Source organism: Lytechinus variegatus, chromosome 11 (genome assembly GCF_018143015.1).
Source record: "Lytechinus variegatus isolate NC3 chromosome 11, Lvar_3.0, whole genome shotgun sequence".
NCBI lineage: Eukaryota > Metazoa > Echinodermata > Echinoidea > Temnopleuroida > Toxopneustidae > Lytechinus > Lytechinus variegatus.
In genome coordinates, this window is record NC_054750.1 from 5644270 (window position 1) to 5713596 (window position 69327).

Here is a 69327-nt window from a genome sequence, read left to right on the forward strand (position 1 = left end):
CAAGCACCGTCTTCAAGATTGCTACGGTATTAATCATCAAGAAGGGGAGTTATGAAGGAAAGTATGAAAGAGAGTTAGTCAGGAGAGGGAAAAAATGGAGTCCCTGATCGGCGATAACATAAAAGTCATCGTTTGCTTGGGGGTGAGAATGTGATAAATGCTTGGATCAGTTAACGGGACGATTAAAAAGTCAGAAGTGGTGCGATTAGGGAGTTTGGATTTGGAGCTGAATCATATAGGTTAGAGGGAGAGTCATAGAGTAAAAGGGGATGTTCCCAGGATTGAGCGGGGGAGGTGTTTCATGAAAAGTTCTGTCGGTGATTTTCACTGACTTATTTGCATTCAGCCAATCAGCTGCAAGGATTTACAAAAGCTTGTAACAATAGTCGGTGAATATCACTGACTTTGTGTTTCATAGAATGCTCCCCGGATGTCTAACATTGTGTGTTAAATGTATACTGTCTTGTTACATAGAAGTTGATAGGGGTGGGTCGTTTCTAGAGTTAACTAGTTTTAAATCAAGTGTACATGTGTATCTGACATACAGTTTCTGATTATTTATAGTTACATTACAATTTTATTGGGTAAAGTGGAAATCTGAGCTAATTTCTAAAGTGGGGTGTACTCAGTTTGAGTGAATGATTACTTTAAGAATAGAGGACCCATGGATGGAACGAGGGGGGGGGGGGTCATTTCTACAAATAACTGGAAAAATAAATTTATCTAACATGCATTTACTGATTATTTGTAGCTGTACTAACATTTTGTGACTGATTAGTTGGCCTTATTTAAATTTTAAGGAAGAATATGAATGCCTGTACATAGGCAACCAGAGGACTTACAGTTTTACATGATTTCTGAAGGACATGGTAGGGATGATTGATGACTAATAACAAAAAAAGACTTTAGCTCATCGATATGATTTTGAACTGAGGTTACTTAATCCTGAGACAACTTTTCTAACCACTAAACCATCAAGCATAATACAGTGATCAATTTAAAAATGATATATATTCTTTGAAATTAAAAATGATAATATTGACTCATTGTAAAGGATAGAGGGAATACTCATGCACCATTAAAGTGACTAAATTTACGAATCGGCCCTCATTCACTATTATCCCTTCATCACGGGAGACTTCACAGGCAGAGGAATAGTTTTTGGAACGCTGCCATCCCAGAATGCGGTCGAGTATTGCGTGAGTAGGCTTGCCCGCCAGGCCAGTTGCCGCAAACTGAGACTTCCTGCGAAGGACCTGACGACTGCCCGGCGCTCGCAAACACTTGTGGCACGCTGACGCATGTCCTTCGACAACTGATGCACTATGAGTCACCATGCGTGGGACTAAGGTACCGTAAACTAAGGAGAAGTAATGACATAACACTTTTTAGAACTATACTTTACCTGAGTAGTACATCAAAGTTTGAAAGTTCATCTTATGGAAGTGGTTTGAGGATTTAAATGTCAGATTTTATTTTATTTGCCATTCTTCGTCGCTTTTCCAATTCTGAAAAAAAAATGAAATCAAGTAGGCCATACACTTAGAAGTCATTTCAGATTTGTTGTTGTTATATTGTGTTCCATGGGCAGGTGAATGAATTGAATATAAAATGAGGAAGCATCTTGGTATAGCGATTCTGACTGTCGCCTTGTTCTCAGAGGGTCATGTGTTTAAATCCCAACGTTGCCGAGCATCCTTTGGCAAGGCATCAATCAACTGTTTGCCCCATCCACGCAGGTGGTAGGCAAAAAGGCAAAAACCTACATCCCTAGCAGTTGAGTCTTGAACTTTTATTGGAATGTTCCCCAGGTGTGCTGGCATGCCTGGATCCCATGTTCGGGGTAAGAAACGCAAAGCATTAAGTCCTCTATAAATGTAACTAATAATAATAATAATTATAATAATTATAATAATAATATTGATAATAATACTAATGCTACTATTAATACTACTACTACTGATAAGGGTAATAATATACAAATATACCAAGCTCGAGTAAGTGTTGTGGGAATTATTTATCTGTGGTTGGACTGGCATTACTATAGTGATTTTGCCAGTACAACCGAGGATGAATAATTCCCTCTATACTTTTTAAATAAAGGCCTGGTATATTTGTTTTATATCCTACTTTAATAAGTTAAAGCAATAGATCTTGATAATCTAGTTCTTGTACTCATATTTCATCCTTTATTTATCTGCACCAAACCTGCTGCACTGACTGACCTACATTTCCTGAAGCGTTTAGCCACGCGCTCAGCGCGCAGAATGCGTATTAGTGCTTGCACCATCATGATCTGTGACGTCCATGGAATAGTCGACTATTCCTTCATTGACATCATGGAATAGCACATTTTCTTCGGTGGGTGTTTCATTTTCAACATCATCGCAAAATAGTGAGAATATGTTTGGTCACATGATGCTATTTAAACCAATCAGCATACATGTTTTAATTTATTTATGAAATAATAACAATTGGCTTTTATATAGCGCGATACCAATCTATGACTGCTCAAAGCGCTTCACAATTATTATTACCCAGTCACTGGATTCATAGCTTTTTTTTTCGCAGCCTGTTAGGCACATGCTTGTTAAGCTAACCACAATGATGGTTGTTTCTTACCGGTACCCTATTAGCACCTGGGTGAGAGTGGAAAAGTGTGGCTTGACGCCTTGCAAAAAGACCCGAGGCTATGCTTCCAGCTATTATTATCATCATTATTATCACTGAATGCAAATTGAAGGGTGATATTACCTCATATGACACAGACAGAAAATGCAATGGTTGTGTCTAACAACAAAGAAAACATGCTTAACCACCTTCAGAGAAACATATACATGACTTATACTGTACAGTATATATCATATAGACTTACCTGGTGGGTGTTTCATAAAGCTGTTCGTAAGTTAAGAGCAACTTTAAGAATGACTGGTGAATCTTTCTTATGGCGAATGGTATATTCATTAGCGATAGTTTTGCGCGTAAGAAAGGATCACCAGTCGTTCTTAAAGTCGCTCTTAACTTACGAACAGCTTTATGAAACGGCCCCCTGGTAAGTGTTTCATAAAGCTGTTTGTAAGTTACAAGCGACTTTACAAAGGACTGGTGATCCTTTCTTTTGGGCCACATCCACATAAAAGAAAATTTTGTGCACATAACTTATCTCAAGAAAGGATCACCAGTCGTTTGTAAAGTCACTGGTAAATTACAAACAGCTTTATGAAACACCCACCAGGTGTGAAACTTACATCTAGAGTAGATATGAACTTTGACCTTTGAACTCTGATCTCCATTTGACCTTCCATTTAAGATGTCTGTCAAGCTTATTAGCATGGAGCACTCATATCAAGATACAATCATTTGAAAAACATGATAGAAACTACCTCTCATGCAATTACTATGTTTTTTTCTATCATGTGCTATATATTCAGCTGGATGTAAATTTGTACGGAGTACCAATTAACGTAGAAATGACAACTCCTATGGCTCCCTTTTGATGGGAGTACTCTGATGACAGCAGTGATGTTAAATTGATTTTATTACAATTTGTAAAGTAAATGAGAACATTTATTCAACTGATGTATAGCAGTAGCCATAAAACCCCCTTCCCAGTATGAAATTAGATTGAAAAACAATTGTATTGTTATATTGGACAGGCTATAAAATGAGATCGATGGGTATGCTAAAAATGCAAAGATACAAGTAAATAGGTTTTTCTTTAGTGATATAACAGAATGATAATACATTCTAGAGCAGATATAATCAATTCAATTGGATTAAGAAAAATGATGGAGAAAGAGAGTAAGAGGAATAAGTTAATCTAGTTCACTAGTTTACGTATATGCCATCTCAACAATAGGATGATATTTTTCAGAAAATATTAACAAATTTATGAATTCATGAGAAAGTGAAAATTGAATAAATGAAACATTCATTGATATTAAGTTGAAAGAATGACTCAAAGTTAGCCTATGCATTACGCCCTGAGGAGGGTGAAACAAGTTTTTTGAAAATTCTCCTTTTGACTTCTAGGAAGCAGTGAGGCAGGTGAGGTGTAGTCTCCTGTGCAAACCCTTCACTCCAGTTAAGGGGTCTGAATACGCAGCCTATAATGACTTATGTACCTGAAAGCCCTCTCGATGAAATTGAAACAGCTAATTGTAATCTTGCTAGTCTTGTGTAAAAAAAACCCCACTTGTTGATCAAAATTTTAATCAGGGTCTGTGTTTGTAGACTAGGTGAGGTGCAGCACCCAAGGCACTTCGAGCTCACACGAGGGCTAGTTAAAATTACAGATGAAAAGATTTTAAATGGAGAAAGATTTCAGAAAGTGAAGTGAAAAGCAAACAAGGACTCATATGGGTGTTTGAGGATAATTTAAGCACCCGCAACCAGCATTTTTATAACTTCTTGATTGATTTACACGCCAGACCGCAACCCTCCTTTCCTTCCTCCGTTACCTTCAAAATTATGCCCAATTATTTCTCTTTTTCATATTCTTTGAACGCTTTCTACCCCTTTTGATTTCTCATGTGATTTCATAAAGTACCCATCCCCTGGGTCTGGTGGTCAGTTCGATTAATCAGCTCCAATTATATTTGATGTCTTCATCCTCATAAGTGTCGACATTTCGTTACCGATATGGTAACGCCACCAACCCCCTCTCACGGCTCGCTTACAGAGGCATCCTCCATATAAGTACTGGCCCATGACCATTGTTTGTGTGATTTTGCCATTCTTTAGAAATAGGGGTTATTTTATGATAAAAAAATCAAAATGATTGACATTTTTCGTTAGGAATAAATACCCCTCAAAGTTTATTTGACAGTGAGGTGGCTCAGACATAATAGAAAATGGCAATCATTTTTTTTTGCAAGTGCAGGTCAGTCAGAAATACATCCTGTGTACATGTATATGTTCTGACCCATCATCATAGTGTGGGTGGTTCTGCGATCTATAAAATATGGTATATTTATGATTAAGAAAAAATCAGTCTAAATCAAAATTTATTTACTTTGATAGTAAGGTGGCTCGTAATAGATGATGGCAATCACTTTCATAATCAGAAGTGATGGTCAGGCAGAAATGAATCTAATTCTGTATAAGGATTGACCCGTGACCATTGTTTGTGTTGGTCTGCCATATGTAAACTGTTGTGTATTTACAATTAAGTATGCAGCACCTCTCACTCAAAATTTATTACAGTAAAAACAAGGTGGATCTGAATAAGTGATAGCAATAACTTTTTCTCTTATGAAAAATGTATCATCTTACTGACCAGAAGTTTAATCAATCATCTTACATCCTCTGTAAGTAGTTATCCAAGGCCATATTTGAGTGGTGTTGATCTTTTGGAAATATGGTATTTTGATGAGCTAGAATGTATTACCTCTCACTAGAAGTTAATTAACTTTCAAATCAAGATTGCTCTTAATAGATCTTAATATTAGCTTGTAAATGGAAGACTGATAACTATGTTATCCCATCATTCAATAAATGCCACATTAAAAAATACCTAGTTACCTAAGATTTTGATAGGTGATATGTTGCATCTTGTTTTAATCCACCAATTGAAATATATTTGTAAAACTCTGTTTAAATACTTACCAATCTCTATAACAACATTAATGAAATGTCTTAATTAAGCCATGTACTGTGGAAACATGATTAAGCACTTTATTCAAGATTGTCTCCTTTTTAGCTTTTGATCAAACAATACAGCCGAGAGTCAGGTAACTTATCCTTCGTCTATTCCTCCAACTCTAAACTTCGGTCACCTGAAAACCACAACCCTTCCTAGTATGACTCACCTGGGGGCGCCCTTTCGTTATGTGGTCCATTGTCTGAAGTATGCATCGTTCGCCTCATGAGGGTGATTAAGACATTACATTGCTTCTGCTTTTTAAACCATATACCTCTGACCTCATTTGTTCCTGAACACGCCTCTCTGGTGTATAGTGGTTAATAACGACCTGTCCAAGTGTATTTGGCCTGATGTCTCAATTCTTAGAGAGGGTGATAGCTTTACTATTTTATGTTTCAGTTGACCGTTGTCGAACTATAAGGTGGTGAGTGTGCGTGCAGGGAAGGGTCAATACACTAGGAGACATTCAATTGATCTCAAGGTCTTAATGGATTAATATAGAAATCACCTACGCCGATCTGGTTAGAATTGAAAACAAAATAAAAGGAATGGCAACTGATATAAATTGAATCCATCTTTGAAGTTATGGGATGATCATAACAGTCATTGATTATTTTGTTGAGAGCCAGAAAGTCTTTGACGATTTATAAAAGAAATTGGTTCTGTTCTAGAAGGGCCTTAAAGCCATCAACTTCATTTATTCCAAAGTGATTATGGTTTTCAATTTTAAAAGTTGACTTTTTAGCTTGAAAAGGTCAGGAAGAAGGTTTTGGTCCTAACTATAGTAGAAAAAAACAATACAATGAAATCTTTTTTTTTCTAAGTTCCTGTAATTTCCATGTAGAATCTAGCTGAATAACAAAATGAATCACTAATTTGTATAATGGCTTTTTCAGTATGATTATTGACTGATCACAAATTAGTGAAATATCTACAAAATAGAGTTTAACAACGGTTGAACAATTGATTCAATAATACCATGTCCTTGTGGTCAATTTGTGGCACCTTTTCCATGGCTGTATTCTTTGAATTTTGGGCAGAATTTGGAGGGAAAAAACCTACAAAATACAACAGGTGTGAGGATGTATCTAATTTTTAGATTAGGGGGTGAAGAAATTGGGTGACAGGTTGGGAGTAAAAGAGAAATGAGGCGATGCTGCACTAGCCCTAGTATGCTCAATCTCAAGATTTTAGCCCAATCAGCCCTCTTCCAGATTCAAGAAACCCCATCTCCGCTCGAGCGAGGCATCAATGCATTTGTGAATATGGTGCGTTGCCGTGAGTAAATAATCCTGAGTCGAATCTTGAGTGCTTCTGCACCTGCAAATTACCGGGATAATTCATAAATAGCGCGCTATTTTGCAAACAATCCTACGTTGACTAGGGATTACATTCTCGAGATTAATCCAGTAAGTACTCTCAAGATAGTTCAGATCGGGATAATTTAGTGGATCAGAAATAGTGCAATTATTTGAAAACTCGGGCTGGTGCAGACGGCCCTACAGAAACAAAGTTAGGAAGGAGGAAGGGACATTACAGGGGAAAGGCTGATAAAACTTTTGTTTGATAATGTGAAATGAAAAGGATGTATGTGAAACAATAAGAAGTGAATAGAAACTGAAAAAGATTTGTTTAAGTGATTGAAAGGTAGACAAGACAAAGGAGGGAGGGAGGGAATAAAGTTATAAAAAAGTGAGATAAAAAGAATGTACATGGAACAGAGTGAGGGAAAAAAGAAAGAAAGTTAGTTGAAGGTAGACAAAAGAAAGAGGGAGAGAGAGAAGGGGGAAGGGGAGTTAGCAAGGTAGCAAGAGGGGCAATTTATTAATCCTTTGAACCCTTAATTTTGGGGGATGGTGGCGACCCTCATCCTAAATTATTTGCAGATATCAAGCTTGTCGGCAAAGTGAAAATATTCATGACATTTGAAATAAATGATCTCCTGTTCTCATGATTCTAGCCCCGCTGATGTAGTGTAGCTTCCTGTACTAACGAAAATCTCAGATGCTAAAAATTTACAAATGAATGCCATTTATCAACGAAACTATAAACTGAAGCTATCGACTGAATATCTCCAAGATTAATGGGTCACCTGACATTCAAAACCCTTGCTTTTCAAGTCATGTGACTTGAAGCTTGGATTCTGGCTTTAAGGGTATATGTGCGTTAATGGCGAAGCTGGTTTTATGGGTTCAAATTGTTAAAGCAGTGATAAGTTTTGAAAACCCAATGACTGACTGGCCATGTATCCCACACCCTTGGTATAAGTCATTAACCTGTATCTCTTGGGTGTGCTTTGAAGTGATTAAAATCACTAACTTAATTGAGCTAAAACAAGTGGTCAATTAACAGTTCAGCATTGACGCCGGCGAGTGGTACAGCTAATGTGGGGGAGGTACCCATATGACCGATTAGGTCAACTATCCCCAAGTGATCTGTTTTCCAAATATATATTTCTTTCTACTTGTTTTATAAGTGAGTAAATTCTAATATCATTTCTATATTTTTTCTTGCATGAAGTTATTCTACAAAGATGTCATCCAAGGTGTGGAAAAGCTTTCAATAAGGCAGTGATGACATTAATTGTCATCAGTGTTCACAGAACAAAGCCTTTGAATTAAGGAATCAGGAGAAACTTGACAGGAGAAATTAGCATTTCAAGGATGCAAATTTGTACGAAATTAAAAAAAAAGGTCTCTTTAGAGAAATTTATGTTTGACACTGCAATCTCCAAAAATGTTATTCCCTCAAAACAACACAATTAAATTGTTAACACAGTTAAAATGGCATTGCATGTCAATAAAAGCTATGATACTATTTTACTGTTTCATTCTTGAGGTTTTGCCTGAATTGGTTTATATCTCTTACCCTCTTTGAAACATATTCAAATAACAACACTTTTTAATATATCTTTCTGTATATCAAGATTCATCTGATACTGAAGGTGTTGAGACATGAGAAAACATGTTTTTTTTCTACAATCACATGAATTTACTCAAAAAGCAGGTAACTTTTTCTAATTGTGAAAGAATGTTCTCTTATGTAATCTTTAAATGATATGCAACTTTTCTATATGTATAGGTCTCAATACATTTTATCAAAGTGCTGCATACTGTACTCTGCTTTATCACGGCAACCCTGATTGGACGCTCAAGCTTTTAAGAAAGAATTTCTTCCTACCGGGTACCCATTTACTCCACCTTGGTGGAGAGTGGCAATGTAGATATACGACTACCAAAAGACCCAAGTGCTGGGGTGGTATTTGAACCCCAGACCTTGTGGTTAAGATTTAAGAGACTTATCCACTGAGCCACAACGTCTCTTCACATGTCTGTGCATTATCAACGAATGAAATCGTTTGGTAGAAACTGTCTGGATTTTCAACATGATGTATGATGCATAACTGAAGTTAATAGCTTAATAAAATTAGTTAATTAGATCAGTGGATTCACAGTGAGGGTAATGACATAGCATTAATAAATTGAATGACCATGAAGTATTTAGTTGTAAAAGGGAGGGTATTCCCTCTTCTTAATTGTGTTGGTGAGTAAAAGTCTGGTCACTATACCTGTCAACTATGGAAGAGTGGGTACACCCTTCCAGTATTAGGATAGGTACCATTTTTTTTCAAATTTTCCACCCCCCAATTTATTTTTCTTTTTCCTTTTTTATTTAGGAATTAGTTTGTGAGATTACAGATATTTGGTAGCTTGCATGGTTCAAATAAACAAATGAAGGAATGAATAAATAAATAAGTAAATAAGTAAATAAATAAATAAATAAAATTTACTGTTCATTGATTTTCACCTCCTGGGACACTTCTTAAAATGGTGATGAAACGTTCATCCCTCCTTACTCTAGAGAGTTGTTACAATTTGGTACAGACAAGCACCCTATTGAATTCAACTGAATATTTCTTAAGAATGAGTTCAGATCTGCTTCTCTAAACTCATAGGTTGATTTGATTTAGGTATGGATATGAAAAGGAAGATTAAAACAATGCAATAACTCATTTTTCAGAATTGTAATACTTTTTAAGAGCATGATCAGTTTTCATTTTGAACTTCAAGATTGATATCTATGGTAGCATTTTTTATTATCTCCTCTGAAATAAATTTGTCAGTGGGAATAAGTTTAGCATCTATATTTAATAAAATCATAATTCAATAAAATAAATGTTTGTACTTGTATTATACTCCAATCACTATCTTCATTAAGATAAATGGAGCAACAAATAAAAAAATATATATCCTTGAATGTGATGAGTTACTTGAAATTCATTAATATGCTAATAGTATTTGTAAAATATGAAATCTTTATTACAAATATAGCAAATAATTCTTGTATTTTAGAAGTAGCAGAATTCGACTTATTATTTTTAATGACTCAAGCAAATTAAAAGATGGATTACTATTATTTCTTAAACTCTATAGCAATGGTTGCAATGCATAATTATCCTGTATTTATAAGCCCATTCTTTAAACCTGAAACCAAAGGAAAAAAAAACACCCTGCTTGCTTCTTAAAGACTTGATCCATTTAAGATATTAATCACCAGATTAGATTATCTTGATTAGTTCAATAATTAACCCACTAAGATTGGGTTTATATGGTATGACAGGCCAGTCATATCTTTAATTGATGACTCTCGCATCCTTTGTGAGAAAGGGGTGTTGCACTGTCAAAAGATAGTGACACAGATATTGTAATTATCTCTTAAGGAAGTGTTCACATCGAGTCAGTCGGCTGTGTCACAGTTGAAGTTATTATTGCTGGGTTATATTCATGTGCAGCGAATCATTACTGTTTTACACTTGAATTTGTGTGAAAAAAGGTGTGTCCAACTGTCAAAAGATGGTGGCAAAGATATTGTAATAGTCTCTAGGAAGTGTTCACATAGTAGGCTGTGTCACAGCTAATATGATTATCACTTGGTTATGTTCATATTCATAGACAGTGAATCATTATATTTATTGCTTGAATTTTAAGAGAGAGGTATTCCACTTTAAAAGATGGTGACACAGATAGTGTAATTATAGATCCCTTAAGGAAGTGTTCACATTGAGTCAATCGGCTGTGTCACAGCTAAAGTGATTGTCAGAGTGTTGTGTTCATATGTGTAGACACTGAATCATTAGAATTTATGACTACATCATTTGTTTATAAGATAAGGTGTGTTCCACTGTCAAAAAGAAGTGACACAGATATTGTAATTATCTCTTAAGGAAGTGTTCACACTGAGTCAGACGGCAATGCCACAGCTAAAGTGATTATCGTTGGGTTATATTTGTGTGCATCGACAGCGAATCATTACTATTTATGACTTGCACTCGTTTGTAAGAGAGTGGATGTCCCACTGCAAGAAAAGAAAAAGTTGTGACACAGATTTTCTAATTATCTCTTAAGGAAGTGTTCACATTGAGCCAGTAGGCTGTGACATGACTAAAGTGATTATCATAGGGTTGTGTTCATATGTGTAGACAGTGAATCATTAGAATTTATGACTATAGCGTTTGTTTATAAGATAAGGTGTGTTCCACTGTCAAAAAGTAGTGACAAAGATATTGTAATTATCTCTTTAGGAAGTGTTCACATTGAGTCAGTATAGGCTGTATCACATCTAAACTAATTATCAGAGGGTTGTGTTCATATGTGTAGACAGCGAATCATAACTATTTATGATTCATCACTATTTATATCAATTGCATTTGTTTACAAAGATAGGTGTGTTCAGCTGTCAAAAGATGATGATAAAGACACTGAAATGAGCACACCTAAAGGGGCTTTCACAATTGCTAGTGCGATCGTTTACGATCATTTCGTCACAATATATGTTCCATACAATCGCAACAGTTGTAAGGAGTTGCACCACCGATTGTAAAAGGGGCTTAATCTAAGGCTGCATCTTACAAAGAGATGCAGTTGATCCAATCTACCTCGGCTGTATGGATATCCATCAATGTCATAATTATTTCTAAAAAAAAATAGCAAAATGTCCTTGGTAAACAAAGGGAAGCACACTGAAATTCAAGAAAAAACAATGAATGCATATCTAGACAAATATTTTGAATGTTGATGTTGATGGCTTTCCATAGTTATGGTTGATTTGATCAATCGCAACTCTTTGTCAGACGGGCCCTGATCTCATTATTAGTCAGTACATAAAGGCCTGGTCACACCGCCCGAGACTTGTTGGAGTGGTCGTGGAGCGGTAGGTAGAGAGGGTCAAATTTCGCTCACAAAATTGGGGAAAAAATAAAAAAACAACAAAACAACAAAACAATCAAAATTGAAAATGGTGAACGGTAGCGAGTTATGATTTTTTCTCTCCGCTCCACGACCGTTCCAACAATGCTCGGGCGGTGTGACCAGGCCTTAACTTGCAAGACCATATATGATTAGGCCTAAACCTATACTTGATTCAATCATTATATACACTATATATATATATATATATATATATATATATATATATATATATATATATATATATATATATATATATTCAAACTTAAAGTATGAATCTGATCTTCTCACAGAGAATTGATAATACATCTAAGTTGAATTATTCTTTAAAGTATATATTTTCACTAAAAGAATAGGACATGTTGCCTACAAGCAACTTTGATATATTTCACTTAGTTCATATTGCCAAGATTACAGATAGGTGTAAAAACATACAGATATTCCTCTTACAATCATTTAATATATCTAAAAGTACTGTGAAATGTATCCTAAAAATAATTAAATAAAATGTGTATTTATTTAGGGATATGATTGAGGTTTTAACAAACAAAAATGACAGAAAATAAATTAATTACCATTAAAAAGAAACAGAAAAGGTAAGTGTACAAATTATTAACAAAGAAAAACACTTTTCCTGAGATATGTAAATCATATTGCAATGCCTGGCAAAGATATTATCTTTCCTTCCCCAAATCTACGTCAAAGATCTGTTTTTTTAATTCCATGGAGAAAAAATAGAGGAAATCCTGTTGATTTTCCATGTAGATGTTTGAAGGATACCATAGTTTAATGACTTTTCAAGATTATAATCAAGTAATAGTTTGTGGAGTTCTGGTGAAGCAACTTGTATAACTTGAAATTATTTTGTTAACAAAATTTCATAGTAAAATACCGTGCATGCAAACATAAACATAATTGACCATTCAACATTATGAGTACTTGTTGTTGTTGTTTTAGCTTATACGGCGCGTGTCATTCAGTAGTGAATATTTGCGCCATTTTCTAGCTAAAAATTATTCTCCTTCAAGACCCAAATGTTGTATTTGCTCAACGCCTTAAAATCAAGGTTTAGATTTTTTGAAACCCATCTTATAACAGTAAAATTAAAGTCATGAATTGGCTCATAAAATAAATTAAGTTTCAACATAAACTTTCCAAATCAGATGCAAGATTGCAGTAAAAAAAATTGTCATCAGAGACTATGGGGAATAGAATATTTCAGAAGTAGAAAGTTTGAATAGCACTTAGTTTGAAGGGGAAAAAATGACTACATATCAACAGTAAAAAGGGATAAAAAATGAAATGCATAAATTGATCAGTATTGGTTTGAGCCAAATTGGAAATACCTTTCATTCTGTATCCCCTCATTTCGTCTGTCTCTGATATGGGATGCAACAGCTGATAGAAATGACCCACAGACAAATTACCTCCTAATTGAAGGGTGGAAACTCTTGGAAATTAATCACATTTCTCTTTAATTTGGCCACTTCTGTTATACCATATTTGAAGCACACGGGGTAATTTTTATTGCCCATTTTTACTTGATTGACACATACAGTTTTATTTCATGAAAAGTTACCTTCATTAATATTCAGTAACCTTTATTGATTTTCAGTGAACTGATGGTATCTAACCCCATATCTATTATAGTCAGGCTTTCGGAATATGCAGAAATCTCAATTTTGAAAATTGGACTGAATAAATAAATTGTTCAAACAGATGCATTAACGGATGTATTATTTAACTAGGGTAGCTACCTCCAAGCTAAATGCTGAGTGCCAAGCTAGAAAGCAGAATAATCTATTTTTAAAAGTCTTTGGGATGATTCAGCTGGGGATAGAACCTGTGACTTTCCAGTTCATGAGGCATGTGCTCTGCCACTGAACCACCAAGCCTGGTACATCATCGCTGAATAGCATCATGCATATTTTTGTACTGTCCTTAGTTGAGTTTGAAACCAATCATAGTTTTTAGAGCTAATTAAGCTTTTGATTTCAAGGCACCCTCCCCCTTCCCTCTGGGTCCGCCCCTTGCAATATCATCCGTGGATGTTGCAACATTCGCTACTGTCTTTTTGTATAAATCAAGCCCTTTGAAAAGTGGTATTTACCCGGAAAGAAAGCTAAGCTTGTACAGTGACCACCAAAACCTTGAGATCACTCTTTAAGAACTTCCCATCCAGTAGTATTGTGTCAATCCAAATTACAGGAAGCATTTCTCTGTAGAAGGTGTAATTTAATGAAATCTTTACACGCAAACGTCAGTCTGACATTCCTGCCAGTGAAATTGATACAAAGTGATTTGTAGAGCGAAAATGTCATCATGGAGAGAGAAAAGGATAAAAGTGAATAAGGTCTAAATGATTTTATATGCATTCAACATTTAGGAAAGTGATTTTGAATTTAGGGTGAACTTTTTAATCTTATTCTATTGTGCTTATGATAAGTTATTTTTGACCAATCAGGTTTCACTTTGCATTTGTGGTGTCCTGATGTGAGAGACATGATACAGAAGACAACTGATAAGTTAATATTTAAGGCAGTGGGGAAGTAGAAACGTGCATAAAAAAGGGGGAAAAAAGGCAAAAACAATCGAAATGATGGGAGATGGAAATATTCCTAAGAGGACCAGGGAAGAAGCATGTTTATTCAATTAATATTGACTATTCGATCAAGTTCTTTGCCGTAAGATGTCACAATCTAATTGGAGATAACACGCAAATGTCGGCATTGGTCGGGGAAAAGGAGTAGGTTTGTAAAATTTCTTTTTGGCAAAGCACTCGGTCTTGGGAACTGTGAACAGCTGGTCTCACTAAGACAGAAGAGATTAAAAGAGGAAGATCTGATTTTCCTCTTCCTTTGTCGCTGCTAAGATTGAATGGAGATAGATGAAATTGGAAGAAGCAGGAGAGAGAGACAATAAAGTAATGGATGGGAGAGAGAAAGAGAGAGAGGGAGATAAGAAAGACAGATAAAAAGAGGGGGAGGCAGATAGAATTATAAAGAGGGAAAAGGAGAGAGAGAGAGAGAATGGTGGGGGTAGCAGGAGGAAAAAAAAAGAGATGATGGTATGTAGACTTGAATGAAAACACAGTAAAAACCCAATATGTTTAATATAAATGAAAGTAGTTTAGAAAGAAGAAAAGGCAGCTATGTGCAACAAAATAAAGATTTGAGTGAAAATTATTGTACTTCTTCAAATAGCTTTTTTCACTTTACCATTTGGAAACTTATTCAAACCATAGACCTTAAAACAGTGATTGAATAACTAGCCCCCCCCCCCCAAAAAAAAATAAAATGAAATAAAAAAAAATAGTTGGAGTAGGCTATATTTTCTAAAGGAGAACCATCATATCTGTGCAACCATCAAATAGGCACCAATTTATCAGGCAATGCACTTGAAGTATTTGACCTTAAATGGTTCTTCTGCTCTTTTTCATACAAATTACTCATTAATTTATTAATTACCTTCATATTTCAGATAATTGTGTATATAGAAAATTTCCTGTATCTGATATGACTAAGACATACCAAAAATTAAGCGGTTGAAAAATCTGACATCATCGTCTGCAAATTTCCAAGGTGAAAGTGAAGAATAATTGATTTTATTACAAAATGTAGAAAAACAAGCAAAATCTGTAAAGTCGGTAAGCAATTTATAGTTTGATTGACAGTGCAATCCTATTGATTCATCCCTGCGAATAGATGATATCCCGCCGACTGATGTTCGTTTTAGTTCGTAAAAGGATGAGGTCTCTCGATAGATCCCGTCGAGCGATTAGCGCCCTGTGGTTTCCATCGTGCCGAACAAGGATACATCTAATTTTGCGAGACTTGCCAAGAATTACTGGCGGCTTGTCAACCTGTTCGAAGCAAGGACAGGAGAATTAATTATTTTATGCTGGTTATTCCTCTTCCTTCCAAACGAGATCCAACTATTTTTTATGGTAGTGGGGTGTAGGGTGAAGGTGGCCACTAAAAAAAATTATTTCTTTATGTGTATGATTTTTTTAGACTATTATTCATAAAAGGTAAATATCACAGCATTTGAATATAAACATCAAATATTAAATAATTAATTCTTTATTTCTAAATAGATATCATACTCATTAAAAAAAATCATGTGTTGATGGTCAAAGGGGGGGCTAAAATAGTATCTTTTCTTATCATTCCTCATGTCATCATTATCTTTGTAGATCCGTGCTACAGGAGGACTTCTTAAATTCCTGGAGAAGAAGAGGATTGGCGTGGAGTTGGAACAATCTGGTGTGAATAGTCCGGTTCTCAACATCAAATCATTCTCCCTGTAAGTTTTAAAAAAGAGATTAATAATGATAACATACTCCCGGGAGGGGGGGTACTCGACCAAAAAAGTGGTAGGGGTGTGCCGCGGGCGAGACAAAAAACGGGGGCCTTGGAGCAGGCTTATTGTAAAAAGGAAGGTCCTAGGAACGGGCTTCGGAACTACAAATATTTATGAAAACGGGGGTCCTTGGAACGGATTGCCAGTGTGTGAGTGCGTATGCATCCCTATGGAACGGACATGCGTGCATGATGCAGCTAGCCCAGGGGCACAGCCGCCGGGTGCACTCTCGCAGAAGCAATGGTCCGACAGCGCTCTGCAGCCGCTTTTCACCAAAATTGCAGCTCATTGTAGCAGATCAATGCGACCGGAACGGCGTAACAAAAAATATGCGAAGCTTTGGAGCGGATTTCTTTCTTCTTTTTTTCTCGATTAGAAGAAACTGTTATGCTTTGGAGCGGCTTTCTTTGTTCTTTTTCTCAATAAGTCAAAAATGCTATGCCTTGGAACGGAAATTTGAGTGTAAAAATGGGGGTCTCCTCCGCGGCACATACCCACTATGCATTATATACTGAGTGCCCCCTCCCCCCCTGGGAACATACTGTGTCGTATTCTGAACTTGGGTTTAATTTTACCTGTGGTCTAAACTTGCGGTTCAACTATGGAAAGCCAGTTATGACACAAATCTTTGAGAGTCCAGGACCTCGTTGCATAAAAGTTGGCATTGTGGTAACGTTATATCCAATGGTAACATGCATGGAATCCTTGATTCTGATTGGCTGTTGATCAGCATTACCATGGTAACCACTAGCTGGCAACATTGCCATAATAGTAACTTTGATGCAATTTTTCAGAACTTTTGACAATCATATCATTCATAACTGTCTGGGAATGGTTATTTTAATAGCTTTCCTCACCATCAAAGCATGAAAAAAGAACAAAATGAGCATAAGAAAACATACAATGCAAACATATTTTCAGCTTTCCATAGTTTCAGCACAGAGTTAGACTATGGCCTAATTTAAATTGGATTGCAGAATACAGGTTCTTGTTACTGGGCTGTAAAAATCTTGTAACTTAAAATGTTAGAAAAAGCTTGATTTAAGAGTTCTGACCTACATGAAGTAGCAACCTTCTCTTCGATGGAAAGAGTTCTTTACAGGAATTTATATGAGACTTCTTTTGATCAGACAATATGAGTTTGCCACCATTGTCATATTTCTGAATCTTTTTAAACCTGCCTTCATTAGAACATGTGAAACAAAAACCCTGTGATAGAATTTATCAAGTGTCTGTGATATTTACTAACAACTGTTATAAGCTACCAAAAAGCCTTTATCTGATTGGCCGAGAGAAATTGTCTGAATATCGCTAACTAAGGTGCTTCATGAAAACCTCTCCGAATCTCAACAAACAGCAGAACAGCTAGTACAGGTACTGTATAATCATGATAATGTGATATGATGTAACATGAGAAAACATGCTTTTTAATTATACCAATCATGAATATTTACCTGCTTTGGATAAACTTTCAGTGATCTATGGAACTTAACACATTAAAAAATATATATAGATAAAAATAATGGAAATAAGCCATGACTAAGAAAGATAGTAAATACAGCTAAGGTGGAATGGGAAACAGGGGAGGGGGGGGGGGGGGGCAGGGATCACATGCACTTTTAAAGTTAAGTTGAAATAGAGTTGAAGAGCAAATATGGGAGTAATGAATTGATGGAGAATTAATTTCACAACCATTGTTTCCTTCTTTTTTAATCCCAATATTTAGGAAATTGAGTCAAAACCAACTTCTGAAATTGATAACTATTCAATGTTTTTATTATTTTGGCAACTTCCAATTTTCAAAAAACCTTGAACTACTCAACCTTACCGTAGTTCTGTGAAATAATTTCACTTTGCAATGCTAATCTATTTTCATACTTTGAGTCACTCGTGTTGCAAACATTTGGAATTTAGATACTAAATATTTAGTATTTTGTACTTGTACTTTTTAATCTTAAGTAAACTTTAATCTTGAAATCATTTTACTCTCAAAATTTGGGACTCAAATAAATGTAAAAATGTAATTATTGCATGCTATTTTAAAGTTTTTCTAATTTTTCAAAGAGTAGTTCTGGTGTTATTTTACGAAGTTCAGCCTCTTTATAAAACTTTACAATCAAATCAGAAATGCACTAAAACCTTGAATAATCAAACAAATGATCTAAATATCTACATCTGGGGGGCGTTTCATGAAAGGACTTGTCGGACATTTTATCTGACAAGTCCCATTTTATCCGACAGTTACCATAGGAACAGTGCCTTACAGCCAATCAAAATCATGGAAAGATGTCAGATCTGATAACTTGTCGGATGAAAATATTGATGAAACGCTCCCCTGATTTTATTATCAGGTTGGAACCATCGGATTGTATTTGAGTTGCGTTTGATCACAAATAATGAAGTGATATATGCATAGAGCTTTGTGAGAGAATTAAACAGGGTGACAGATTGATAAAGAGGAGGTACTGAAAAAGATGCATTGAAGTTAAGAGCTATGAAAATCTTTAAAAAATGAAGAATAAAATGTGGTTATGATCAGATGATTGCATGCTATCTACTTATTCCACCAAGTTCAACTGTTTTTAGAGCAAGGCTTGTTTCTAATTATCTCTACAGCATTGTGACATGCAGTTTATGACAGTTCATCATCCTGTCATCTTTCAAAAGCTGTCTTCTTTTTTTTTATTCCGAAATCCCAGAGTGGAAAGTTATTTCTGACTCGCGGAACTTCCGCATCATTCTTGACCACCAACAAAGTTTCCTTCCAGTGCTATAGGAACTAGTGAGTCAGGAACGTCCATGAAATTTTCATTATCATATGGACATAAATAGATGTGATGGCAACATCAACAACAATAACAAATGAATTTGGTAGAAGTAGTAGATTGTAGTAGAATTAGAAGGAGGAACATGATAATTTAGAAAGAGGGAGAGGAGAAGAACATGAAGGAGGAGGGGGAGGAGAAGAAGAAATAGGAGGAGGAGGGGGAGGAGAAGAAGAAATAGGAGGAGGAGGGTGGGGGCAAGAAGGAGAAGTCTGCATGTCTCTCTTCCTTTCATTATATCTCTCTTTTTCTTATTTTCCACAATATTCCATTTTGTACTCTTTTACACTACTCTTTTCAACCTCTCCTAGATTACCATTTCTATCATCTTCTCTCTTCTTTATTCTTACTCTTCCATATTTTTTTTCACTTCTATTTTCTTCCATTTAGTATCAGTTCTCTCCTCTTCCCATTTGCATGCCCATAAAAGTGGTATTCTTTATTTATTTTTTTGTTATCTTCAGCTGCCATCATGGTCATAAACATTTATTTTATTTCATTGAGGTGAGAAAAATTGTTTTTTTTATCCCAATTACCCATTTAGTTAGTCTGAATTCACACTGATTAGTTCATCATGTTCACGAGTTGGCGCGTCATCCATGCCACCTATCCTGTAGCTGTATACATCTAACCTTTACCTTCCTTCCAGGATGCATAAAACATCTGGGGACATCATTCTTTCTCAAACTTTTGTTTCTTGTTTTAATCCCCATCACTCTAATAGATCTGATTCTTCCATTCAGAGGGAGACATTTGAGATTAAACTATCAATTATACGTCTTGATAACATCGTATTATAGGATACATGCCCGGATACATGTTACCGTAGGTTTCTTTCCACCTGTCAAAGTGACATTAGGGGAGTGTTTCATGAAACGGGTAATCAGTGATTTTCACTGGATATTGTTACAAGCTACTGCAAATCCTTGCGTCTTATTGGCTGAGAGCAAGTTAGTCAGTGAAAATCATTGCCAAAACTTTTCTTGAAATGCTCCCGAACTTGTGGCTCCCGGTCTTCTCTGTGTTTTTTTTGTAGATGGTGAATAATACTTTTATAAAATGAGAGGGGTTTTTTTTTAATGCCTGTTGCCAGTCATTATATTCCATGCTTTAGATTTGTTTAAAAGTTATATCTTATTCACCATGCTTACAGAAACAGTGGAAATTATCCCAAGTAATTTAACAATAAACATTCCGATGCACTGTAAAAAATGAAGTGCTAATTTAGCACTTACAGTGCTTTTATAGTGACTGCACTAAGAGTGCTGATTTTTTAGTTCAAATTTAAACTAGAAAATCAGCACTCGTAGCTAGTGCAGTCACTATACAAGCACTGTAAGTGCTAAATTAGCACTTCATTTTTTACAGTAAGATTGACTTTTTTGAAGAAAAAAAAATTACCATAAAACTCAGTATTCCAGTGAGACAATCACTGCTTTGTCACTGTTTTTGCTTCATTCTAGCTTTTAACACTGCATTGTAGCCTTTTGTAATAGAGTGGAACTATGAACTATATCATTGTAGATGAGCAGTATAGAGCTAGAAAACTGCACTTTTTCAAGTTTGGTTGACTATGTAGGCCTAAATATGATTCCCTAGTTTGCTTAATTTTCATTAGGTGTCAATATCATTTTATTTCAAACATAAACTGGATTATATATTTATTTTGTTTTGTTTAAATCATTTGTAGGTTGGCATGTTCATTTTTGTAAATTTTTACAAAGGTGCTCTGCATTTTAACAATCATTCAATGACAAAAAAGTTAGATAAATTAATGTTATTCATTATTATGAATTTGATGATTCAAAAAAAATTCCTGTGGGTTTGAAGATGGCTAAAATAAACCAATCTTCGCCCAAAAAAGTCGGTTGCATCGTGGGCAAGCAAAAGACGGCAGTGGGGCAGGCACAGCGATGGTGCTTGCTCAGTCTTTTTGACACTGGCGTTTTTGTTCTTGCTTGTCCACACGTCTGGACTCGTAGCCTGACACACCAGCCATAACCTTGGTGCACCAGGCTGAATGGTCCTTGGCTAATTCCTCCCAGGTGTCGGGGTTTATGCCACAGCACTTCAGGGAAACTTTTAGAGAGTCTTAAAAGTGCTTCCTCTGACCCCCATGAGAGCGCTTGCCTTCCATTAGCTCATAGAGAAGTCTCTTTGGCAGATGCTCATCGGGCCATTCTGTGGACATGACCTGCCCATCTGAGCTGGGCAAGGAGGTCCTAATCTTCAAATTCGTCAAAATTGAAATATTGTACAATTCAGACAATAAACAAAAAGAAATAGTGAGTGAGTGACATCATCGACTCTCTCATTTGGATGTTACTGGCTCGTTCATATAGCTATTTTGTTGAAAATAAGCGAAACTTTGAAATGTCATAACTTTCTTATTTTACATCCGATTTTGATGAAATTTTCAGCATTGTGCTTGTCTGATTTTTGTGAATTGATTCAAATCAACATTTTCCTGAGGTGGACTTGACCTTTAAAGATAACATACATACAAAATAAAACATTTTATCGATAATGTAATGTAATATTTTTGAATTTGTTTTAAAGTAAAATTTTAATAATCAAAGACAATAGCAAAATATTGATTAGATTGTATGGGGAAAAGGGACATGAAAAGAGATGGGTGCATAAAAAGTCGGTATACCAGAAATAAGAATAGCCAGAGACAAACAACGAAAAGGATACTATTCAAAATGAGATTTTAATATATGAAATTATCTGAAATGCATAACAAAAAGCGTACCCTAAAGAGTTTATAATCTGAAATTTTAAAGTATATGTATCCAATTAATGCAAGAATTTTTTCTTGTGGATATCAATTGCTTATGAGTTCATCTTACCTTCCAACTCTCAAAGGATTTGTCTAAGTCTAAGGTTATGAACTTTAATGTTCGATAGCGTGACTCAACGAATGACAGTGAAAAGGGGGCAGGGTGGAATAGAGGCTATTTAATTCTGGTTAAGTCGTTGCGAACTCCAAGCCAAGAGGAAAGAACATAGCGTGTGGAGGAGATTAATGTCGGTAATTTCATTCAGAAATTTGTGCTAGTTTTTTCTCCCCTTTTTTCTTCTTATTGGTAGTAAAGGATTGCTTGGTTTCGTGTGAGATGCGTAGGAATCCGTTATAAATCATTTCCGCGTTGTCACTCATCACACGAAGGAGAGGGAAGCCCCGTTGGGATGTTTGGGCAGCTTGGCTAACTCTTCTTTAATAAATCATTTTCCTCCAGTGTGTACTTTCCCCTGTATATCTCTCTTTCTCTCTATCTCATCATGTTCATCTCTTGCTTCTTCTATTTTTTGACCCCCTTCCATGATACGGTATATCTATATCATTCTGTCAATCCAATCATATCCCCCTTTTCTCTCTCTTGCTTTGTTCTATTTCTTTGACCCCTTCCCTGATATACAGTATCGTTTATTTATTTATTTGTTTATTTATTTATTTATTTACTTATTTATTTACTTATTTCCTTATCTATTTATTTGTTTATTTATTTATTTAGTTAGTTAGTTATTTTTTTATTTATTTATTTATTTTCTTGTTTATTTATTCATTCATTTATCTATTTTTATTTATTTATTTATACATTTATTTTCTTATTTCATTCTTTCTTTATTCGTTTATTTATTTATATATTTATTTATTTACTTATTTATTCATTCATTCATTCATTTATTGTAACCTGTTTTTTAGAGTATCCGTTCAGTTTGATACAAACATATGTATTTAATTACACAAATACGAATAAATAAAATTTTCAATGAGAAAAATAAAATCTTTGGTCATATATAAATTTATCTTTCCGTACTGTTTTTTTTTCCACTTTAGTTTTTCTTCATCTCGTCATCTCTTTCTTTGTATTATCACATCTCTATAATGATAATCTCTCTCATTCAAAAAATTATCTTATTATATCCATTATTCTCTGACATTTATTGTAGTCATTAAGCTAAAAAATAAATATAACAATGAGATAGGATTTATGATATCTTGGTGCAGAAGTATTGAATTTTCTTTTGCAAGCATAAGTGAAGATGTCTTTTCTGAAGATAATACAATGGCAAGGACATAATAAAATAATTGCAATGTTCATAACTGGGGATGATCTTGAGTTTGACAATAATAAGCAGGTGCTTAAAGTAGAATTTGTAATAACTTTGAAGAACACGTTGAGACAGTATATATATACATTGCTTGACATTTCTTTCTTTTGTTCGTTCGTTCATTCATTCTTTCTTTCTTTCTTTGTTTCTTTCTTTCATTCATTCTCTCTCTGTTCTTATTTTTTCCCCTCTCCACTCTTTCCCGCTGTCTTTCTTTCTCTTTTCCATCAACCATTGTTCCTTTCTATTCTTCTCTGTTTCTCTCAATTTCTCTTTCTATATCTCTTGTAACATTTCATCTTCCTGTGTTAACATATTCCCCTTCCTCTTAGTCTCCCCCTCTCCTTCCTACACTTTCCCCCACACTCTTTTCTCTTGATCTCTCATCACTTTCATCACCTAAACTCCTCTCCTACCAAAAATCCCTGCTTCTTTCCCCTATCTTTTCCCTACAATCCTTCTGTCCATCTTCTCCCACGACCACCCACCCATCAATTGTCAATGCTACCATAACTTAAACCATGGAAAAGAAAACCCCATCTCTGGAAGGGATGGATGAGGGGTTGACAGGCTGGAGAGAGAGGAGAGAACCCAATGTTATGGGTCATTTCCTAGCTGCCATTCATCATCATCACTAAAATATGAAGGGAAGTCCCCACTGAGATTGAAGAACCCTTCTGCCAAATATACATCCTAAAGTCAATGTCAAAAGGAGTTTACTCTCCATTAAGACCTGACACTTATCCCCTTGTGCATCAGAACAAAAGACATCTCATCACTTTGCGCTGTTTTTTTATGCATCTTTTGTGGACTTTCCTAAATCTATTGTCAACTTGTCAACAGATTGAGATAGTTAATCTGTATTTTATGTCAGAATTCATTTCATCCCCTCTCTCTTGTTATTTCTGTAATCATAATTACACTGCCATCGCTTTGAAAGGGGATGACCCTTGTAATATTCACCCCTCTTGTGATTGGTTCAGAAGAGTAAATGTATGAGGTGTGTGAAGTGGTGAAATGTCAAGATGCTTGCTCTTTCCTTGTAAAATTTTTTCTTGATACTAGTTCTGCAAACTTTTCATTAAACAATGAATCTTTTATTCTCTTTTTTATTTCTATATTCCTATCTATCATACCTCTCTGTTGCAATTTCCACCCCTTTCATTTTGCTCTTACTTCATTTTCCAACTTTCATTTCTTTTATTTTCTTGCTTCTCTTTTCTTTCTGTTTGTTCTCTTTATTCTGATTTTCTCCCCCAACTTCCTTTCACTTTCCTCCTCTCTCTTTCCTGCATCAATTTCCCCTTCTGCCCCCTTTTTTTATTCCCTATTTCTCTGAACATACCCCTGTTGTAATAAAGTATTTTGAATGAAATAAATGAATAAATCTCTGTTTTCTTTTATCTCCATCCATCTCACCCCCCCCCCCTGAATCTTTCTCTCTCTCAGGTCTGATATGGTAAGCATTGATATGAATACCTACAGCAGTCTACAGATCTTCCAGAAAGAGAGTCATCCATCTGTCTATAAGTCAGGTGGTAGTGGTTCCAAAGAGGGACTCAGTCTATTTGGTAGGTTTCACCAGTCTATTTGGTAGGTTTCACCTTATTTCTTATTTAATATCTGTAGTATCTGATTTAGTATCTGATTTGTAGGTTTTTCACTTATTGACCTCATGTATTCATTTCGTATTTCTTCTTTATTTCCACCAACCTTTACTTCAACAATCAATGTACAATCAATCAAGGGCGGGTCCAGGATTTTCCAAAAGAGGGGAGGGCACATTTTCCTGAGGAAAATATGAGCAAACAAAAAAGTTTTTCACCAAAAAATTTAAGGTCATTTTGTCCAGGTAAAATTTTACAAGCAAAAAAAATTAAATGAATAAAAGAGGTTAACACCTAAAATTTCGGGTCATTTCATCCATGTAAAGTTTGACAAGCAAAAAAAAAGTACAGGTCCTCACTTGTGTATAAAGGACATGTTCCCATTAAAAATATATGCCATGACATAAAAAAGGGGGGGTGCACATTTGTGTTAGAACAGCATATTTACATTAAATATTTTGATTATGGTATGAAATAGTTTTAGTCACAGTAGCAGTTTTTGCATGTACACGTTGCATGATTAAAAAATGATTGTTAGCATGAGTCTTACAGAAGCTGCTGGAAAAATGGCTCAGATATCAAATATGTTAAAAAGACAGTAAAAACGAAGATTTTTTTCTAGGATATGTCACTGATTATGTTTTTTAAATATTTGTTATCTTACTGCTCCCCTTCTTTGTGTTTCAGATGGGAAAATTCATAAATTTGTGATGTAAATTGACACAATAATTTGAAGAAGTCCTTACAATTAATCAATTTACTAATTACACCAATGATTTATGTGATGTTTAGGGGTCTTGAACAGAACAAGATCAGTCATTGGGCGTAGGCTGATGAGGTAAAAATGTTTGGTCTTTTTGTTTTTAATTTCAGTTTCACTTTACTTTTTATTATTAATAAGTTTGTAGATATATTTGTTTTGTTATCAATTTGATCTCCTCCCTTTCAAAATATGACACTTTACTTTTTATTATTAATAAGTTTGTAGATATATTTGTTTTGTTATCTATTTGATTTCCTCCCTTTCAAATATGATGAGAAGATAATTACATTCTATTCAAAATTCTTTGAAAATTTCCTTAGTCTATTCACCTTGTTTTTCTTCTCTATTTCATCGTCATGAATAATTGTTAATTTGCTTTATCATTTGCAATTGAAATTCCTTGTTACATCTTTTGTGCTGTTTTCTTGAACAGTTGACTTTAAGGTGTTTATTTAATTTTATAACATGATTTTTATTTTCTTTCTTCACAAAATAAAGTCAAAGGCCTGTATTCTGAACTCAGTTTAAATTCAACCTTGGTTTAAAGTTGTGGTTTAACTATGTATGGATAGCCATTTGTGAGATAACTATAGTACATGTTCAGTTTACTAACTCACATGACACTCAAATCATTCATAACTGCTGGAAATGATAACTGAAGTATTTTTCTTCATTATGAAAGCAAATCGAAACAAAACCCTAATCATATGAAATATACAATGTAAACAGAATTTTTAAGTTTCTGGCTCCCTGTAATTTTAGCACAGAGTTAAACCGTGGTCTAAGTTAAACACTTCAGAATGCGGGCCAAAATCTTTGGCAAAGGATACCAACCATAGATTTGAGCGGAAATTTGAGTATGTAAAGGGGGTTGTATGCAATGACATACCTTTCTCCCCTTGTTACTATACTTTTATTCATATATTTTTAAAATTTGTTTTTATTGTACAAATTTTTCAAACCAGCAATGCATGAGTCAGTTAATTTTGCTTCTATCTCATGTCAGGCTAATTGGTTTAATAAGGATATGGTATTTTCAATTTGTTTATGATGAAAATAAATTTGCTTCTGGTTTTTCACTAAAACATATTGGCAACTTATCTTCATCAAAAACAGTTGCTCAATACCGCTGTCCTAACAGCTTGGCAGATATTCAAATGAGAATACTTTATTAATCTTTTCCCAGTAAATAAGAATTAAAAAGCAAAAGGAAGAGAGAAAAGGTGAAATATTAAAAAAAAAATTGAAAGCAGACCTTCATTGAAAAAATTACTAGTTTTGCCAGAAAACAACTTTTCATGCGAGCATGGCATTAATTTAAGTCGGGTCAGAACATTGATCTGAGGTCAAGACTATTGCCGTGTGCAAAGCAAGAAAAGACCATTCCATACCATGGAATAAAATGAAGATCACAACTATTTGAGAGCAGACTTTCATTAAAAAATAATATTTTAAGGGCAGAGCCACTAGTACATAGAGCACATTCCTATATTATATCACAAGAGAAAAATAAATAAATGGGGGTACCACTAAAACAAGTCTTTAAGGCCAATAATGATAATAGTAGGCATTTATATTACACCATCTGTCTAGAAACAATTTATTCCGAGGCACATTGTTATACCAGCTTTAGCTCAAGCTGCGTTTCAGCACTCATACATTCAAGGAATTAATGCTGGGTACCCATTCACCTCACCTGGGTCGAGCGCAGCGCAATGTGGATAAATTTCTTGCTAATGGAATACATGCCATGGCTAGGATTTGAACCCATGGCGCTCTGTTTGAAAGGCGAGAGTCAGAACCACTCACGACACGCCCACACTATGAGAGAGAGGCCAACTTCAGTAGGTCATCAATGGCCATGACCTTCAATGATTTTGTGTCGTTTAAAGGACATACACACCACCAGTCTTGTATAGCCCCACCTCATGGTCCTCAGCTACTGAAATCTGGCCAGGTGTTTAACCCACATTGCATCATTCTGAGTAGTGTAGTCTTGTGATAAAGACCCACTTGAATAATGATACATTGATTCATTACTCTGGATATTCATATTGCCTAAATTACATTATGTTACCAAATGGCAAAACAAGTACTTTTAGAGATGTTGTGGCTCAATGGATAAGTCTCCGGACTGTGAACCACAAGGACCGGGGTTCAAATCCCACTGCAGCACTAGCGTCCTTTGGCAAGGCGTTTATCTACATTTGCCACTCTCGACCCAGGTGTAGTAAATGGGTACCTGGTAGGAAGAAATTCCTTAGAATGCTCGATGCTCCCGATCAGGAACCCGGTAGCCGTGCTAAAGCCGGGGTAATAGTATGCAGCGCTTAGAAACATTCGTATTAAGCGCTATATAAATGTTGCATATTATTATTACTTTTCCTCTGAAAAACATTTCAGTTTCTCTATTCAAATTAATTAACAGCCAATTTATTCCTAGGGCGAGTCAATAAAATATGTATTCCAACCCCCTATGTGTGGGACCTCCATGAAGTTTTCTGTGTCTGATTTCTTGTTCTTTTGACAGTCTGTAATGTTCTCAAAGGATTGTGACTTGGTCAGTTTATAAAGTGAAGTGAGACTTGAGAAAAATGGGGGTTGGACGTACAAAAAGGTTGATCATTTTATGAAATTGCTCTCTATATTATTGATATATATCTCAAAAATTATATTTTAATACTAGCTAATTACAATAGTCAATGAGAAACCACACAAACTTCTACCCCCTTTTTTTAAGCCCTGTAAAAGAACTCTTTTACACATGGATAGAAATAAGCCATAAAGGAGTCACAAGAAAAGCCAAACTTTTCAAAACAATGTTGCAATCAAGAATTAAATAGCGTTTATGGGTAAAGAAATAAAAATTGATAGTTAATAGTTTAGGAGGCCAAATCAAGTAGCTTGGCTGACTCAAATCACTTGTTTGATTTCTTCCCTGCCATTCTTTGTCACGTACGTCTCGCATCATCTTCACACACTCAGAGTGACTCTTTGATATGAGTCATGCTTCATTCATTAGTGTACTTCCCTCAATTTTAATGAGTGGGACTAAGGGCGAGTGGATATCCCCCCATCATGGCTCATACTGCCAAAAATTACCCTTCCTCCCCCCACCTCGGAGTCTGTAGCCTTCATCTCTAGACCCCAATTGATTAGAAATTGATTTCAGCACATCTTGTTTTGTCTACATTTCTTTTTTTATTTCAAATGATATAGAATGAACAGTCTGATTCAGCCCGTTTACATTTATTCATTTTATTTGTTTGACTTGTATTTGATATTCAATTGTATTGGATGTTCTCTACTTTTGTTAATTGTCAAAAGCTTTTTCATTTTCTTTCTATTTTTTTTTAGCTCGGGCCTCATTCTCTATAAAAATCATGTCCACCCATTGTTATGTTGCAAACAGAAGAAATACCGGTAGATTATCCACACATTATTTGAGATTGTATGAAATAAAGTATTTTCAGTTCTTGGCGTATTTAATGCAATTTGGATATGAATGTATGTCCTTGTGCCTACGATGACTTCTTTGTGAAAATAGTGGAAAATCTGCCATATATGAATGTTGTGTGTTATATATGCTAACAGAGATTAGAAGCGAGAATAAAAGATGTTTTTTATGAAGTATTTAAGACAAAATGCGCTTTGAAGATGATTTTTTGTTTTATTACTAGTGATCTGTACACATTCATTTAAAACAGATTTTAGAAAGATTTCCATGCATTATTTTGGACAATAGATGGGGTAGTTCAAAATAAAGATACGATGGTTATCATTATTTCCATTTTTTTCTAACTGCGCTCCAATAAAGGTTTTATGCATCAGTAAAATTTAAAGAAAAAAATATTCTTTATCACATGACAATTTATTGATCATTCATTAGGTACCATATTTGGTTGCAGAACAATAACATATCATGAAAATACCTGTGATTTTTTTCAATGCTTTTACAAAAATACTACTTCTGAGAATGGTGCTATAGACATTAAAGAGGCTGCATATGGCATTATTCGGTGATTATGTTCATATTAAGATTTTGTATCAACTTTTTAAATGGATATTTATAGCATACATATTTTTATCGAAATTGTGCAGTGAACATTATGTAAAACTTTTTGGCATGATGCTCAATTCAGGACAGTTGTACATGACTGTAATTTTTGGAACAAGAGGTGGCGCTGTTTATTTTTAGAGGATGGTCTGTCTCAATTTATCTTTATCTCCTTCATTTCACTTTACTTATTTTATCAATGTAACAAATGCAATGCCATGCCATTAACAAATACCCCCCCATGCAGAAATGTCTGCCTTGATCAAGGTTGATTTTTAAATTATCTTTATTTTTCATTGTATGTATTTGAGTTTGAATTTGTTAATGATTGGAATTTTGTTGAGTAGATTCATTGAAGATTAAAGTTGTTGAAATTCTAATGTATCAATAAGTTTTTAGACATATTTTGATCTTGTGTCAATGCTATTGAATAAATGATCCACCAAGCTATTTGTTTTTCCTTTTTGATGTTTCTATTTATTTGAGTTTTTATAAAATTTCAATGTTTTAAAACAATTTCTCATATTAATGGATATTATGAATGAATAAAATTAAATCATATAATAAAGTAATGTGGTATGAATGGTTCTCACTTGCAAATGCATGCTGCTCTTATCTACATTATTAACCCATTGCTACTGGAACCTGGGGATCCCTGTAGAAATCCTATGAGAATCAAAGAATTCAGTAGTCAATAAGTTAATTTCATGAACATGATTCATACTTTTTATCAGACTGTGGTTCTTGCGTCCATCTCGTAATCTTGACCTTCTTCTGAAGCGACAGGAAGCAGTTTCTTTCTTCTTGAATCCAAGGAATGCAGAGGTCACTGGATCACTTCAGAATTGCCTCAAGAATATCAAAAATGTTCCGGTAAGTAAAGAAAGTGGTTTACAAGGGAAATCAGGGGAAATTTTTCCCCGAAACACTCTAAAGAGCTCTGGAAAATGCAAAAAGTAGCCCTGGAAAATCCCCATTCATTGCTGTGTTAAAGCTTTGCCAAAATCAAAGAGTTAGGCTGTAGGTTGTAAAAAGTAACCCTAACCCCTCCCCCCTCCCATTATGATCAACTAATTTTTGTTTCCCAGGGATTATACAACCACCAGTGATATATTGAATATATTATTATTTTAATGATCTTTTACCAAGCCCCTTTATTGCCTTATTCTTTTAAGGGGCCCATGCATTAAAAATCTAATCCAATTCAAAAATGTTTTTATGACTCTTATTTTTTTGTAATATATTATTATGTAAATTTATATCATGCACAGATTGCACAATGGTTTTTGTCTCACCTGCATAGCAGAGTGAGACTATAGACGCCGCTTTTCCGACGGCGGCGACGGTGTCAACATCAAATCTTAACCTAAGGTTAAGTTTTTGAAATGACATCATAACTTAGAAAATATATGGACATAGTTCATTAAACTTGGACATAAGGTTAATCAAGTATCACCAAACATCCTGCATGAGTTTCATGTCACATGACCAAGGTCAAAGGTCATTTAGGGTCAATGAACTTTGGCTGATTTGGGGGTATCTGTTGAATTACAATCAAAACTTTAAAAGTTTTTGGATCTGATTCATGAAACTTGGACATAATAGTAATCAAGTATCACTAAACATCCTGTGCAAGTTTCAGGTCACATGATCAAGGTCAAAGGTCATTTAGGGTCAATGAACTTTGGCCGAATTGGGGTATTTGTTGAATTACCATCATAACTTTGAAAGTATGTTGGTCTAGTTCATAAAACTTGGACATAAGAGTAATCAAGTATCACTGAACATTCTGTGCGCATTTTAGGTCACATGACCAAGGTCAAAGGTCAATGAACTTTGGCCATAATGGGGGTATCTGTTGAATTACCATCATAACTTTGCAAGTTTATTGATCTGCTTTTAAAAATTGGACATCACTCAATATCCTGTGCAAGTTTCAGGTCACATGATCAAGGTCAAAGGTCATGTGAGGTCAGTGAATTTTGGCCACATTGGGGGTATTTGTTGAATTACATGTACCATCCTATCTCTGTAAGTTTATTGGTCTAGTTCATAAAACGTGGAAATAAGAGTAACCAAGTATCACTGAACATATTGTGCGAGTTAGAGTAGTTTTCAATGTCAGCACTGCTGCTATATTGAACCGCGTGATGCAGGTGAGACGGCCAGAGGCATTCCACTTGTTTAAGATTTTAGTTTCCTCTAGAGGGGATGAGACCGCCCTCCCTAAAGGCTGTCATATAAAATATGAAATTCAAAGGGGGACACATTCCTCTTTATAATTGCAAAATTGCAAAATGTTCAAATTCAAAGGGGGACACATTCCTCTATCCCCCAGGATCGCTGCTTATGCTATATAGTTTGTATTTGAATTGTTCTTAACCTAGTAGATATTACATTCTTTCAAACTTGATACATATTTGGAAGAGAATGAATAAAAATGAATATTAACTTGAGTTGTGACTTAAATGCCAGCTCAGTAGCAATGTATTTGTTTAGCTGATATTCAGTCATTATCAGGTTTAAGGTAACCCCTACAAAAGTAAATGAATAAAGAAGATTACCAATGCAATGGGGAATGTAGAAAAACCCCAAACAACACTGAATTTATAATTGCAAAATGTTGTTGTTATTGTTGACGATACATCACTTAAAATTTTCTTGATTTTTCTTTTTTTTTCAGAGAATTTTCAAACAGATGCAGCAAGCCCAAGCCTCCATGACAGACTGGCAATCCCTATATAAGGTAAAGATAATCGTATTGTTACCATGGTGATTTATATATTGTATGATAACAAAAGTTTTATAAAGACATGCTTCTGATAATCTTATGTTAAAATGATATTATATATTGTATGATAACAAAAGTTTTATAAAGAAATGCTTCTGATGACCATCCACACTATCAATAATACACAGTGATTGTAATAAGGATGATGCTAATTTCACTAGCAACAATATTAACTTGTTGATAATTGGATTCTATTTTTCCCATTGGTTTTGTACAAGGGTCATCTATTCTAGTAGGCAATGGGTTAACCTTTTAAAGACTGGCGGATAATGCTTAACATTCTATTCCCATAGACCTCTCCCAGTCCACATTAATGCAAGCTTACTCTCAAACAGGTTAACATGTTGTATAAAGTAAAGATTTTATTCATTTTGTTCTCCTTACAATAACTTTTAATCTCATTGCTCCCACAGACAGCCTACAATGCCATCAATATAGCTGAGATTTGCCGGGCGCAGAAAGTTGATGTGCCCATTTTCAAAAAGGTAGTATGAAGTGTGATAGTTGACCACATTAGTCAGATCGTGCGAAGAGGACGCGCACTCCTGCGTATTGATCAACTAGATTGCGCGTTGCATATCATGAAGGCGTTGGCATTGTAGTGCGACTCTAAGTCATACTTAAATCTTTGTGAAACATCCCCCGGTATTCTTCCCTTTGTTGTAATTCAAACCTCTTGGGGTGTTTCATGAAACACAAAGTCAGTGGTTTTGAATGACAAATTTGCCCTGAACCAATCTGAATACAACAATTTCTGTAACTTATGGAATTAGTCAGTTAATATCACACACTACTCTTATATGCCTGGATAAATTTTATCCATGCATTTATTATTATCTATGGATAGTCTACTGTAGCTCCAATCTGTATTAGAAAAGGTTGGGTTTATGAGCACACTTGGTGCTCAATTGATTTTTTTTACCATCAAAGAACTGGTAAAGAACACAGTAGACATATCAAATATGCGATGTATTTTTTCCTTCCTTTTCGGATTCCAATAGTTATATGACAGAATTGAACCATCGCCTAAATTAAACTATATAGAGAGCGTTTCATGAAAGGACTTATCGAACGTTTATCCAATGGTTGTCATAGTAACAATGCTTATTAGCCAATCAAAATCAAGAAAAGTTGTTAGATCTGAATACAGACAATTTACCATTATGATAAAGCATTGGAAATGAAAATTCCATCAAAATATTTGTATTCACATCCATTATAATTTTGTTGATATGAAATGATTTAATTATTATTGATTGATCAGATCTCCAAAGCATTCACCAATGATGTTCACCATGTTGCTGCAGCCATAAGTCAACTGGTAAATATATACCGGTACTTCATCGGGGCCCCGTCTTGCAAAGAGTTACGATTGATCCAATCGAACGTATCTCTATGGAAATCCACTAGTGTCATAATTTTTTTCTACAGGAAATTTGCAAAATGTCCTTGTAAAACAAAGGAGAATACACCAATTGTCAAGAAATCAATGAATTTATGGATATACATTCATATCTTAATATTTTTTAAACAAACATGCATTTTAGATGTTGACTTTGCTGGCTTTCATAGTTAAATTTGATTGGATCTATCACAACTCTTTGTAAGATGGACCCCTAATTCCAACTTTTGTACTATCATTTAGAATGACCAAAACACTATTCAATTGATTGATTGTAAACCAGTTGATGTTTGGCCATGAAGATTTCACATATTACACTGAAGTAGATTTCTTAACTCCTTTAGATTTAAACTATCTGAATAAAGTACTACAGGTGTCTCCATGTCATATACTTAGCTGTTACTCTCATCCATGACAAGCCTTTCCACCTCGAACTTATCTAAAATGCACATCTAAACATCTTTTTTATTTATTTAACCATAAATGCAAATTCTATTTGAAAAAAAAAATTATATTGGGAAATATTCTACTTTTTGAAATATGTTTTGATGAATAATGCTGCATCAGTATATTTAATTTAATTTTACTCCATTTATTTCACATTAAAAACCATACAGAAAAATTACAGAAAATCAAAAAATTACAAATAAAAAATTGTTCCGTGTACAAAATGACACACAAGACCTCATTTATCAATGTATCAATAACTTCCAAGAATAAGTAAATTTCACAAAGTTGTTGGTATGCTCATTGTTTGTGTGTTGACTTTTATTTATTTATTTTTAAAGGTTGACTTTGGAGAATCATTTGCGCAAAAACGATTTGTCGTGAAACCGCATGTTGATGAGGAGCTTGATCAGAGTAAGCATGCCACTAGCATAGTCCAATAATTTACTTGAATTTCTTTTATTATGCACCAGTACATCAAATTCATGTCATGAAATATAATTTTTTTATGTTAGGTACATGTAGAAAATCTCTTTGAAGTGCATTGATGAATGTATAACTCCCATAGCATTTGTTTTGGAATCTCAGTTTTTTTTTTTCAATACATTGTACATACATTCTTATGTCTGTAGGGGGTAAGGGGCGATCGATTGCTGTGAGTGTGGGTGCATCTGGCCACCCTCTTTCAGGAGGACAAAACCAGATTCATAAATTTAGATTGATGATAATGATGATGATGGTAATGATGATGGTGATGATGATGGTGATGATGATGATAATGATGATGATGTTGATGATAGTATTAATGACGATGATGATAATGATGATAAAGATGATGATGATGATGATGATAATGATGATGATGTTCATGATGATGGTTATGATGATGATGATGATGGTGATAATGATGGTGATGATGATGATAATGATGTTGATGATGTTGATGATGATGGTAATGATGATGATGGTTATGATGATGATGATGGTGATAATGATGGTGATGATGATGATAATGATGTTGATGATGATGGTGATGATGATGATGGTGATGATGATGATGGTGATGATGATGATGGTGATGATGGTGATGATGATGATGATGGTAATTATGATGATGATGGTGATGATGAGGAGGAGGAGGATGTTGAGGAGGATGATAATGATGATGATTGATGTACAATCTAGGAAAGCGGACATACAGTACTCTACCAAGCTTGATGACGACCGTAGCAAGGGAAGAACTTGATAGACTTGGATCGGACGTAGAAGAATGTTCCATCATATATGTACCTCAGGTAGATATTTAGATTTTGTTTCCTTTGAATGTAGTAGTGAAGAAATATCCCACATCTAACTATGAAGACAGAAAATACATCGCCATTATATAACACAAATATGTAAATTAAATAGAATCTGAGGATCAACTAGCACTTTTTATCAAATATTATAACTGAAGATTGTGATATGGGAATTAATTGTGTTTTAAAGAAATGATACATCAAATTTTTCATTTTCAGCTATTAAATAATTGTTCACAAAACAAAATATTCACATGATAATAAACAGAAGTGCTCTGTTAAGGGTCTTGTTATTTCTCCAGTCATTGTGAACTACAATTTTTTTTTAAGTTCAGATTTGAGTGACTCCATGGGTCATTTTTCACGTAAAGTAATTTACCGTAAAGATCCCACACAATTTAAAATCATAGTTTCTCTTTGACTTTTATGTTGTTATGCCTCTTAATTTAGTATAATTCATCGTACTCTTCATATTTTTTACTACATGTATTTAACAGCTTGGATATCTGTTGGCTTTACCATGCACTAAACACATGGCAGAAACCAAGGATTTCACAATTGAAGGCTTGCAATTCATGGTAAGTCTATCTATGAAATTTACAACAATGTTAAAGCTATATTTATGGAAAAGGAAACATTTGCACTATAACAGACTATTACAAGCTGTTTAGGTGCCAATTATTGCTATAAACCTTTTTTTAAGAAGAATTAAATAAATACGAGAGAATGTGAATGGACCAATTAGTTATTTTCAGATGTAAATGAACCATTAGCTATCTTCAGATGTCAATAAACCCTTAGCTATCTTCGGAAGATGTTAATAAACCCTTAGCTATCTTCAGATTTAAATAAACCTTTAGATATCTTCAGATGTAAATAAACCCTTAGCTATCTTCAGAAGATGTTAATAAACCCTTAGCTTTCTTCAGATTCAAATAAACCTTTAGCTATCTTCAGATGTCAATAAACTCTTGGCTATCTTAAGATTTAAATAAACCTTTAGCTATCTTCAGATGTCAATAAACCCTTAGCTATCTTCAGAAGATGTTAATAAAACCTTTGCTTTCTTCAGATTTAAATAAACCTTTAGTTATCTTCAGATGTCAATTAACCCTTAGCTATCATCAGAAGATGTTAATAACCCTTAGCTATCTTCAGATTTAAATAAACCTTTAGCTATCTTCAGATGTCAATAAACCCTTGGCTATCTTTAGATTTAAATAAACCTTTAGCTATCTTCAGATGTCAATAAACCCTTAGCTATCTTCAGAAGATGTTAATAAACCCTTAGCTATCTCCAGATTTAAATAAACCTTTGGCTATCTTCAGATGTCAATAAACCCTTAGCTATCTTCAGAAGATGATAATAAACCCTTAGCTATCTTCAGATTTAAATAAATCTTTAGCTATCTTCAGATGTCAATAAACCCTTAGCTATCTTCAGAAGATATGAATGAACCTTTAGCTATCTACAGATGTAAATAAACCCATAGCTATCTTCAGAAGATGTGAATAAACCCTTAGCTATCTTTATAAGATGTGAATGAATCCTTGGCTATCTACAGATGTGAATGAACCATTAGCTATCTTCAGAAGATGTCTTTAGACCCTTAGCTGTCTATAGAAGATGTTGACACACCATCTTCGGAAGATGTCAATAAACCTTTAGTTATCTTCAGAAGAAATTTTTAATAAAACCTTTGTTATCTTTACATGGTGTCAATTAATTAACCCTTGGCTTCACATGAAAGTTGATAACAGATGTTCTTCAACTTTTGAGAGCACTGTATGTTGGGAACCTAAATATCACTATGGGGATGTCATCCAGTGGTTATGACTCTCGTCTTTCAATCTGAGGGACCTTGGTTCGATTCCTAGCCATTGTGTGTTTTCCTTCAAGAAATTTACCCACATTGTGCTGCACTCAACCCAGGTTAGGTAAATGGGTACCCAATAGGATGAAATTCCTACATTGCTTCAGCGCTTAGGTAGCCAAGCTAAGGCCGGGTTATCATACTAGCCGCGTTCACTGGGAGACTAGTTTTCAGAAGTGACGTGGCTACCCACGGTAAATATACTGTTATTATCATTGTATCTATATTTTCCTGTTTGATTCTTTTTTTTACAGTTCATGTCCAACAATGTTGTTCATTACAAGAGTGCAAGAACAAGAGGTATGATTTTATTTAGAAGTAAGGGGGTAATCCCATAGAGTATGTGGTCCTACCTGGGACTCATTGGACCTTCCTGACATGATCCATTTCTGTTTTCTGATAAAAAATAATGGTTTGGGCAGTTTGTGAAGTACAGGTACAAATGGAGAAAAATTGATTATTTTATAGAATTGAAGATATAGACAAATTTATGTATTTTGAAGTAATGGCAAAAATAGTAAACCCTCTGGCCCGTATTCTGAAGTCGGGTTTAACTTAGACTCAGGTCTAACTCTGCTAAAATTATGGGAAGCTAAAAATTTGCTTACATTGTTTGGTTCTTATGTTTACTGTGGTCTTTCTAATTCTTTAATGATGAAGACAATCATCTTACATATGCCTCGCAGACAGTTAAGAATGATTTGAAAGTCAATTCAAAGCTAATTTATTAAACATCTACTGTTTAAGATTCATGTCACTATTGGTATCCATAGTTAAACCACAACTTTAAACCAGAGTTTAAATCAAACCCGAGTTCAGAATACGGACCTATATGTATACCATCATTTACCCACTATTTTTTTAGTGCTGTATGTGCTTGCCTTGTTACCAAATAAATGAAAATCTGCATACAAATGTGTTGATGAATATATCATTCTCTTTTGTTCAGCCCTTGACGTCAAGTTAGGCGACACCCATTGTGACATCACAGACCATGAAACACAGATCATGCATCAATTACAGAATGATATCCTTCGCAAGTCACAGGTCTTCTATGCTATCATGGACTATGCTGCTGAGCTAGACTGGTAAGTAACACAGGGGGGGGGTACTTAGAGTTGGCTATCATCCAAACTTAGTGGAGAATATGGACCTAAGTTTAAGGCCAGTCTCTAAAAAATGGGGCCAGGAACCCATGCTTAAGGTCAGTATCTAAAAATTGGGGCAATGTTTTGGGATTTTCCAGCATAAAACCATATCCCATGTTTATATAGTTATGGAGTTATATATTTGCTTAATGTGTATAATCAATCATAAAAATTAGACCCACGATCAATTGCTAAGCTATATTGTGACGGAATCACTAAAAAATAAACTAGCAAAACTTACGTAACAAACAAAGTGTGACGTCATAATGCACCATTTTTGATAGCGTCTTTTAGTTAGTACTTTCTGTTGTGACGTAGCACTGGTCATGGCTACTTCTGGTCAGAAACCATTAGCAACGCGCCTAAATTGCGTAATCAATAAAATGCGCGTTCCATTTCTTGCCCCATAAAAGTTACTTTTTATAACGAAAATTACCATTGATTCAGATAAAGATTTGTTGTGCACATTGCCAAGATTAGCGTTATTTTGAAAGACATATTTTTCCGGACAAGTGGGCAAACCTTTCAAGGGATGATGTACCTATGCAACAGGTGTTCAGCAGGTTATACCACCCGCTTTCTTTTGCATTGCCACCTAGAGAATGAACACGGAATTATACTCACGTATAAATGTGAGTACTGTAACTACGAGTCAGTGTCAATTGGAGGAATGAGGAGGCACTACTCCAGAACTGAAAACCGATCTCCAAAAGAAGCGAAGGCTTGTAACTTTACAGAAGCATCAGAGAGATACCTAAAGAAGAACACCGAAAAGAGAAAGTGTAACTCTATTGTAATAAAGGTACCATCAAAAGTCATCAAGCCATCCCCTAAAGCGACTCCAGCTTGTATTGATCTAGAACCGGTGTCACCATTTAATGACTCTGATGAGGAAGATCCAATTGTACATACTTCCCCTGCCGCTGCACATTCTCCTTCTCCACTTTCTTCCGCTTCGTCCATTCCCCCAAGTCCTACTGTCCCCAAGTCCCCTCCTCCAGCTTTGGTACAACCCCCTCCACAGACCCCACCCAGGAAAGTCATGATAGAAGATGTCCAGGAGGTGTTAGTTAAGGTAACAAGACCAGAAACGAAGGCAGGCACCTTGAAGCTAAGATCAGTTACAGTCGTCACCGAAACCTTCTTCCATGTAAATGGTGTGGAAAAAAGAGGGAATGTTCAGACACATACTTCACATTTTGATTATGGTGATTAATTATTTCCATGTACATTGCTACATGTGCAGGCTTGGAAATTCTTGTGTATATATTCTTGAATGTTTTTTTTTTAAATTTATATTCAAATGTTGTTTATCTTATAAGAAACGGTATATATATTGACGTTAATGCAATTGCTGGGGACAGCAATTTAGAAAGAGGGGGGCAATGTGACGGAATCACTAAAAAAATAAACTAGCAAAACTTACGTAACAAACAAAGTGTGATCTTCATAATGCACCATTTTTTGGTAGCGTCTTTTAGTTAGGACTTTCTGTTGTGACGTAGCACTGGTCATGGCTACTTCTGGTCAGAAACCATTAGCAACGCGCCTAAATTGCGTAATCAATAAAATGCGCGTTCCATTTCTTGCCCCATAAAAGTTACTTTTTATAGCGAAAATTACCATTGATTCAGATAAAGATTTGTTGTGCACAGTGCTGAGATTAGCTTTAGTTTGACAGACATTTTTCCGGACAAGTGGGCAAACCTTTCAAGGTAATTTAATCTTTATTTCTCCAGTAATATTTGCTGACTATTTTATGAGAAGAATATTTACCATAATGATTGCTGAATGTGAGATTCCAAATAAATTATCTTGATTCTCTATTTTTAAAGTTTTATAGGAAAAATTGGGTCACATAAAGGTTGTTTGAAGTTGCGTCATACTATATTCTCATTTTGCCATTATGGAAAGAGGTTTATTCTATGTTGCGTTCAGTCGAATTTTCATGGTGCGTCAGTATGCGCATTAGAGATGTTTGTTTTTGTTTTAAACCATAAATATGTGAAATATTTGCCAATGTATTTTGGTAAATTTCAAGATGTGCCATTATTGGTCAAGTTTAAAAGATGCCAATAATACTTGGTCAGTTTTCATATGCCGATATTTTCGTCAAGTTGAAAAGATGCCAATCGTACTTGGTCAGTTTTTATAGGCCGATATTTTCGTCAAGTTGAAAAGATGCCAATAATACTTGGTCAGTTTTTATATGCCGATATTTTTGTCAAGTTGAAAAGATGCCAATATACTTGGACAGTTTTTATGTGCCAATTTTGGTCAAGTTCAAAAAAGTTCCAATTTTGGTCAAGTTCAAAAAGTGCCAATTTTGGACAAGTTCAAAATGTGCCAATTTTGGACAAGTTCAAAATGTGCCAATTTTGGTCAAGTTCAAAAAGTGCCATTTTTGGTCAAGTTTAAAATGTGCCAATTTTGGTCGATTTCAAAGGTGCCAATTAGTGCCAATTTTGGTCAATATCAAAATGTGCCAATTTTGGTCAGTTTCGAAAAGTGCCAATTTTGGTCAAATTCAAAATGTGCCAAGTTTGGTCGGTTTTAAAATGTGCCAATTGTCAGTGAATTTATAAATGTTATTGATAATGATGATGTTTATGTATTGATGTATTCTTATTTATCATTGGTCACTTGTAAGAAACCATTCTTGGGAAAGGTGAACTGATATTTTAGTTGAGTGTTTAGACTCTTCTGTGGCTGAATGAAAATAAGCTGCAACAATTGAGACACGGCCCAGGTCGTTGAGCAGAGTGACATCTGTCTCGAATGCAACCGTGCTTCTCGTCTAACCTTACCCAGGGTAGTTTCTGTGACATTAATGGTTTGAGATGAATGGTTTATTTGAATCTGGACATTATGAATTTATTACTTACAGGTATATCTTAATAAAGATGAATTTTTGGAGCAGAAGGCTGAGAGCCTTCGTAACTTAGACATATGTCACCAGGGGTCTCTACAGTGCGTATAAAAAAAGTTTACACTTAGAAAAAATCCTGTAAAATTATATATTTGTAATTTCCTGACGATTTTTCCACATTTTAGCATTGGTACAGATCCATTTAAGCAAATGACAATATAACTAGAAAAATATTTCCGCTTGAGTGAGCACCACTTACTTTTGAAAAGTTGATGAAAAATGATTTGCGCAGAACTTTGAAATAGGTATGCGAATAAAAGTTGACTTTAATCATGAAATACACATGGAATTTAGCTAGTAAAATTGATTTGAAGATATCTTTTACCTCTTTAAACTTGTTACCTTGCCAAAACACATCGAAGAGTGCATTGCACCCTCCCCAATCCCCCACACACTGAGGCCATTGTAACGATATTTGGTTTACACTCAGCTGTGATTTACATGAAATGGCTTAGGCTTGATTTTCCTTTTGTTATTCATTGTCAAGTTTGGGAAAAGTGTGGAGAAACAAGTATTAAATGAAAAATGAAATGAAAACCCACTTTAAATGATAAAAGCTTAGTGAAAAATGTTGGAGATGTCTGATATAAACTTTTGTTCAGATTCAGTTATGTCCTCAGATCCAGCTGGCACTAAAAGGGTAAAGGTTGTGCTTCCTAAGTGTTGAAATTTCAATTTGGGTGACACATTTGTTACAAAATGCTTAAATGTATCCATTTTATTTCAATTGGCTAAAAGTGCTAGGGAAATTTACAAGAAATGCTTTGCAGGGTAAGTTTGATTTCGCCCTTTCCCCTTGACACAACGTGAAAACAAGCATTTCTGCGCAAACAGATTTCTGCGAGCTTTATAAAAATTGACAGTGCTCACTCAAGTGTAACATTCTGTCAAAACTTTTACTTTCATTGGATAGATAAGACCCAAACCAAAGATTATATGTGAAAAAATTACCCACATGTTGTATATTTATTAATTCCCAGGGCTTTTTCAAAGTGCAAACTTTTTTTTTGATACGCGCTGTAGATGAGGCATCCTGATCTTTTATGAAGATCATAGTATTGTTAGGAATAGGACTTAATGTTAACAGATGAATATTAATTATTTTTGGATCTTACCTGATTATAGATCCTTGATCTTTTATAGGACAGATAGTTGAGATTAGGATTTTAATAAGTTCCTGATAGTTCAGGCAAAGTTGTAAATATGTAAATTATTCTATTATCTAGGATGCCTCCTAGGATAAAGGCAGTCATTTTCTATTTCAAATAATCAGAGCCTTTACTCCTTCTGAAATAGACATGTATAGTAAAAGTAGATTATTAGGGATGTATTGATTTATCAATACAATCTTTTCATGAGACGATTAGGTTTACTGGATAGTTTTCTTTGAAAAACAATAAGGAAAGAATCCTTGGAGGAATTCAGATTTTCCTTGGATTTAAGTTTGTTTATAAAGATGTCAAGTAAGTTCTGATAGTTGCGATAGGAAGGAATGTGACAATTTGAGACTTGTCCTATCTAAAGACTAAGGTTAGTAAAAAGTGAAATGATAAGCCGACAAAGTGAGCTATCATTGAATACTTTAAGGGGCGGATAGGCCAGTTTGGTAAAATGACCAGTTGAGTGGTGACTCTGTTGGATTAAAGTTGAAAGTCAGTTTGTTTTAACGTTTTAGCTCAGGATAAGGAAAGAGTTTAGTGGATGGCTAAGGGCCAAGTTTTAGAAAGTGATAGAGAGGCTAGACGTAGCCAAGAATAGAATTTCTTTTCATACTTTTTGCTGGAGTGATAAGTATATTTGTAGGAAGGAAACTAGTACAGTTCGATCAACTTACTTTGATCAGTCTCATGATAGTAGTGATTAAGAACATAGATAGAATTTAAGACATATTACTTGGTTTTTAAGAATATTTATTGTTGTCATATCGAAATGACGACAAGTACTTTGAATAAATTATGACGACAAAACATGGTCATGAGGTGTCATCTGTACATATTGTACATAGTAAACATAGATCAAAGAAGGATTTATTGAACAGAACACAACTGGATATTGGCAACAATGCCTAGCTGTTAGTTAAAGTTTATTAATAAAGAATTACTTGTTATTAATTCAGTTGAACAATTACTGAATACAGAGTTATTTATTTTACTAGAGTAACTGTCTGGTGTGAACGTTAGTTACAGAAGTGACAACAATGATTGGTACATTTACTTCTGCTCGAGATAGCAAATTTAGAAAATGAGATAATTTATAGAATGAAATCACTTTTCCATGTCATTGTGCTGTAGATTGCTCGTTACCGATTATGAAGAGTTAGCACGAGAGGGTGTGAGAGAGACCCTTTAATGTATTGAGTTGTAGTATATTGTTTTGGCAAGTTCGACTTTGCCAGTGAGGCACCGAGTGTGCGGCGTTGCATGTGTGTGCTATGCTGAATTTTGAGTTGTGTTGATGAATTAGATTATTGGTGCACGTTTTAGTATGCAAAATTACTAGTTTGCTTGTTTTGTTTGATGGTGAATTCTTAGATTAATTTATTAGTAAATAATAGAATCATGCAATGTTTCCACTTACCAGAATTGTTGCAATGAGGCAGATTTCTTAGAAGATGCTGGAGAGCATGTGAAATAGTGTACATGAAGGAAGGTGCAAATGTTTACGATTTTCAGTGTCTTGAGGTCAGGTGAACGATTACGAGTTGTGACGTATGTATTGTGTTGGCAAATAAGCCAATTGGAATGATTGGTTTTGTGGATATTTATTTTAATTATGCTCCAGCGAGTCTGGAGTCTCTTTATAAACGAATGTTGTAAAGAGAGGAGAATCTAGTGCTCTCATAAAAAGGCTAGATGGTGGCAGCTTACCGTTATGAATGATTGATTTATATTGGTGGAGATTGATGAGAAATTGTGAGAAGAATAGAGTGCAAGTGCAGAGACTTCCCCCTATTATTTCTCTTCTCTGTTTCTCTCCGCTCCGTTCTCCCCTCCCTCTCCTCTTCTCTTTATTTATCCCTTGTATATAACACCCCCCCCATCACGCCACAATATGTTACGGGGCGCTAGAATTTTTAGTGGAAAAATTTGTTTACGACATGACACTTTGTTATATTCAGTGGGCAGAAAACCACTCACTTTTCAGAGCTTAAACATTGAAAACACAATTTTTTGAAACTTTCTTTGTCATTTGGGAAATCAGTGCAGGGTGAGCATTGTATTGAGTGCTAGTCTGAAATTTAAAATGATGGAAAATTCTGGACCAACCACAAAAGCAAGAAACTTACGATGATAGTAATATTCCACTTTTTATCAAGCCTTATCGGATCTGACCAACATCTCTAGGCCTTTATCATATTATTACTGTTTTCATCAGATTTGTGCTTGCCTGCTTATGATGTGAGTAAAAAGGAGTAAAAAGTGAACCAATATAGATCTTGAGGAAAACCTTGTACATGGGTGGATTAAACCAATTTTTTATCCATTCCTCATCAGTTTGATTGCTATGGCCATAGCTGCCAAAGAAGGCAACTACATCCGGCCGGAGCTTACCCCTGGGAATCAGTTAGACATCATAGGAGGCCGTCACCCCCTTCAGGAGCTCTGTGTTACCCCCTTCGTTCCCAACGACGCTCACTTTGGAGGTGACCATACTAGGATCAAAGTCATTACTGGTCCCAACGCCAGCGGGAAGAGTATCTACTTGAAACAGGTATAACATCAGCAACGTTTTACCTTTTTACAAAGTTGCCAAGCTTTAAAATTAAAAAGTAGTAATCAAGAAGCTCAAAAGTCAAAATTTTAACATAAAAGTAACAATTATATTGTATATGTATTATACATATTATGTATTCATTTCCAGATGAATTGGTAAAGCAATCAAAATAAAAAAAAAGAATAAGTAAAGTATTTCTTTAAAATTATATGCTTCTTCGGATTCAAATTGCATCATTTTTGTGCCTGTCGTAAAGTCAATATTTAACTCGATTGTAAACTATTCAAGAAATGGACTGTTACCAATTAAGGACTGAAATCTTGCGATATTTCAGACATTAGACCGAATAGTTCAAATATTGGGGGAAAATGTTTTTTATTTTTATCGATTTGGCTTTCTAGTCCTTTGGTGAATACATTAAAGAAATATGTCTATGCTCTTTTCTTTTGACTGTATAGGTTGGTTTGATCACATTTATGGCTCTGATCGGTAGCTTTGTACCTGCGGAGAAGGCTAGTATTGGCATGTTGGATGGTATCTATACTAGAGTTCACACACAGGAATCTGTATCAGTGGGACTATCAACATTCATGATAGATCTTAACCAGGTTAGAAATCCTTTGAGCAATATCATATTGATATAAAGCAGTATTATATAGAGAGGTGTAATTTCAAACCTATATTCTTGTCAGAAGGTCGGGAGCTCAAACCCGGGCCGCGTCAGACCAAAAGACGTAAAAAGATGGGAGTTACCGCTACCCTGTTTGGCATTGAACAATTGAGGGATAGAGCCTCGTCGATCTGTCGCTGCACAGCGGCTGCCAGGCCCACAATCAACTGGGCAAAAAGAATTTTTGGAATATTACTATTCTCAAATTTCGAACAATAAAATATGGATTTATCATTTGTCTCAAAAGTTATGACTAGAAAATAGGGATCACCATTTGAAAACCTTGTTGCATTGCGTCTTGTGTTTTGAGATATACTTGTAATATTGAATTTGAATTGATACTATCATATTATTTTGTAGTGATAAAGAGATCTATTTTTCAAAACTTTCTCCATGTAAATATAAAAGGGGTGTGAAGTAAATAGAATTGGAACCATTCCCATAAAGGAGAATTTTCACAAGAGGGAAAAAAAATGTAATAATGAATTTTTAAAATGAAGGACATATAGCATTTATATAAGAATTTGAAACATAAAAGTAGAGATAATTGAGAACATAAACAAATTAAAAAGTAGGTTTTGACCATTTTAATGCACAAAAGAGTACAAAGATATTATTCAACTGGAATTTTCAGAGTGCAAGAATAGTACATGTACATGTACCATTATGTCCTTTTTACTATTACAGGTTGTTTATAGCACAGTGCTTTGCTTTTGTTTTTCATTTTGAATATACTAATTTTGTTCTATTACTGTGAACTGTAGGTCTGTATGTTAGGAGTGAAATTTTAGAAAGTTTTGGTCACAAAATGTAACTATTCAAATCTGTCTAGTTTTTTATTTAATGAATATTTGCTTCGTAATCAATTTTTTTTAAAGTTTATGTGCTCAAGAGATCAATGTTTTCGCAAGCATTGCTTCTTTTAGCAGGTCTCTTTTTCATTTTGGGAAAAGCATGATATTATATGATATTTTGTTTGTATCAATAAACCCATTTGTACAACTGTAAGCTCAATAGTTTTGTTTTCATTTGTAATTGATGTGTATTTCTGATTTATACGTTTAAAGTGATAAAGAAAGGTAAACCAATAAATTCAGGTTAAAACTACCTCTTTTGTGACTTTTAAGCTTTGTGCATTTCTGATTCGTATGTTGATAATTGATAAAGAAAGGTAATAATCAACCATTAAATTCAGTTTGAACTGCTTCCTTTATGAATTTCAAGCTATCTGTAGCAATCCGAGATGCAACCAAGAATTCTCTTGTGATTGTTGATGAGTTTGGCAAGAGTACTGATACAGTGGATGGTCTGTCTCTGCTGGTGGCTTGTATCAAACATTGGGAAGCTAAAGAATCAGACTGTCCTTATTCACTGGTTTCAACACACTTCCATTCTATCATCAGAGAAGGTCTTCTATCAGCATCAAGATATCTCTCTTATCAGGTGACGGTCCATTCAAACAAAAATGTAATATTATCTTGGTGGGCGATTCCATACGTGTCGTACGGGACATTTTGACAACAATTTCTAGTTTCCTAGCCAAATGCTTGAGCAATAAAATATTCATTTTTAGTCAATGATAAAGCTGTAGTGGGTAGTCATGTGAAAAACTAATGACCAACTCAAAAAAAAAATGATTATTGGTAAATTATAGGTGAAAATGTTGTATGTCGTACGGGACACAGAAATGTCCCGTATGACACGCAACATTTTAAGCTCTTATTCACATATGGACAACATATTTTTGTTGGTTGTCAGTTTTTTGCATGTCTAACCAGTAAAAGCAAAAAAAGCAAAATGAAGTTCTTTGTTCGTTTGGACAGTAGAGTAAAAATGTTGTGAAAATGGCTAATTTTTCTAGCATGGAACCGCCCTGGTGATGGTGAATGTTTTTTAATGCCATTTACTTCTAACGGACAAAAAAAGTTTGTTAGTATTTTGACATTGGCTATATAAATAAAGGATTAGATCTCGGCTATCTGATATCATCAATAAACTTATTATTATTACATAATTAGTGCAATATTCCATCACTGACATCACAGATCACGCTATCTCTCAGACGCACCGGTTAGCGAGGTGTCTCTACCGGGCAAGTCCCGTGAGGGAACAGTGCAGGCACAAATCCTTGTTCCTCTGAACCTTTATTTCGAAAGTACAGAGGGAATTATTCATCTTCAGTTGTACTGGCAAAAGTACTATTTTTCCCTCTTGGCTTCGCACCTCGGGGAAAATAGTAATGCCAATCCAACCTCGGACAAATGATTCCTGCTATACTTACTCAAAGCCTGGTAGATTTGTATACTATGGCCACTTCTATACTTTGACTACCACAACTACATGTACTACATACTACTAAAATACTGCTTTTCTTTGCAACTTTCTTCTTCCTGCAATGAGCTTCACAAAAGTATATGATAGCCAAATATCTCTTCTTTCTTACAATTTCCTCACCTACTTCCTTTCAGACCATGGAAGTACTTGAGAATGAGGGTGAATTGGTATTTCTTTATCAGCTGATTGATGGACATGCTAACTACAGCCATGCTAGCCACATAGCACTGACCGCTGGTCTACCAGATGAACTGGTCAAGAGGGGTGTACAGGTTAATACAAAGTTTCAAGTTTCAATTTATTTCTGATCCCCCCAAAAAAACAACAACACGAAAATAGTGTAGAAGAATACAATGAATACATACAAATAAGATGGCAACCTTAGGGCCATGAAACAGCTCACATATCCCACAATCCTGAGTTGCTCACAATCTATGAATTGCCCGTAGTGTTTAAAGAAATAGTTATAGTGAGTATGTAGTTAGATGTTCCAAGTAAAACAGACGAGGAATGAGGGTGAGATGAGCAGTTGGGCCTGTAAATCCTTTATAGCAAGCTAACAAAACAAAGGAGAAGTAATGGACTATAATGGAAAGTGTGACACACCTTTGAAAATTATGGTTAGAAGCAACATGATCGATGTATGTTCAACATATTCATCTTCAAAATATTTCTAAGGAGAAGGAAGAGAGGATGGAAAGTGGCTAATAAAGATAAATAAAAAGAAAACCTATGTTGCAATTATTACAGAAGACAAATGAAAACAGGAGACAATTACCAGGTAAATAAAGTGGCAATTATAGAAAACCGGTATATACAAATTATTTGTATTACAAAAGTTGCAATAAATCCTCACCTAATGATTCTAGAATCAATTCCATGTTCTGTTCTAGGTCTCCAAACTTCTTAGAGAGAACCAACCAATCCTCAGAGTTGATTCCACAAACTCTGAGAATCAGTATAAGAGATACAAGGAGATTCTAACCAAGTTCCTGGAACTAGACCTAGACTTTGACGACCTACCTGGATTCTTGAGAGATGAGGTTCTCCAAAGTCCATCATCAGCCTCTGATAAGTCCTAAGCCAAGGGGTATGACAATGACAAGATTCTGACCAAGTTCCTGGAACTAGACCTAGACTTTGACGACCTACCTGGATTCTTGAGAGATGAGGTTCTCGAAGTCCATCATCAGCATCAAATGAATCCTAACCCAAGGGGTATGACAATGACAATATTCTGACCAAGTTCCTGGAACTACACTTAGACTTCGACGGCCTACCTGGATTCTTGAGAGATGAGGTTCTCCAAAGTCCATCATCAGCCTCTGATAAGTCCTAAGCCAAGGGGTATAATAATGACAATATTCTGACCAAGTTCCTGGAACTAGACATAGACTTTGACGACCTACCTGGATTCTTGAGAGATGATGTTATCGAAGTCCATCATCAGCCTCTAATAAGTCCTAAGCCAAGGGGTATGATAATGACAAGGTTCTGACCAAATTCCTGGAACTAGACCTAGACTTTGATGACCTCCCTAGATTCTTGAGAGACGAGGTTGTCCAAGTCATGAAATGAATTGTTAGCCAATGGGTATGAAAATAAAAAAATTCTGACCAAGTTCCTGGAACTATGCTTAGACTATGACGATCTCCCTGGATTCTTGAGAAACTAGGTTCTGCGAAGTGCGTCATAAGCATCAAATGAATCCTAGGCCGAGTGGATTCTGTCCAAGATATTTCACATGAACTTAGTATCTTCCCAGATCTTAAAGGAACAATATCTACAGTGTACATCGTCATCATCAAAGATGAGTTGCAAATCAAAGGACTTAGGCTTGACTTTGGGACTAACGCTTGATATGAAATTGAACTAAGTTTTTTTTGCTACATCCCATTGTTGATTGTACTAGATTCATGAGGGAACAGGTTCTCCATTCTTCACTTCCCAGAGATGACCATCTGCATGAAAAAGAAAAATAACTGATTACTAATCCCACCTTTTGTTTTTAAAACATTGAAAACCTGACTTGCATTTAGATCAGTTCTATTGCCTACTTGAACAAGCTGGTACCTGTACATAGTCTGTGTGAATGATAGAATTAGTCATTTAAATTGTTGAATTGATCAGCTGTGATTTCCTTTCATAAACTGAGTTAATAATTTGTTTAAATTTATCAAAACACTTTAATAAATCTGTATTCAGAATTCCTGAAAAATATATATTCTTTACCCATGTTTTGGATGAAACTGTAAAATATATCTACTGTCATATCAGTAGTGCGTTTTCATTATATTTTGTAATTATTTGAAAGCTCAAATCATCAGCATATTCTTGAGCTTTGTGAATTGTCTAAAAGGAAGCAAAGAACACTCTTGTCTCGCCCACCAGAGGTGAAGGCTAAATTTATGGATCCAAATGTTGTCCGTCCGTCACAAACCTTATAACACATTACTCCACAACCGCAGTTCACTTTTCAACCAAACTTGGATGGTAGATGGACTTAGGGGACCTGCATGTTATACTGCAGTCGGGGTCACATGGTAAGGTCAAAGGTCATATTCAGGGGGGGGGGGGCCATCGTACAAAGAGTTTACAATTGATCCAATCTATCAAAATAAAATAAAAATCCACCAATGTCATATTTTTTGTACAGGAAATTTGCATAATATCTTGTGTAATCAAAGAGAAATCCACTTAATCTTTAAGATAATGATGAATGTATGAATATACATGTACATTATATCTAGAAAACATTTTGAACAAGTATACGTTTTATATGTTAATGATGCTGGATTTCCATAGTTGTGGTTGATTGGATCAAACACATCTCTTCGTCAGATGGGACCACGGTATACTTAGTCAACAAGCATCAACCATTTTCTAAACTTCAAGATCAAAGAAATAGGATAAAAACAATAATAATGGGAATTCATTGCATATTTCCTCAACCTTTAGATTTTGCCAAAAGGATACTGCTCCCTCTTGTGGTTATTATGCACACAGTGGCATGCACAGTCCATGTATTTGAGTGGTAACATTTTTGTCATAAAAAGAACCCTAATGGATTGTCATAAAAGTAAAAAAATTCAACACATCACCACCACCCAGGTTTATGACCCATTATGTTCCCTATCATAAACAGAAATGCTTGTTTTATGACCTGATTCTAAATACCTCTTTTGGTACATTGCCTGCTTAAACATATCAGTTTATTGTGATGTGACACATGTATATTCTATTTGCAAGAGAGCTCTACCAGTGAGGATTTTATTTGGTCCATGTATACAAGTTTATTAATCGTTGTGCTTTATATTGTATAATTAATTAGTAGTAGCATATGATTGTTCACTATTCAGGTACATAAAAAAACACAAGTTCACATAATATTTGTAACATGTACTTGCCAAGATATGATAATAAACGAGAAATCCTGTTGAATCAAAACAAATGTTTGTGAAAAATGTTTTGTCTTGAATAATCAATCTAAAAATAACTATTCAATTTTCGTTCTTCGCATAGAAATATAAGTCTTTTAGTTTGGGAGAGAGGCATAGAGAGAGAGAGAAAGAAAGAGAAGAGGCAGTGGGTGTATAAATTAAAAATCATATGCAATAAATAAATAATATAGAAAACAGGATATATACATTTTTCCAGTCAGGTATTGGGCATGTGGTGGAAAATTTGTACATCCTTTTTTTTACGAACTTTGTTTTATTTTATTTTCTTCATTTACATTCCAAAGTACAACTGGAGAGAGAGATCAAGAGGGGGGAGGGGTTGGGTGGGGAAAAAAGGGGAGAGAAAGAGGAGAAAATAATACAATATACAATGTAGATAGAGAGAAAAAGACGAGGGACATATGGGTAGGGAAATGAGAGAGGGACATAAATATCATTGATATTCAGGAGAGGGAAATAAAAGATGTGGATTTGTAACATTGATTTTCCTGCATTTCGTTTCATTTCTTTTTCTATAACATGTCACACAGGTGTGTGACGTCTGTATATATTCAGGGAATTAATGCACGCTGGTTTATCCAATCACATTATGCTTTTAATATTCTCCACAATAAATCTGCCTCATATTTCCCATGCACATCAGACATGGAGGAAACTTCAATAGATGAAATATCTGTAGATTTGATCATGATCAACCTCAACGCAAAGCAGGCGTGAAAATAGAGTTTTTTAAAGGGACGGGAAGGGAGAATAAGAATTTTTTTGAAGTTAAAAAGCATAATGAATTGTAAAATATGTGCAATTATTCTGTAGTTTGATTAGGGATCAACCTTATATAAGAAATATATAAAAAAACATGCAGCGGAGAGTAGTATCCCTTTCATAAACCCAATTATGCGGATAATAGCCACATGATTTGGTCGTAAAATCGGAGGACCAAAGTTATACGCATTATTTCGATGCTGCTGTTATCCGCATATTAGCAGCATCGGGACCAGATTGGACTTTATGAACTCATTTCAAAAGTAATGCGGATAATTGCCATGGTGCGGTCACAAGGTCACCCTTTTCCAACGCAACCCCATCGGAGGGGGCGTGTGCAGTTGCCATGACAATTATCCGCCTTTTTCAGGTCGGGCCTTTGTAAAAAAAAGTGCGGATTATTTTCCAAGTTTGTGAACGCAATTTTTATTGAATTATCCGCATTACTCTTAGGCGGATAATTGGAGGATGGGTTTATGAAAGGGGTATAGGAGCCTTCGGTGAAGGATGTGATTTCTGCAAGTCTGAGGTGAACTTGGCCTGTCACTCCATTTCAATGGGAAAAAAATGGATTAAAAACTTTGGACTGCAGACTGACTGACATTTTTTTTTCATGATGAAGAGATAATCATGTCATACAAAGGGTTTATTGGAAAGAAGGATGTGCACAAGAAAATACATATTAAACTGTTAATTTTTTTTAACAACACTGTTTACTATATGAATCGTACAATTGTTTAAACAGTTTAAATAAATGTTTAAAATCTTAGGCAACAAAGTTTGATTTCTAATATTTAATTCTCAATTAATTAACCATGGTTGTTTAAACTGTTGTATGATTCATAAAGTAAACAGCATTGTTTAAAAATCCTAAACAGTGGTTTTACAGTGTATACAAACAATGCACATGAATTTATGAGTGTGTTGTGGCAATGCAGCGCATTTGAGGGTATTTGCAATATGCGAAATCATGAGGCGTTTACGCTGGGTATTTTTGCAAGTCTTTGTAAATACCGGAGATGCCTGCATCGTCCATAACATCACAAATATAAAAATGTGCATTATTTGCTTTATAAAACGGGTCAGCAGTATGATTTTTAGTGGAAATGCTGTTTGAATCGCTCTTTCTTTTCAAGGATCACACCTACTTTTCTATTATGATATTACTAGGTGATGAAACAAAGCAAACCCCCAAATTTTGTTTCATTTCTTCATAATTTCCACACAAGAAGATATTTCTTTTTATTAGGCCTCTGCAATGCCTTCTTTTATATATTCTGATTTCACCATTCTATATATATAACGAAATACTACATTGATTTGTTGTGTTCTTTTAAGTCAACCTTCAATCAAAACTTGCACCAATCTACTCTACAATACAAACCCTTTTTTTAACATTGCTACCATGGCAACCTCACATCACGGTGACATCTTTAATCGAGTTGCTCTACATGATAATGTATAGTGTGATTGTGCCTGTTCAAGTGGCACGTACCCTTTTAGCACACAATGTATATTCTAGTTTTTTTTTCTTCTCAGATTTACCTTGCATCCAGATTCATATCTCTGAGGTGGATGTTTAGTGGTCAAACTTTCGTTATTAGACACTCGACCACTGGATTTAATTAAGATTCAAATCCAACTCAAACATGACATGAGCTTTGAAAATACCATTCTACACTAATTTACTGCTTATCCCCTCCCCCCTAAAAAAAGGAGAAAATGAAATTATACAATTCGATTTAATTCTTTTACCATGTTTACAGAGGGTCTCAAAAAAAAAAATGAAATTGACAATGTTGTCTTATAAAAAATATCACAACATTGTGTTTCAAAACATTTTGGATCAATGCTTTATTCCTACTACTGTATGTATTCTTATCTACAAACCTAACACTCCTTTCTTAAAATGTTAATATTACTTTCCATGGTGGAAGAAATATAAACAACACAAAAATAAAGGTTTATTAATAAACTATTATTCCTCGTTCAATATGCAATGAGCACACTTCATGAATGGGTGGGGTGCATAAAAAGATTTAAACGAAAGAATGCTGAAAAGTCAACTTTCAACTTATAAATTGCAGCAATAAAAAGGGAGAATCTAAGCTTTACAAAATCATTTATTTATTATGACTATTAAAGCATAAATTATGATAAAACATCAATAATTCTTGGGTTCTTTTACTCTGAAACGAAATGCATATCATGCTTTATTCATCAAACTAATCAACTTATTTCTCATCATGCATCCAGTTCAAGACTGCCCTGCATTTATTTCAATTATCCGATGATGTTAAATCTTTAATGTTAAAGGTTCACTTGAGCGTTGCAGGTTATACCACACCATGCACACAATCTATTATTAAACAAGATTATATTAATTCTGTGTAATGAATCAAATCAGCCTCAAAGCTATTAAATTATTCATCAAGGAATTTCAACAGATTATGGATATACACAACTCTTCTGCCCATCTCAAATTTATGACTATTACATTTCAATCAGCATATAGCCTTGTATAATTAATCATTATGCTGACGGCTCCCTTGTGACTTGTCACAGTACATGATGTATGTCAGCTAATTTTGCAGCATGCAATTTAAGTCCTCTTGAGTTCTCATAAGTCCACAATAATAATTTAGTCATTCATCTTGTTTCTCCACCTCTCATCTCATCCATTCCTTCATTTTTGTCTGATTTATTTAATTTTTTTTTCTTCTAGATCTCTCTTTTTATTCCTTTCTCTCACACTCTCATACATCTTATCACTTCATTTTCTGTCATTTTCTCTTCTGTTCAGTCTCTTATATCCCCATCTCTTTCTAGTCTGTAGGCACAGACCTTTGTTTTTCACAATTTGTACCTATAGTGCATAATGCAGTCTGAAGTAGTGAGACTACATCTACTATGTACTGTGGCTGCCTCTATGAGGCTGTTCTCACTACGTTCCTAAAACTAGTTTACTGGAAACTAGTTTGACACGTAGTGAGAACAGTCGAAGCGGTCTTGGAAGCGATCTTCCAAACCAGTTTGGAAAACCACCTCGCGATGTGGTTTTCAAGATCGCTTTGCCTCGTTAAAACTGGTTTTAACGTGAGGACACAACCGTTCTTCGGGAGGCGATCTTCGCACATTTTGAGCACGCTACTCTACACGAGAGGTGTAGAATGCCTATGCGGCGGTTTCGGATTTCGCGCGAAACATGTCATCCCACTGAGAGCGTTTCCATAGCAACAAGATCGCTTTACGTGAAGTGATTTAGAAAACCACTTTTTATGTTATCAAGTTGGAATGCTAGCAAAGCGATCTTCCAAACTGGTTTCCTGAATCGGCTTCCAGTAAAATATTTTTAGAAAGCGTAATGAGAACGGCCTCTATTTGACCATGGACCTACATGAAGTAGGGCCATGATTTGACACCGGAGTCTAGTCTTCGCTCTCGACAAGGTTTTGGTTATAGTGTCAAATTTCAGTCTGTGCTTGCAGACTATTAAAGCTCTTACCATCCTATCCAAAGTTTCCAAAAATTGGTCAAGTTTACCCGTCTTTATCCGTCCCTTCTTTCTACCCCCCCCCTCTCTCCTTTTTTTCTCTCACCACCCCCATTCTATTTATCTCATTTTGTCATTGCATAAACAATGAACACCCTTGCCTGTGGTTATGTTGAATGAACCATGCATATTAAATAAACCTTGCATATTGATTTAAACTTGCACAAATTTACTTAAAACAATGCATTGTTTTAGCAATTGATTATCCCCAGTTAAACACTGTCTGCAAGCACAGACTCATATTAAAGTAGTGCACAAGTGCCCTTTGGCAAGGCATTTATCCTCATTACCAGGTCCCTCGGAAAGGACCTTAAGCCATTGGTCCCCTGGTTTGCTTGCTCACAGGCATTCATGCTTTCTTAGCAGTCAGGTAAAAAACTCAATATGTATAAGTATTCATATTTGACACTAACCAATTATACCATTCTAGAGTGAAGACTATCCGAGTCAAATAAGAGCCAGCCACAGTACATAGAGGTCCGTATTCTGAAGTCGGGTTTAACTTAAACTCAGGTTTAAAGTTGTGGTTTAAGTATGGGAAGCCAAAAGTATCACAAATTTTATTAAGTTGTATGTTTCTTATGTTTACTGTGCTCTTTCCTGATTCATCGATGGTGAAGACAATTATCTATTTATACTCCTTACACAATTATGAATGATTTGAGAGCCGAATGAGCTGAAAGTATGATATCTCTACTGTTAGTGATTATGTAACAATTGGCTGTCCATACTTAAACCACAACTTTAAGCCTGAGTTTAAGTTAAACCCGACTTCAGAATACGGGAAAAAGAGTCTAGTCTCACTAGACTATCCATTATGTAATACTGGTATGCAAATATTGTACATTATCTCCTACAAAGATTGAATCCTGTATATATATTTCAACTATGATGTTGCGTGACGTCAGACCTCGATATATTTTTCGCTATATCAATATTCTGATGTCATTATTTCAGAAAACTGGATATTTGGCTAAACTCTCCGGCGCACCGGCCAGCGAGCTCTCTCTTCCGGGCAAGTCCCGTAATGTGTCGGCGCAGGTACTAAGAAAGGTGGGTAATTCAACGCAAGTAACCGGACTTTGCAAGCTCAGCGCCTAGATTTTGGTTATAAATTATTAAAAGTAGGATATAAAAGAAATATATCAGGCGTTTCATTCGAAAGCATAGTACAAATTATTAATCCTCGATTGGACTCGCAAAACTACTTTATTTATTACATTAGTAATTGCCAGACCAACCTCGGATAAAAAATTCCACTATACTTTCTCAAAGCCTGATATATCTGTTTATTATCACATTACATATCACATTGCACAAACAAAATCAAAACAAGAAAACAGTAAGAAAACAGATCTTTAAGGTGGATGGTATATTATTTATTCAATCAATTGCATACATTACATTTACATACATTTACTGTACAAATACAACCAGTCTTCACAAATATAATATTCTTTTGAGTACGATTCAATTCCTGATTACATATATGTAGATGATAAAAATACCAAGGTGCAGTTATTCTGTGAATTCTTTGAGTTGCGCTTTGGCATTTTTTTTCTTCAAACATTTAGGTGCAAAATATACAAAGTCTAACTATTAATAATGAATACAAATCTCAATTTATAGCTCGGTAAGAATTATGATACATATTCCATTTGTTAAATCGTTTTCCCTTGCACGTTATTGTCAGATTACCCTTATGAACTACAATTCTTCACCCCAAAACAGACAATCAATAAAATCTGCTCTTTCTGTACAATATAGCATGAAAAATAAACTTCATTGCAACATGACAATATTTTTATAATCTCAAAATTTTTATTCATATGCACAGCAGTGAATAAATAAATTGTATTCCACAAAATGCGTAAGACTCCCATATCCCAATTCTTCCAATAAAATGACAAAAAAAATTATACCTTAAATAAGTGTAGGTATCTTATCTACAGCATACATACATGTACAGTACAATAGAATTATCACTTCTGATAAAGTTACTATATTTGTAATTACATTGCTATGAACTATCATGCAAATTCAATTGTACCTCTTCCTACAAAAAGGAAAAGCAAAAATATCAAATCAAACGTGAGAAGGATGGCTCCCAAACCAGACCATATTTCATTCCTCCATCGTCAACTCACATCACATGAACATACTGTATATTCATATGCACTCCAATCTCTCCCTCACACACTGTATACAGCGTACATACATGTATATAACATTTGAATTATAACATGGCCTTTAGAGTGTACCTGGCAAAAAATACATTGTACATTTCCACAATTTCACAATGGCTTTGATAGGAGTTGGAATGATTCATAATTTGGTTTTAATATGCATGATAAACTTACAGATCCGAAAGGGTGCGCTAGAGAATGTACATGTACAATGAATGTGAAGTAGACAAATGAGCAAGTGTAGAGGAATGTTTATATCATGCATCTTTCAAATGGCATTTAGATGCATGATGTAATTAAAGTTAAATTTACAACACTTCAAGTAAACAATAAACAGGAAATACCATCGAATGTAAGAGTACATGTACATGTAGGTTAGATTTAATTAATCAGTGCTCAAGCAGTTAATTTATAATTAAAGTTTACCTACATGTATGCCCAAGGGGACAGATAATTACATGTAGGGCACTGTCATACAAGTAGGGGAGACCAGGGTTATTTAGAACATGGGGTAAGTTGAAACATTGTTTTGTAAGTTTCTTCAACGCCTGTAAAATAAATTTATGCAATACTGCCCTCAATTTATTGCAATAGTAAATCAACACTTGTATTATTAATACATGTAGCAATAAATTGAGGGCAGTATTGCATAAATTTATTTTACAGGCTCTAAAGAATATACACTGTATATGCATGTACATCAGAGTGCAAACATGATTTCTATCAGATCTACAAAATAAAGCTGACCTTCATGTGAGCAACAAGCTGAATACTCCCTTGATGATGTCATTCACCAGTTGCCATGGTTACTCATTTGGAACAAAAAGAAATAGTATACCTAGAATTAGAAATCACCTTGACAAACCTTTGCTATTCTGTCAGTGCTTCACAACAAACAAGCAAAATTCCATTGAACTAGAGGCTGTGACTGTGTGATTGTGACATCATCATGCACCTTTATTTGCATGTACTTTTATTCCCACACACAATATTTTTGCCATAATTCATTATTATGTAAATGTACATCTACATGTACATTAGCATGTATTAAATACAATGTAGGTCAAGACAAAACTTGGGCTGATATTTGAGTATTTCATACAGTAATATCCAAACACCAAAATCATGCAAGGAGAACTTTATGAAATGTAAAATCAGGGACATTCTCTTTTGTTCAGATACTGTGAAAGTATTCATCTCTTTATACACATGAAATTATTTTATATTACAGGTACATGTAGAATGTATGTCAACATAAAAACATAAATGTACCAAATACTGTATGTTTAATGTATCAGAACAAGGCATTTTTTGCACAAGTACCCATGTACATGTAGTTTCCTCAAATCTTGGATGAAATGTTCATTTTCAATTAAAGAATGTATGAGTAGAGGTCACTGAAGTTAAAAAGATATCAATTTCAAAATAAAAGAAAGAAAAAAAGATATTAATTTCATGAGGGCAGTATTTCTGATCAATGTAATGCTAAATCAATATAAACAGATACAAGTTCAAAAATATCCATGTCATTAAAAATCAAAAGAGACGTCTGCAGTACAAATTGTATGATGTACATTACACATGGCCGTCACCAGGGGGTGCGAATGCACCCCCCTCCAGACCTTTTTCAATTTATTTTTTGGGGCCAAATTTCTTGTGACCAAAATGACCTTCGTGTTGGTAGTGAAACCCCCTCCCTCTTTTTTTTTGCTTGTCAAATTATTCAAACCAGTACACACTGCTAAAAAGTCGTTCCCAGGGCCACCAGCAGCACTGCCTGACATCGGATTTTGGTAATTCTCCCCCCCCCCCCCGCATTCCCGTCCCCTTGCAAAAGTGTACATGTAATTTTGAATGTAAAATACAAATGCCAATTAAATCATACAGTATACATGTACCTTCTTTTAATATCACAGCTCACAAGAAAGGAGTTTCCTACAGCTAAAAATCTACATGGTTACAAATAATTGAATCAGAACCAGCTACTTTGATTTTATGCCTCAAGAGAGTAGGCAGTAGGCAATGTCGCGATCTAATGAAATATATCAACAAAGGCTTTGGGCACTCATGCTTGCCATTCAATTTCAAACAATGGCAAAATGTCATATTTTCTTTGCACGTCATTATTTTCCTTCTTCGTTGATATACATGTAATTCTATTTCAATTCTAGTGGTTTCTTATTTCATAATTAAAAACCCTGCAATTTGGATGAAATATTTTTTATTTGTCATGTTATCTTACATTACTACAATACACAACTAAACAAATCCTGAAATCATATTTTAGATGTAGATAGTCTTAAGAAGCTCTTTTAAAATGAAATTTCAGATTATTTTTTTAAAGAAATATCTTTTGTGCATGATGTACATGTAGATGATGAATCAATTCTAACTACATGATAAACCATATAAAGCATGCATATACCTTTTATAACTTTAAAAAAAATATTGATATATTTTTACTTTGATGCATGTTTAAAGCTTGTGTATAGTTTTGGTAAATCCACCAAAATGCACCTATCACTATTCCAATTCATTGCTAGCTAATATGAATGGATATGCCCTATAACAGTTATGATGTGGAGGATATGAAATGAAAATGTGTTTTACAGGATAAATTTTGCGATTTTACATGGAAATTTAACTTGATCGGGTCACCCGATCAAATTAAAATATCTGTGTGTTTTTGTCTTTCAATTAAATCCTATTCCAAATCATGGAATGGGCTGAAACTTTCAAGATATGTTCTTTGTCTGTAACTTTTGGATATCTAATCACTAAATTTATAAGATAAGTGCTTGAATGCCCATTTTTTTAAATTTAAAACAAGCATCGCCGAGAGAGGGCGCTATATATCCAAGATTTGAATATTTGAAATTTTCTCAGAGAAGTGCAGTTGGAAAAATATCTAACGGTCTCTACGCTTCAGTAAGACTGTCATATTAGATGATAATCGATTATCAATCACATTATTGACCCTTTACCAAAGCTATACACAGGCTTTAACAGAAATAAACTAGAAAGTAACTTTGCAAGATCCATAAATGAGGTTTCTACATGTATGATGAGCATTATAATAAAAACCAATGAAACAAACGTTGCACTATACCGTTAAATTGCATTGCATAATCTGTATCCTATTACAGTGTATACAAGTGCACTACTGGTTTATCTTTGAGGATAATGCAACAAAAAGGCCACAAGTGAGAGAATATGAATTATCAGCATCAAATATTTGATCCTACATTGCATTGCAAACTGGTGAATTTACACACTTTCTACTGCACTGAATACACATCTTTGCAAGAAAGCCTGAAAAGAAATACATAATGCATATCACACTGGAATATTGTGTAGGCAGGAACAATTGTAGACTCAGCAGATTGACAGAGATTGTTTCCCTTTTTCTTTAATAACTATTAGAAAAAAATTCCTTTGATATACATGTATGTAAACCCAAAGCGAGAGAAAATGTAATTGTAAATCATTACCCTTTTCCCCACAAGCAGTTCTGTAAATCATGTCTTTTGATAAATATCATACATGTAAACTGATAAGACATTGAGCTGTCACCCTGCTAAAATTAAGCATTTTTAATTTACTTCTTCATCAACATCATAGTTACTTATTTAGGTAGTACAGCAAGGACTAAATTACTTGCTGATTGTTCATAAAATGGCATAAGGTCATCAATACCCAAGCCCATAATTATTACCAGACAAGCATATTCCCATAATGATCTTCATGTATGTATGCCATGTGTATGATATCAACTGTGCCAGGTTATGCCATGCACACAAATTTAGCTGTGCTAGCACCCAATGTTATTTCATGATCATTGCATTCTGCATTTTAAATGTCAAGATGAAATTAGCGAGGTGATGATGACTTTATAAGCTTTTAGGGTGAATTCTCCCTGGTATTAGCCAAAGTGGTTGTATGTTCATGTTTAAAATTATTGTGCCATATACACACACATGAATAAATCAATAATCCTTCTGATTCAAACAACAGGGTTATTGACAGAGCACTTAATTAAAATTATTAACCAGTAGTTAAAAATATAGCTAGTGATGTAATAATTGGATGTACTGTGTGCCTTCATAGAGACTACAGATATTAATGAACCTGTTTTCTTAAATCAAAAGACCCTTTCAATGCATGATATCTAATTTTTTAATTTCAATTTTTATTGTGGGCTTAAGGCCTGGTCACACCGCCCAAGCGTTGTTGGAGCGGTCGTGGAGCGGAGAGAAAAAAATCATCACCGCTCGCTACCGTTCACCATTTTCAATTCCGATTGATTTTATTTTGTTTTTTATTTTTTCCCCAATTTTGTGAGCGAAATTCGACATTCTCTCCCTACCGCTCAAACAACGCTCGGGCGGTGTGACCAGGCTTTTACTTTATAAAACCCTATATATGTCAATTTAAGAGGCTTGTGGAAACATGCACATGTCAAGTACAAGTTTCTGTATGAAAATCTTCATGTACAGGCCGACATTTTTTCATATTTCTAAATTCGACTAAATAAAACATGCTTCATTATTAGCACCACATGCGAAACAGAAATCAAAAGTTGTAGATTTTTACAGTCAAATAATGTTTAATATTCATGATCTAATAAAATATTTTTCTAATTCTCTGAATTTACAGAGTGTATCTAAAACATAAATACTTATTTTACAAACATAATGAAACCTACATACGTACAGGTAAAGTTAAAGTTGTCTGTGAAACAATGAATAATGTATTAAATCTGATGTTTGATCTAAATGATCAAATTTTGATAAATGATTTTGAAAGACACAAAAATGAATAATGAATGAATTTAGGAATAAACTTAGCTATAGAGGAATCAGACATGAAAGCAAGAAAAATATTAGTAACAAAACAAAGCAGCATAGAAAAAAACACAATATTGAATAAAACATGAATAACACAGTAATACACACAATTCCATATTCCTGTATATTTTGGGGCCCTTAACTTCTTTTTTGTAAAGCAAAATGTTATTCAAATTTAACGAGCCATATTAAAAGGCATGTACAGTATAATTCATCATAAATGAACTTAAAATATCATGAATTAACTAATTTCTTTAATTGTACACAGTGATTACAGTGCTTGAGGTTATTTACTATATTTGTGAATATTCATCAAAGGGGAATATGAAACACATCATAAACATGAATGCAACTTTCCCATGCATTCATTTCAAACTGAACAAAAATAAATATGGCTTTTAGGGGCCTGGATAAAATCAGGGAAGGGGTTAGTCTGCAGGCACAGACCCTGATTGAAACTTTGATCAACAAGTGTGTCTCCATGCACAGACTAGTATACATACAAAACTTGCGTTTCAATTCCTGAGCGAGAGGGCCTTCAGTACACAAGGCATGAGTAGGCTGCACATTCAGACCCTGAACTCGAGTGAAGGGTTTGCACAGCAGACTAGAAGGGGGTAATATGACACGAATCCTTTTGGTGAGACAGAGCAATGTGTAGTTTTTATTTGCAGGTGATGAATTAAAATGAGTTGAACATTTAATTGAAGGTGCAGGTGATTGTCCATGCAGTTTAGAAGGCCACTCAATATCAATCACACATTCTGAAAGCCGAGTATTTCATAAATCAATTTCTATACATGTATGATCTTCGCAATCCAGCACACACGTGTGAATTACATATTGAACTACATGATTGATAGAGAAAATGATGATCGAATGAGATACATGATTTTTAAATATTTTTTCAAAGTACTGTACATGTAGAGATGATACAGTTGCAAATTTATGTTTACTGCCATTATATTTGAGTTCCCTTTCAACAGAATGCATTTTGAAAACAAATATCTACTGTACATTCATGTACATGTACATGTACTTGCACAACACACAATAAACTAATGAATACACATGTACACATTTTTGTACGTTAAGGATACCAATTCTGGATTCATAAAGAAGGTATTATAACTATGATTTGAACTATATGAATACAAATTTGAATTTGAGGGCTTTTTGTGCCAAAAAAGATCATTTTATGAAATACAAAACTCTGCAGACTCAATGGTAGGAATGTTGAAGAATCAATGGTAGGAATGTTGAAGAATCAACTAAATCGTTTCATGAATTGATAAATGCATGAATTTTCATTTTACTTTCAACGTGGTTGAATGGTATCAGGTTCCAAAGAAAATATAAATATGGCTGTCAAATGAGCTAGGGTGTACACAATGTACAGTACTTGTCAGCAGAAAAGCAATGGACCCTTTAATATGCTTTTAGACTACATGTACTTGCTATACCATGTACATATATGTGCATTTTATTATTTTCTTTGGCAGGGTGAGAAAATTGTTTATTTCACCAAATTGCTGGAAACTTCACATAAGATCATGTATGTAAATGTAAAAGCCTATTCTGGTTTATTTTTGGATTTGCATACATTCAGCTTTTTTATGTTGATAAATTTAATTGCATAATAATGAAAACCCTTGACTTAGTTCGATGTGGGATGAATTACTTCCTAAACACCCTTTTCAACCATGTAAATTGGTCAACACATAAAAACTATATAAGAACATGGACCTATTACGAATAGGTCCATGATAAGAATGACAATGCACTGACTTTTTTCTGCTCTGTTTGAAATCATTGTTTGGTCTCTGATTTCAATTATGTAATATGGTCAACGAGTTCAAGCAATGCTGAACAGCAACTATTTTGCTAAGCAAGCACAGTCCTATAAAAAGGGGCCCTACAGAAGCATGTCAAATCAAGAAGTCAAGAGGCAGCAAATCTTATGGCACAAATTCTAGTGGTGTACTGGTATGCAATCAGAAAAGAACGTCAGGGCCTAGCCTTACGAAGAGTTGTGATTGATCCAATCAACCACAACTATGGACAGCCGGCAACGTCAACATCTAAAATGCAAATATGTTCAAAATATTTACAAGGTACATGTACATGTACAGGTATGATGTACAGTATATTCATACACTTATCGTTCTCTTGAAGATTCAGATTGATTTTCTTTGTTTATTCAGGAGATCGTGCAAATTTCTTGTAGAAAAATGGATGGATTTCCGTAGAATTATTAAAGATTGATTGGATCCATCGTAACTCTTTGTAAGACGGGCCCCAGAAAATCAGAATTACTCTGAATACTTCTAGATACTGTACATGTACGTTTCACTGAGGAAGTACAGTACCTGTACTCACTTGTTGACCTGATAACTGATATGTGACGAGACTGACTAATAAAAAAAGTATTTAATGTTTTGGCCAGTGATTAATAACATGAAACAAATAATTACTTTAAACACCACTATTTATATGCATCATTACCTTATATGAATGAAGTTCAAATTGAAAGAGGAAGTCTTGTCTATTCTGGCATAAAATTGGTTTTGATAATTGCAGAAACATAAAAATTTGAAAATTGTTGAAAGTAAACGTATATAAATTAATGGAAGTTTATTTTTAAATTGCAAATATGTTGGTGTACAACTGTACAGGCCATGTAACCACAATAATTTATATCCCCAATGGATACAGTAATTGGAGTACATGATTTGTACATTTATGTAATTATATGCTTTGTTCAAACTTCATTAATTTTATCATATACAAATTTCTCTGATTTTCCTTCAGAATCTGTACAGATATGCTTCAAAGCTTACATTTTCCCTTTATGATCATAAATAGCATTCTTACATGTACAGTAGTGTTGTCAATTTGAAACACTGTATAACACTACATGATATACAGTTTACATGTATAATGCAGGGTACTACAAGTATAATATTCCTAAATGCCTGAAAAATACTATTATTCAGAATTCTATTAAAAGGATTTCCATTATCAAACAGGTGCCCAATCTCAGTTCTGTTGCAATTTCTTAGATTTACAGTTGTCAGCTTGACATGACAACCGTGTATACATGTAAATCAGTGAGGTACCATCCGCTATATTAGGTTCTAATATCAGTGAATGTTTTCAAGAACTTTGCGGGTATTGGAAATTGTGGGACTCCCTCCATGCAATTTCAGCTCCACAAGTCGATGTACATCTCTATGATTATCAAATTTAAAGCAGTGGGATGTTAGTAGAGTAATAAGGTTCAAAGTCTAAATTCCAAAAGCATTACACCCACTGCAGATTAGTAGTCTCAAGCCAAAACTTAATCTAGCCTTCGAAACCTTATTCATACGGCACACTATCCAATTAACGCAGAGATTTAAGGTTGAAGTTCAACATTTCATGCTCACCTAGTACAGTACAGTACTTGCAGGCAATATACCGGTACGGTGCACTGCACGGCAAACGATGGATGGAAAATGTTTTGGTTAGATGTACATGTTTCTAGAGGATAAACAGTGATGACAAACTACATGTACATGTACTGAGACATATCATAATTATTTAATACACATCATTGGTAATGAAAATTTGATTTGGTAATGCCCAAAGATTAAGTACTGGAAAAGTTGCAAAACATGTCAAGGACTTTTTGAGATACAATTAAAATCTATGATGAAAAATTCAAATACAGAGTACACCGTAATGGCAAGCTAAAACCTGCTGCCTGAATTTTTATGGCAAAAATTCATACATAAACAAGTATTACAAGAATTGTGACCAAACAATTGAATACATGGATGGAGGAAGTGTTAATGATATTATAAATGGATGATATATTTGACTCCACAAACTCGGCTCAACTGCATTACCGTAACATACTTTGCCACCACATACAAATTTAACCTCCAGAGAATCATTACTTTTTTAATTAACTGTCAAGCAAAGTTATGTAGTTTTTCAAAATACATTTAAAAAAATGTATTTTTAATTTTTCATACCAGACAAATTTTAAGTAATATGAGTATGACCATGATTCAGGTAAAAAGGAGGTAACAAGTATTAAGGGTCGACAGTACTTTGCTCAAAACATACTGATTTTCTTGAAACTCTTTAATGGAAATGTACAGTGTTTTAATGACAAAGTCTGAATATTTGTTCTTCATACGCCGATTGCCTCATCAAAGAAATCTGTAAACATTTCACTGTTCATGTAGTTTGGGTGTGTGTGTTATTTATACATGTATAGATTTTTATCTCTTGATAAAAAAGAGACAACATAAAATGAATTGTGATTTTTTTGGTGATAATTGGGTAGGTTAATATCATTTCAGCCCCACTCTAGTCCCTTTACATCAATAAGCATGATCCATGTACATGTGAATGAAAGGACTTGCCTCTACAATGAATATCCAGATTAAAGGAGAATGAAACCCTTGTCAGAGCAAGTTTTTAGCTTACAAGTGTGGAAGCAGAAAAATCAAGGAATAATATAAAGATCAATGAAAATTTAACAGTCAAAAGTTATGAACACTTGACTGTTAAGATCAATATAAATGCTGCATGGAGATACTCCTCATGGCCATGTATTAAAAAAATAAGTGAATTTACAAATGTACAGTACCAGTCAGCAATCTTTGAGTACACGCGGTCACGCGGCGAGCCATTTCCGGCCGTCGCAGCGTATTGACACTCGAATGTCACGCTAGAGCACACTCTGTCATGTACATGTATGGTTGGACCTACCCCTTTAATATCGACCACTTAATTTTGCGAAAATATTAATCAGTTTAAGCTAGTTTTCATCTCATTTGTGCAGAAAATTGAGCAGATCAGAATCCCATGTTTAGATTGACGCCATCAAAAGTTGAGGAAAGACAAGAAATCGTGGGAGTGTTTCACAAACCATCTTGCCAGTGAATTATGTTCACTGACAAATTTACTCTGGGCCAATCAGATGCAAGAATTTCAGCTTTTATGTAGATAATCACTGACTACTTGGTTTTTTTTTATGAAATGCACCCCATATCTGCGCACATGATGAGTAAATTTGAAAAAAATATATATATGATTGGTGGCATGGAACGCATATTTATCCATAAATTTCAATATTAAAAGCTTCTGAATACATACTATAATAAAAAATGAGGTTTAAAAATGTCAAGGCTTAATAACTAACAAATGGCAACATTACTATACAAGACACTTGATATGCACAATAATGCATCATAGGCATTTTACATAACAGATTCTAGGCACAAGTGTACAGAGGCACTACAGTAGCTGTAAAGTGCAAATATGATTTGAGATCGAAGACAACTGCTGACCAGTGCACATACATGTATTAAAAGCATTGGTCATAGGGACCAAAATAAATGATATATTTTCTTGAACATAACCTAGAATATTCAGAGTTTGGCAGATCTACATTTAATATTATTTATTTTAATGTGATACATATAGGAGTACTATGATACAACATACTGACAACATGGGAGATGTGCACATTTTAAAATCTTGTTCAAATCTCATCTTTTTATTCATCCATGATAAAAGCATTCAAATTTTAATTGCAGATTAAAATATGTATGGCAATGGATAGATCAACCCACAAGTCAACATCACTGCATTATCATCCAATCAATTTCTTTTGCAATAACTTTGAATATCTGTCAGGAAATACATTAGATTACGGTAATTTGGCTGCACTGCCTTCATATACCAAATTGAAAAATGCACAGGCCTGCACGTTGACAAGTTGGGCGCCATTTTAAATATACACCTACTTCACTACAAAGCATGGGAGATGGTGGAAATATTACCTTCCTTAGAAAGCTTCGTCAAATTCTACTAAGTTGCTGGCAGGATCTTTGAGCCTTTTGTCCTTTGCATCTTTGATGAATCCCCAGACCTCGAAGACAAATGCTTCCGGGAATCCAAACAGATCAAAGTTCTCGTTGAAGGCCGTCATGAACTCTACAAAGTCAGTCTTCCCCTTGAACATGTCCACTATCGATGCAGCTATTAGAAAATCATGACAAGAATGAATTAGTTTTCATTTTTGTTTTAAACAAAGGATCGATCTGTGCATTTCTTTATTCATGCAACATCTAGTTGTGTGTATGGATGAATGGACAAGTCTCTGGATTATGACTTAAACCAGTTTAACGAGGCAAAGCGGTCTTAAAAACCATGACGCAAGGTGGATTCCCACTCAAAACTTGCTTCCAAGATCACTTCAAGCATTCCCATTACTACATGTTAGAAACTG

At 34.7% G+C, this 69327-nt stretch overlaps 2 protein-coding genes across 2 annotated transcripts in view; one reads left to right on the plus strand and one right to left on the minus strand.

Moving 5' to 3' along the window:
- Positions 1 to 13756: 13756 nt before the first annotated feature.
- On the plus strand, positions 13757 to 49432 carry LOC121424178 (mutS protein homolog 5-like). The gene is made up of 18 exons (XM_041619788.1): positions 13757 to 13786; positions 16085 to 16194; positions 24645 to 24766; positions 25595 to 25640; positions 30357 to 30495; positions 32306 to 32368; positions 32827 to 32898; positions 33678 to 33734; positions 34604 to 34676; positions 35448 to 35557; positions 36058 to 36138; positions 37689 to 37734; positions 38384 to 38522; positions 45006 to 45222; positions 45684 to 45833; positions 47120 to 47338; positions 48364 to 48501; positions 49123 to 49432. Exons 1-18 carry the CDS (start codon positions 13757 to 13759, stop codon positions 49309 to 49311), a joined length of 2001 nt encoding a protein of 666 aa, XP_041475722.1. The 3' UTR covers positions 49312 to 49432.
- A 17633-nt stretch (positions 49433 to 67065) lies between these two features.
- LOC121423943 (PDZ domain-containing protein GIPC1-like) overlaps positions 67066 to 69327 on the minus strand; it is an 8874-nt gene continuing 6612 nt past the window's right edge. The window contains exon 5 of the mRNA XM_041619493.1: positions 67066 to 69077. Within this exon, the coding sequence (XP_041475427.1) occupies positions 68884 to 69077 (194 nt within the window). The 3' untranslated portion in view covers positions 67066 to 68883. The remainder of the gene's footprint in view (positions 69078 to 69327) is intronic.

Bases quoted from the DNA above. Each gene is read 5' to 3' on its own strand.
- LOC121424178 (XM_041619788.1), top strand. From the start codon at position 13,757: ATGTGCTCTGCCACTGAACCACCAAGCCTG. The intron at 25,641-30,356 runs GTAAAAATGTTT...ACTTTTTATCAG, and splicing joins ATTGGGCGTAGGCTGATGAG to ACTGTGGTTCTTGCGTCCAT. The intron at 34,677-35,447 runs GTAAGCATGCCA...TGTACAATCTAG, and splicing joins TGATGAGGAGCTTGATCAGA to GAAAGCGGACATACAGTACT.